Raw genomic sequence first — 72,089 nt, forward strand, 5'->3', positions numbered from 1 at the left:
TTGTTTTTACGATAGAAAAAAAAATAAATCCCGGACAGAAACTGTTCTATGGATAGGAATCAACGGCTGTGCCTCTTGAATGGGGAAAAAGGCGTTGATCCCAATGATCCAAGTGCAAGTTTCTTCCTTGAACTGACTAAGTATCTTATAGATGTAATCGGATCATCTCGATCAGAAATGATCTTGACTACGTTAGAGTAAAAAAGTTATCCTGGTGGAATCGCCCGTGCTTTCCGGTAAAGGAAGTTTTTCCCGGGTTCGGTTTTGGAACAACCGACGGATTAGTCTCTTATCTGGATATCCGTGGGCGAGGCCCCGAGTGTGGGACCCCTGTCCTGCGCGAGAAGCGCTACTTCCGCTGCCAGTACCCCGAATCCGTTGCTCGGTGGGAATAGGGATCTTACAGGTGCTGTGCTACGGGGGTGGTTAAATATCTACGGGAAGGTGTGCCTCAAAGGAAGGATCATAAGCTGGTGTTGGTGTACTCGGGAGCTCAGGAGTCCCAAAAGCTGCTATAACTCTCTCCCTCTCTCGATGCCGTGCTATTGCAAGACGTCTCTATCTGTAAACCTAAGATCTATAATAAAAAATGGTATGTGCTCCACTCTACGCACGTGTAAGATCCTCTACTATAAGGAAACGCTGCTCATGTGAAGCAGCACTGCTTCCAGCACCATCCCTCAAGGTGCCATTGGACTAGCACCACCCACACGCTCATGTGCTGTGAGTTGGCTCTCCCAAAGAACTCTCTGGTATCCATCAAACTCATGTGCACTCCACTCAATCTCTGGAGACACCTCGGGCTCCTGAACTCTATTGTCAATGGCATCAAGTACTAAGTCGCTAGCTGATGTAAAATCTAGAGGCCTACCAGTCCTAGCATCGACTCGAGTGAAACCTAGATGAAGATCATCAATGTTGAGAATTCTGTATGTGGCTAAGATTGACTCGTGCTTTGGTAAGAGGGACATGCCAATAAACGTACTAGCTCCTAGGTGATGTAGGACAAATGGAAAAAATGTCCACATCCCAGAGCATATCCACCGGTACTATTTATGTCCTCGAGGCATAGAGCGCAGCAGGCATCGCAGAGAAATGGTGGTGCATCCTGAGGGAGAGATCACCGAAAAACCTTTGTACGGGCCATGGATACAAGGGAAAGTAAGGAACTATCACATTAAAAGACCTGCGGAACTCCCAAATATGCAGGATTAGCTACTCTGCCCTGTGTTGTGTAATCCTCTCCATGATCATATGTTGCTCTGCCCCTCAGCGCTAGCACTCTCTACCTCAGTCCTGGCCTACTAAAAAATTAAAGCATATAAAAAATTGATTAGTCTCTCTAATTAGATATAACTTAAAGAAATTTATAAGTTTAGACCTTAATTATAACTCTTTTACATACAAAAGAGAGACCTACCAGGATGTCAATTTCTCTCCCCTAGCGCGCCTTTGTAGTGGCTGTCTCTGTCGTCTGCAACATTGCTCTAAGATGATCAATCTCTACTCTCACCTTTAGAAACTCTTGTGTGAGTCTCTCACCTTTTGATGTGGGACCCTACGTGACACAATCAACCACCATTAATTTTAAAAATATAGAAAAGATAAAGATGTAAACAAACAACTATGAAAAACCTAAAGAAGCAATGAATATATATAAATACCTCATTTGTTGGCATCGATCATAAAAATAGATGCACCACGTGCTGGATGCTCTCAGTGGTACTACGCATGTAAATCCCCACATGAGCACCTCTAGTGTCTCAATAGTAGACAAAGGTACATTGTTTTTTGGAGTCCACCGAAACCATATCGTAGGGGTAATCATGGGCTGGAACTTCACCTATATCAAGATCTATTTCCATGGCATTTATACTAGTTCTTTTATTAGATCCTTCCAGGTAGAGAAAAACTCCTCAACTTCCTTTAAGGCTTCTACATATTATTATAAGTATTGTTCTTCCCCCTTGAGACTCAGTCCAAAAGGGTTGTGTTGTATTTCACTAGTAGGCTTCCTGCAATCCATGAGCTTGCTCTTTGTATAGACCAAGGGTTTGATATTAGTGGATAAAGTATATTATATGAGTCAAGGGATCTTTGAAATTTTATTGAAGATTGAAGAGGATAAGTGTAGGTTCAGCTTCTCTCCTTATGCCATAATTAATCAACAGGTTATGCATGTCTTTCCATGGCAACCTGTTAGACAATCTCATGCTAATATCATGTCTAATAGACCATATGTCAAACCTTTGGATAGAGGGAAGAGGGCCATTGACAATGATGGATTTACACCTGTGTCTTATAGGAAGGCTGCCATGAGATCTAAACCTAAATTTACCTCTGGTTATGCAAATCACAATCTGTATGTATCCTTAATACACTAACTCTAGAAACTATTGCATCATTTAATGTTATTGACAAATTTGGGAAATCTTCTACTTCAGAGGATGCTGGTATAAATCTTGAAATTTATATGAATGAGGTTGAGGATGATATAGAAGTTATTAGCTCAGATTTGATCTAATTATTTCTCCCTGATTGTACATTTATCTGAGTATGACTAGGCTAAATCTATGGTGAGTTTATGTAATAAAAGACCTTTTATGGTTAATACTTTGCTGCTCAAGGATGCTCTCTTCAATTCTTATATATTGCAACATCTGGGGACTGAAAAAACCCTGGTATGGATAGCTTATCTAAAGCATTTATGATGGAATTCTAGGATGTATTGAAACCTATGATCATTAGGTTGATAAATGGTATATGGTTACATCAATGGATGGATCCCATCTACAAGCAAGGGGTCATAAAACTGCTACCAAAATAATTATTTTGTTCATCTTTTAGCCATTGGAGGCCCATAACTATGCTTGGCATAATGTATAAAATCTTGACAAAAGCTATCGCCATCAGAATGAAGGAAATATAGTCACCAAAGCCAATCAAGCTTTGTGGGAGGTAGACCCATTCTCGATAACATATTTACTATGCAACTGTGTATTGAACATGCTTAGTTATCTAAATAAGAGCTCTTGATGCAGTATCTTGACTTTGCAAAGGATTTTGATACTGTGGATTGGAATTTCATAAAATATATTATGCAACAAATGGATTTTGGGCCTAGAATGTCTTTTGTGGTTTTCCTATTGGCTTATTCTTTTGTGGGGATCAATGGGAGACTCACTGATGCAATTCTGATCAGCAGATGAATGAGACAAGGATGTCCACTCAGTCCTTTGTTGTTTGCCATCCTCTTTTTTGTTTCTTAGAAGCTCAAGTTGATAAAGGAGAATTAGTTAGCTTACAAGTCCAAAAAAGGAAAATCATGGGACTTGGGTTTGCTGATGATACATTCATGTTTCTAAAGGCCATGAATAGTAACATTAATAAATGCATGTAGACTTTAGACTTGTACACCTTGGCTACAGCAGTACTACATTTGAATATTAATAAATCAATTTTAATTGACTTAACAGATGCAGGGTTAGAATAGTTCAAGCTATTCTCATTCCTTATGTGTTGTATTTCCTACCTCTGTTGGACTGGAAATAAAGTCATATTAAGAAGTTCAACCCTCTTCTGTTGTAATTTTTTAAGGGTAGTTCTTCAGGCAATAATCCCCTTGCTCTAATTGGATGGAATGCGATAACTCAACCCAAAGACTGGGTGATTCTGGATGTTCACATGCATATGCTAGCTAGGAGAGCCACTTTCATGTACAAAATGTTTGACTCCTTTTCACTTTGGTGTCATTGTTTATCTTCACATATTTATTTTCATGGTGTGTGGTCTTTGGATAATTGGACTAAACTCTTATCTAATGCTCCTCTTAAAATTGGTTACAATATTGCTCAAATGTTAGTTAGATCATGATGGAAGTTTTATTGTGCTAAGCTGATTTGGAATCGTACAATCAAATATACTGGGAATTCATTGGTTGGTGAAAATGTATTTTGGAATTTTATTTTTAAAAGCCTCCTACTCTGATCTTAAAGTAACATAGGAAATATCTATGTAAGAAAGGTGTGAATACCACATGGAAAATGATGGACTCTAGGGGGAGTTACATTTCTTTCTTTATAGTCAAAAGAAATCTTAGGTTGGGCATGGCTTACAAAAACTCTTGGCATCTACTTTACACAATGGTCTTTAAATTATAGGTAACTCACAAACACAATCTTGTAGATAGATTTAAAGATTGGTCCTTGCCTCATTCTGATGTAAACTAGTGGACTACTTCCACAAAGCAACTTTATATTCTTAAAAAGTCAAGTGTTTGTGGATGTCAAATGTAATATAGCATGGCATATTAAAAAATCCAATGTATGGTGGGGTGTATAGTTACTTAAGCTCTGGTCTTAAATTTAAGGTTTTCTTAAGGAGATTATTAATTGCATCTTTGCCCTTGGCCCTACTGCCCTTGAGCAGAGCGGATTCTGTTAGTCTGTTTAGCCTGGAAGTCCCTCATGTGAATAGCCCTACACACAGGCACTTTTTACCGTGTTCTAGTGGTAGGGATTTTTTCCCTCTGTGAACACACTCTTGTGTGTTAGCCACATCATCCCTAGGGCTAGGGCTTCTATTCGTACTCTTGTACTCCACTTATTTCTTATCATCATTATCGAGTACTTTCCAGCATCGAGCTTCGTCTCTCTCGCTCTCTGAGCTTTTGTCACTGTGTGTGCATATGTGTCTGTGTGAGTGTATAAAGCATCTTCTCCCTCATCCAATATTGGTATCAGAGCTAAAATTTATGGCCTCGGCTTTAGTGTCTTGCTTTTGGAGCATGCATGCATTTGACTGTCAGCACCTACCATTGACATTCGCACCTCCTCCTGCCTCGACTTCCTGCCACCATTCGCCTAGACGCTCTCGTCATTGGCATGGCCACCTGTTGTCCTTTTTAGAGCTAGTTTCAAAGCTTGGTTGTAGAGCCATTACCTCCTTGCCATTAGTCTCTGAAGAAGCGGTGAACTTTGTACATTGTTGGTGCTTTACATCTATGATGTTGTACATTCCTTCATCTTTGCTGTCGCATAGCTCTTAGGTAAGCTCTTGCACTTCTCACTTTCCATAGATCTAGGGTTTTGCCTCCTCTGTACATTGGTCAGTTTTCTTTTTGTTGCCATACATTTTGGCCAACCCCACACACTAGCACTACACCTAGATCACGCTTTCAGAAACTTTTGGCATTGAATTTCGGTATTCATCAAGTTTTTTTGTTTCTGTTGTTTGCTATTGTCTGAGTGTATTGGCTTTAAGTTTTTAACATTGGATTTCTGCTTTCGTCAATTTGACCTAGTCATCCATTGAGCATTCCATTTGGCACTGGACTTCTGTGTCTGTCAATTCTACTTTGTCAACCATTAATCTCCATTCATCAGCTTAGCGTGGTCAGCAGATCAGCCTTTGGCTTTCCACAATCAGCATTTGCATGTTCAACATTTAGCTTCAGTTGTACTTGATCATTGATCAACCATTCAGTTGCTTCTATCGGTTTTTCCTAGTCAACAATTGAATCTTCGATTTTCAGCTCACGACATTAGACTTCCTCGTCCATTAGCTATATCCGTTGGCTTTGACTGGTTAGCCATTCGGTGTTTGGATTTCCTCGTTTAGCCATTCTACTTTAGGCACTCTGCATTAGAGCATTCCACTTCAGCATTCAACTATTTAGCATCAACTTTGAGCATTCAGCGCTTAGCTTATGGCATTGCTCGGCTCTTCGATCTCCACATTCAGCCATTTAATTTTGGCCTTCAACATTCGACTCTTGGCTTCCCACTTTCAATGTTCGGCTAGGCTTTCCGTAGAGTCAACTCTCAATGCTTGACTTCCGCATTCAGCTTTCATCCATTAGCGTTCAGAATTTGATTACGACCTCCAAGTGAGTAGCTTGGCTTTCAGCTTTTAGCTCTTTGCATTTGGTAATCAGCTTTGAGCGCTTGGCATTTGACATTCAGCTTTCCCCCATCAGTAGTCAACACTTGATTACGGCTTTCACGTTAAGAGATAGCTTTCGACCTTTGGCTCTATCAGCATTCAGTAGTTGGTTGGGTTTACACCATTGGCCAGGTTTACTTTCTTGGTCGGGTTTACCCCCATCAGCACTCGCCTTTCTACTTTGGCACTCTGCTTTCAGCATCCGGATTTTGGACTTTCGCCTTTGACATTCGACGTTTGGCTTTCAATTTTCGTCAGTTGATTCAGTCAACCGTTTCAGCATCCATCCCATCAGCGCCGATTCAGATTCCCCCTGCCGCGTTAGCTGGTTCCATGTCTGCCACACCATCAGCTGGTTCCACGTCCGTCAGTCAACTAATTCTGACCTGATGACTCCGCCTTCAGCTTCCGAGACTTGCTGCTGCTGATGCCACATCAGCTTCTGACCTGCTAACTCTAGTTCAACTTCTAACCTACTAACTCCATTTCAGCTTCTGACCTACTAACCTGCTGATTCCGCATCAGCTTTTGACCTGCTGACACCACGTCAGCTTCCAACCTGCTAACACCATGTCAACTTCCAACCTATGGACAGTAGATTTCGACCTATAGTCTCTGCTTCCCCGTTGATTCTACCTACAGGTTTCAACCTGTAGATTCATATTTTGGTAAGTTTGCAAATGCATTGAGCAAACATTTGAGGTACTTTAAGCCACTTGAAGCTACTGCTTGTGTCAAATATACTTCAGTTTGCCTGTTTCTTTACAGTATAAAATGTCTCACGACTTAACAATCAGATGCAGGATTGTTTTGGCTCTAAATCAGTCCCCTGTTGTGCTGGCTGCCATTGAGTCAGATTCAACAGCCCAACTTTTCCATATTGCTCTAATGCCATGGGTGATGCTTTAATTGAAGAGGATGTGGCCGTTGTGATCTCCCGCTAATAGCCGTCGAACACGCTCTGCCTCTGGTCATGCATCTTATTTTAATGATTCCACCCTTGTTGCTTTCGCATTACATGAGAAGCCACCTTCTCTTCTTGATGCCTTAGAAGATGATCATTAGGTTACAGTCATGCATTTAGCCTTCTGATGCCCTGCTAACATTCAGCAAATTTAGCACAAATTGGCCTTAATGATTTGCTTGTGACGTTACAGCATGCATTTGATGTTGCAACAGACATTGGGCTTTTACACTATTTGGTTATCTAGTTTATAGCAATTGAGGAGGGCATCTTGCGAAGAAGGTTTTCATGCATCCCCTTATTATCAGCGAACATTCGGATACCTTATTACATATGCAGTACCCATCTTGCAATTCAATATGTAGTGTCACAGCTGAGTAGATTTCAACATTGCCCCAACTTCAACATTAATGGAGCAGAACTGTGTTTTATTTATGCTTGCTACCTACACTAGGCATCATGTTCTAACACTAAGGTGTCCAACACTGATAATTGTTTCTGATAGTAGCCACTTTAGGTTGTGAAGCTGAGTACAGCGCATCATTCACAACTATTGAGAAATGTGTATGACTCCGCTGTCGATCAGTAGATCTTGGTATTGAATAGCTATCTTCTACCACCATTTCTCACTCACAATCAGAGTGTACATGTAGTCATGCGGATTCTGGTTTTTAATGCACAGACACAACAGAGTCAAGTGCATTATCATTATATCAGTTGTGGCTCCATGCAGAAGAGATTGCCTTGACCTATGTGCCTACACAGGCCAAGAGTAGCAGATGGGCTTATCAAGTCCCTTTTTAGAGTCATCAACTATACAACTTACACGTTCACACCATTCACTTCAGGGGGGGTTTGTTAGCCTAGTTAGCCTAGAAGTCCCTAGTGTGAACAGCCCTACACACGTGTACTTTTTACTCTATGCTGGCAAGGTTGTTTTCCCATGTGAACGCTCTTGTCTATTAGCCACATCAGCACTACTAGGGCTAGGGCTTCTATTTGTACTCTTGTACTCCACTCATTTCTTATCATCATTATTGAGTGTTTTCCAGCATCAAGCTTCGTCTCTCTTGCTCTCTGAGTTAATCATTGTCTCTGTGTGTGTGTGTGTGTGCAGATCACCTTTTCCCTCATCCAATAGATTCACAGATGGGAAATGCAATAGATAATGTAAAATAGCACCATAGACATACAAGCATGCATTTTGATATTGCCTTGATGTCAAAAAATGGTGGTGTCAATTGATTAAATTCTTGTTTGATGCTTTTAGTTACAAGCTGACAAGATTTTCTTTGACATTTGGTACATTTCAAATGGCTTCAGAAGATTTGCAAATTATCTTGCAGATGATCAGAGTTTGGTTCCTATGGTTCATTTTGTTGACTAGAAACAGAGCTATGTTAAATCAACACACAGCGTTTAGAGCTGGTCTTCCTTAGGTTATAATAAAGCATCAAGTACTAATGGATTGTATAGTAGCTGATCAGGGTCTCAAAAGAGACTCATCAACATAGTCCATATGACGTAAGATGAGATATTTGAAGTACTTTAAATTCTAATTTCAAAAAAAAAAAGCAACCCATAAGACTTTGGATGCGATTTTAAAAAAAAAAAGAATATAGATCTTAGAATATGTTAGTCTCTTGTCTATAAATATATAGAATATAGATCTTCGAATATGCTAGTCTCTTGTCCATAAACATATAGCATGCACATGCATAAGTATATTCAATTATGTAGATCTTCACATATGTATGTGTGTAATTTTGCACACTGTTCCCTCGCCTCCATGCCCAATTCTAGTTCTTCAAAACTAACAAACTTTTGAGCTAAATTTTATGTAAGGCACTGTGAATTTAGTAAAAAATAAATAAAGCTCAGAAAATTTATATTTCACGAGTAAAACTGAAAATGTTGCAAGTCCAAGACTTCCAAATTAAACAACTACCAAACATCAAAAATATAAAAATTCAAGTTGAATTCAAGTTATCTTATAAAAAAAACAAAACAAAACCAAAATGTTAAGAACCAAGATGATGTGTCGAAATTAAGAGTGTATTAGCACTAATTAGCTTAGGCGCATAAAACACACGCCCTGTGCGCATGCTAGCATGGAGCAGGGCATACTTATGGAAAGCATGGTTAAGAGTGTAGACAGATAGGCTTTGGCACTAAATAACTTTACCAAGTATCCACTGAGACGCTTTGGCCATGGGATCACTGACCGGCCTCCAAAGCATGGTTATGGCAAAACACGTTGGAAAGCCAATGCAGAAGCCCACGAAGATTCCAATAAGGAAGTCATGATCAGCAATATCTGCTTGCTCTAATGAGTGATTATTAGAGCTCAATGTCCTGCTGTCGCTCGAACAGGGCAGGTCCAGAGGAAGCCCGCAGAACCCCAGCTTGTTGCCAAGAAAAGCCTGAGGTGGGAATGTACTCCACTGGTTGCACTGAGGGATTAGACCCCCCAGATTGTTATGAGAGACATCCACAACACTAAGAAATGTGAGTGAGCACAAGGCCTCAGGAATCACTCCCACCAGATCATTTCTAGACACATCCAACGAGTTTAATTGCGTTAATTTGCTGAAGCTTTCCGGGATCTGTCCAGTGAGATGGTTGTTGGACAAGTTCAAGAAGACCAAACCATCAAGGGAGCCGAGCTCAGGCGGGATGGGCCCAGCAAGAGCATTGCTAGAGAGATCTAAAGACACTGTGGCTGGGAGGAGGTAAGGGAAATGGAGCTCTTGTTCTTTGGCTTCTATTGAGAAAGTCTCGTTGTAGACGATACGTAAGGAATCGGAGGAATCGACTTCTATTGAGAAAGTCCCGCTGCTGCCTGCTATTGAGACAGTCTCGATGCCGTAGTCGATAGCTGAGGAATAGTCGATAGCTGAGGAATCGACTTCATGATACAGGAAGCCTTCTAAGAGGAGGTAGGAGAGGCTTTGGGCGGGGATGCTTCCACTCAGATTGTTGTGGGAGATGTCAAGCACCTGAAGCCGAGTGGTATTCCATTTTGTGGATGGGAGAGGGCCGGAAAAACCATTGAAACTGAGGCTTAACAGGCGGAGAGACTGAAACTGCTGAATCCATGGAGGTACCCCACCCTCTAGGCTATTATGTGAGAGGTCCAAGATTTCCAGATTTGTTGCAAGCTTGCTGAGACCGGGCGGAATAGAGCCATTGACGAAGTTGTTGTTCAGCTTGAGGATTCTGAGATTAGTAAGGTTAGAAAGGGAGGAGATGGGGCCTCTGAGATTGTTCGAGGAAAGGTCTAGGATTATGAGATTAGTAAGGTTAGAAAGGGAGGAGACGGGGCCTCGGAGATTATTCTGGGAAAGGTCTAGGTTCTGGAGATTAGTAAGGTTAGAAAGGGAGGAGATGGGGCCTCTGAGATTGTTCAAGGAAAGGTCTAGGATTATGAGATTAGTAAGGTTAGAAAGGGAGGAGACGGGGCCTCCGAGATTGTTCGAGGAAAGGGCTAGCCATTGGAGATTAGTAAGGTTAGAAAGGGAGGAGACGGGGCCTGTGAGATTGGTCGAGGAAAGGTCTAGGTGCCGGAGATTAATAAGGTTAGAAAGGGAGGAGATGGGGCCTCTGAGATTGTTCGAGGAAAGGTGAAGGATTATGAGATTAGTAAGGTTAGAAAGGGAGGAGACGGGGCCTCCGAGATTGTTCGAGGAAAGGGCTAGCCATTGGAGATTAGTAAGGTTAGAAAGGGAGGAGACGGGGCCTGTGAGATTGGTCGAGGAAAGGTCTAGGTGCCGGAGATTAATAAGGTTAGAAAGGGAGGAGATGGGGCCGTCTCCTCCGAGATTAATGTTCCAGGAAAGGTCTAGGTGCCGGAGATTAGTAAGGTTAGAAACGCAGGAGACGGGGCCTCCGAGATTGATCGAGGAAAGGTCTAGGTGCCGGAGATTAGTAAGGTTAGAAACGGAGGAGACGGGGCCTGTGAGATTGATCGAGGAAAGGTCTAGGTGCCGGAGATTAGTAAGGTTAGAAAGGGAGGAGACGGGGCCTCCGAGATTAATGTTCCAGGAAAGGTCTAGGTGCCGGAGATTAGTAAGGTTAGAAACGGAGGAGACGGGGCCTCTGAGATTAATGTTAAAGGAAAGGTCTAGGTGCCGGAGATTAGTAAGGTTAGAAACGGAGGAGACGGGGCCTGTGAGATTGATCGAGCCTGAAAGGTCTAGGTGCCGGAGATTAGTAAGGTTAGAAACGGAGGAGACGGGGCCTGTGAGATTAATGTTCCAGGAAAGGTCTAGGTGCCGGAGATTAGTAAGGTTAGAAAGGGAGGAGACGTGGCCTGTCAGCAGATTATTTGACAAATTTAGGTATGCGAGAGAAGATCTTGCATTCCAGTGTTCTGGGAGATGGCCTGTCAGCTGATTATCCCGGAGATTTAGGTACGAGAGGTGAGGGAGCAAACTGAGACAAGAGGGTATTCTGCCTCCAAATCCGTTCCCACCAAGGTCGAGATATTGGAGAGCTGTTAAGTTGCAGAGCTCCCAAGGAATCGGAGCCGCAAATTGAACACCACCACCTACAATTGATGGTATCCAGGTGAGCTTGGAGAGGGACTGGGAAAGAAGGCCGATCTCTGGCGGCAGAGGGCTGGAAAAATTGATGGTATCCAGGTGAAGCTCCTACAACCATATCAACGACGACGAGAGTAAGCTGCAGACGGAGCTTGTAACAAATATATAATTAATATGAGGATTAGCTTGATCGAGTAGTAAGTACCTTAAGAGAGCGGAGTTTGGCTAGCGGTACAGGCCATGGCACTCCACCTCGTGATCCGGCCCCGCCCGACGACTCAACAAGGACCATCTCCAGCGACACAACAAGGCCGTCCTTGGCGCACGTAACGCCTCGCCACTCGCAGCAGTCCGACGTGCCGTTGATGTCGAACCGCGTCGAGCCCAGGGCGTCATGATTAAAGCCGTCGTTATAAAACTCGAGCAGGGCGGCCCTTTGCGTTTCCTTGCAACGCTGGAGCTGCGCCTGTGCTGCTGCGCCGGGCCACGGCTGATCCTTCAGTAGTAACATAGCTGCGGCCAACATAAGCAAACATACCTTCCATCTTCCCCAGCGGCCATCCATCCCGACACACAAACGCCACCCAAAAAAACGCCACCAAATTTTGGATTGGAGAAGAGAGAAAGAGAGAGACTCAACATCATTTAACTAAGCCTTTTATTTGGTTGGCTTAGGAGGCTTTAAAGGAGTCATGATTTGAATCGGCGTCCGTGGTACATAACTGAGGGGTGGACATTTTCGGTTTAAGGTTCTATCCTCTATAGGGATGGATCATTACCCCTTGAAACCAATCAAAATAGAATGACCATGGCCCGTTTTTTTCCTTCATCAATGTACACATCAATGGTAAAGTTTTCAAAGTCCTCACTAAAGTTTTCAAAGTCCTTTCAAAGTATACATCAATGGTAAAGTTTTCAAAGTCTTGGTCTCTATTTTCAAGGCAAGCATTAATTTCAATCTTTTTTTCCCCAATTATTTGAGCCTTGAAAAAACACACTAAAGCACAATTTTCACCTACACCATATGTGGAGTCTCACACATTCAAGACCTCCCGATGTGCTATAGTGGCCCACAAGTTAAAATTTGTTATTTAACATGAATCACAAATTGTGTTGTATTCGTTACACTTTGTTATTAGTAAATGGGAATAAGGTTGATTCATCATTAAGTCTAACAACATTAATAAGATGTACTATCAAGTGATAAACAAAAAAAGAAGATAGTATGCAGCTACAAGTCATGTACCTTCTCATTTGCATTCAAGAATGTCTCGTGTATGAGTTTGTGATGACAATTAACTTAAGTACGATGCACATACGGTAGCCTCTATCATATTTTCAACCTTCCATTGAGATATGAAAGTAAGATGCACATACAGTAGCCTCTATCATATTTTCAACCTTCCATTGAGATATGAATTGCTTGGCATCACATACTTGGATTAGCTAGGAAAATTTATTTATACTTTTCACCTTGTGGGAGTGAAGCAACATTTAGCACATGTTCTTGTGAGCATATGCAAGACACTCATGAACAAGAACACATCTCGACTCTAATTGGCATGCAAGGTCATGATGGTTAACCAAGTTTGATGAATTACATTAGCTCTTGTTGGTCCCCTCCTTTTAGAAGGGTGTTCCCACTTCATCTTCAACAGAAGTCTCTATGGAAGAAATGCTACCTATACTCATATGCATATGCGACAAGCTCCTCTAGCGTCTAGCAAAATGGAGTCCACCTTACCATAAAATGCTATCACCTTACCTCTCCATCATGGGTCATAGACCCAACAATCCATAAGAAAGCCCACTTAGTATTAAAATCTTATTTTTTTAAAATTACATTTAAATTCTTTTCACCAAAATTAAAGGAAATTGTACTTTTGAACAAGCACATTTTAATATAATTACAACTATATCTTAAGAGAAAGTCTTCCTTCTCCCACTGATTTGAGAATGATTTTTTGAAGATTAAATTAAATTTCAAGCTAAACTCAACCTAACTAACCTAAGCATTGCCACGGCATTTAACTAAGCGTTGATTCAAGGTTTTCACAAAGGAAATTAGTGCCTCTAATTTTATTCTAAAAGAAAAAACAAACTTTTATTTGGTTGGTGCAAGTGTTAGTGGGCTTAGTGGGCTTTAAAGAGGTCATGATTTGAACGGGCGTCCCAAGATTGGGCATCAAAGTACGAAACGGAGGGGTGCACATTTTAGGTTTAAGGTTCCATCCTTTATAGGGATGGATCATTTCTCCCTAAAACCAATCAAAATAGAATGATCTTGGCCTGTTTTTTCTTCATCAATGTACACATCAATGGTAAAATTTTCAAAGTCCTCACTAAAGTTTTCAAAGTCCTTTCTAAAATTTTCCAAAGTCTTGGTCTCTATTTCCAAGGCAAGCTATAATTTCAATCTTTTTTTCCCCAATTTGAGTCTTGAAAAAACACACTAAAGGACAATTTTCACCTATACCACATGTGGACTCACACAATCAAGACCTCCCGATACGCTGTAGCGGCCTACAAGTTCAAATTTGTTACATAAATCACAAATTGTGTTCTATTGGTTATACTTTGTTATTAGTAAATGGGAATAAGGTTGATTTATCATTAAGTCTAACAACATTAACAACATGTACTATCTATCAAGTGATGAACAAAAAAAGAAAAAGAAAATAGTATGCAACTACAAGTCATGTACCTTCTCATTTGCATTCAAGAATGTCCCATGTATGAGTTTGTGATGACAATTAAATTAAGTAAGACGCACATGCAATTGCCTCTAGCATATTTTCAACCCCCATTGAGAGAGATTGTTAGGCGTCACGTACTTGATTAGCTAGGGAAATTTATTTACACTTTCCACCATGTGGGAGGGAAGCAACATTTAGGACATGTCCTTGTGAGCATATGCAAGAAACTCATGAGCATGAACACATCTAGACTCTAATTGGCATGCAAGGTCATGATGGTTAACCAAGTTTGATGAATTACATTAGCTCTTGTTGGTCCCCTCCTTTTAGAAGGGGGTTCCCACTTGATCTCCACAAGAAGTCTCTATGGAAGAAATGCTATCGATACTCGTATGCACATGCGACAAGTTCCTCTAGCATCTAAGACCACCTTACCTTAAAATGCTATCACCTTACCTCTCCATCATGGGTCATAGACCCAACAATCCATAAGAAAGACCACTTCGTATTAAAATCTTTTTTTTTTTGAAAATTACATTTAAATACTTTTCACCAAAATTAATAGGAAATTGTACTTTTGAACAAGCACATTTTTATATAATTATAACTATATCTTAGGAGGAAGTCTTCCTTCTCCCACAGATTTGAGAAGGATCTTTTGAAGATTAAATTAAATTTGAGGCTAAACTTAACCTATCGTTTCCCAAACCGTACAAGTTTGTAAGCTCACTGTCTGGGGACTCCAACTCGAAGAGGAGCCTAAGAAGACTTTATCTTTTACGTTACACTGAAATTTGTAAACTTATTTAAAAAATTACGGAGATGCCAATTTTCACGAATGAAAACAAACAAGTTGGAACAAAAGACACTTAAATGTGAAACTCCAGTAACTTCAATTTGAAGCTTCAGTAATATAATTCATTATTTGTAAATTATGGCCCTTTCACAAGAAAATGCTTGAAGAAAAAACGACATGTGCAAACCGTTTAGTATCCTATCCAAGTTCCTAATATGCATGACATGCAATCTTAGTTCATTTTGCCATAATGCCTATTGAAGTGGTAATCCTTTCTGCAGAGTAGAGCTGATGATTTCCACTTCACTCTTCACCATGCACACAGATTTCAAAATTTTAGCTTTTCCAAAACATATTCTTGCTGTCTGTCTTCGATTGTCTCTGCCTGAGAGAGAGAGAGAGAGAGAGAGAATCTCGTATGTCATCACTTCCACCATCAAACTTTGACACACGCAGGACTGGCATGGCTCAACCAACGGTGGTCTTGTTCAAGTTCTCCAATTGGCCAAAAGCTGTCATGCCGGGGGGAATGAAAACCACGTCTCCCCATCCCTGTTCATCAACAAGACCCTGTTCACATAATTATCATGAATGTTACATACAAACTTCTTCCACTACTACGGTTAACTATTTTCCAACAAAATAGCAAGTGAAAAACCAAAATTTCATACCTCCATTCGTTTCAATACATGTTCAAAGCTACCAACCTACATTTTATTTTATTTTTTAAACGTAAGCCTCAGGTGCATATAAGAAAACAAAGAGAGAGAGAGAGAGAGAGAGAGAGAGAGAGAGAGAGAGAGAGTATTTTAACAGCATATCCAATCGTATTATCTATATGACGGCACGGAAATGCAGGGAACACACACTGAGGGTGGGCTTTGATCCATATGACGGCATGGAAGTGCAGGGAATGGAACTTGAACTCAGGATCTCTCAATTAGAAGCCTGGTGCGTAAAACCAATGTGCGCGCGCCCCAACCCCCTTCCCCTCTCCCTCCTCCCCATCACACACACACACTAAGGGGGGACTTCACGTTACTGTTTGATGTTAGGAAACTTAAAATATCCTACAAATCACTTTTTTAAGTTAACGTGTAATTACACAAGCCACTACCTGTATGTCAGTGTTCACTTGAAGTGACAGATGGACCTTTTGCTGCACTTTTGATGCTCTTTGAAGTGCTTGGTCTAAATCTTCCTGCAAATAACCAGTCATAGAATGAACGTTTTCTTATTGCCAAGGTAATAAATGAACCCCTGGATAGCTACCATTGAAGAAACTGTAACCCCTGGATAGCTACTGTGTATAGTTTGGCTCCATTGAAGTTTCAGAAAATTTTCTTTGATTCAAGCAATCTTGGTTTGCTAGATGAAAGTAGAAGAGACTATACCACACCTTGCAAAAGAAGATCGGACAAAATCGTGTGTCATTGCTTCTCACGATCAAGTTATTGGACTGCCATTACACAATTCAAATCAGCATAATCTCTTGGACAACTTATTCCAAAAAGTTTGCAACGTAAATCTAACTTAATGTCAAGTTATTGGACTGCCATTACGATTCAAATAAGCATGATATCTTATTGGACTGCCATTACCATTCAAATCAGCAAATAAGCATGATGCCTGGGCACAATTTATCCACTTTTTCCATTGGACTAGCTCTGAATGTCGATATTTAGGTTGATTAGAGCCACAAAACTTCCTTACATGTTCTGACATTAGACAAGCCGCAAAGCCACTATCTTCCTAGCAACCCCCAAGACTAGACAACCCCAGGGGCCTATCAATCAGCAAAGCCTTTGCCAGGTTTAGTATTGGGTCTTAGGCATAGTTAAAAACGCAACTTCTTTTTCAGGAAGTAACTCCTAACTTAAGAAAGATTTGGTTACTTTAAGAAGAACACTTGCTAATGTTGGGTGAATAATTCTCAAATAGCTCTTTCTTCTGTTCTCCTATCTTCTTGATATGTGATTCTTCTTAACCATTGCAGCTGTACAAGACTCGAACAAGAAATTTCAATCCTTTTTGTAGCCTAAAATCTCCCCACAATTCATTTAACAAAATATCAATGGAACAAAATTACAGCAAAAAGAAAATTCATAATCAAAAAATAAGGTTGACTGTACCTGGAAGACCGGCACTCCATCAAACGATGTGCCTTTTTCTTCAATGTGCCCACCTACCTGTAGAGTGTTCCACCACAAGAATGTAGATTGTCATAAGATTTGCCACAACCCACCCCCCCCCCTCCCCCCAAATTTATTTCATTTAAAAAAAAAACTTGAAAGGCCATTAGATAGAGTGACAACAAAGTTAAATCCCACTAGTGCTTAATGGTCAATGCAACTACACCATAGAGAAGAAGATGGTGTCAGACTCACACACTCACACACACATTAACCTGCACATTAGGGTTAGGTGCAGGAAGAAGAAGCTCACACAAAAATGAGAGAGAGAGAGAGAGAGAGAGAGAGAGAGAGAGAGAGAGAGAGAGAGCCAAAAGTGTGGTGGCCACAAAATGCAAGTCAACCCTTGCATGTGTGTCACATCCATATAATATAGAAGTACAAAATGTAGAGTGTTTTTTCACACTTGATATCCAAGGGGAAAAACCACATGGGAAAAAGTGCCCTTGCTAAAGCCCTGTTCACACATAGCACTACCATAAGTGAGCATATGCCTACAAATCCCCCCTGTAGTGAAAGTGTGAACCTGTACAAGGTAGTAGATCACTCTCTGTATGAGAGTAAGACCAAAGCTTTGCGGAAAGCTTCAAACTTTTCTCGAGGTAAAGTGATAATGAATCTCAATGTGCTTGGTACGTGCATGAAATACGGGATTTCGTGCCACGGCCATAGCACTCTGGCTATCAGTGAGAATGGTGGTGGGTGTCTGCTGACACTCACGAAGATCAGTCAATAATCTCTTCAACCATACACAATCTACTGTAGCTGTGAAGACTGCCCTGTACTCAGCCTCACAAGTAGATGTGGCAATAGTGGGTTGCTTTTTGCTCAACCAAGATATGCATGAACTGCCAAGAAAAAAACAATTCCCACTGGTGGATTGCCTGGTATCATAATCACTAGCCCACTGTATGCATAAAGCTGCAAGCTGCCTCCCTTGGCATAGAACAAACCAAGATCCAAGGTACCCTGAAGATAACGAAAAATGCGTTTGACTGCTTGCCAATGCTTTGTGCCTGGGCTGTGCATGAATTTGCCCAACAAAGACACCCCAAAAGATATGTCTAACCTAGTGTTACACAAGTAAATGAGGCATCCCACTGCCTCGCTGTAAATGCTAGCCTCAAAAGGCTCTCCAATATCATGCATAGTAAGCCGTACACCTGGTTCTACTAGAGTAGCTGAAAAAGTGCATATACCAAACACCCAAATGTACGCATATAATCCACTGTTGGCTTTCAGCTATACCAAGCCTCAAATGGTGTTATGGTTTTCAAAGATTTTGTTGGACACCTGTTCAACACATGAGTTGCACACATTATAGCTTCCATCCAAAAATTGTGAGGCAACTTTTGTGCTTTCACCATGCATCTTGCCATCTCCATGAGAGATCTATTTTCCTCTCAGCTACACCATTCTGTTGTGGTGTATAAGGCACAGTACATTGGTGTTTGATGCCCTTTTGAAGCATATAATCCTTAACTGCATTTGACATGTATTCTCTGTCACAAACCCCTATATTCTAGGGACATGCGGATGCGTGTCAGGCCTAGAAACATGCGGATGCATGTATGTATTATACCTGGGCATGTGTATGGATCATATGAGTGGATGCATATGAGTCCAAGGACATGGCAGGACATTTGTGGACTTTCGGGCGGGGCCCGTGTGGATTCCGGCCATGCACACATGGTGTGTTATGATGGCAGGCGGAATATTTTCAAGTACAAGAATGATGATAGGTGGTTCTCCAAGTTTACATGTGCACAATGCATAAATGATGCACGCCATAACTTTATTTTACTTTGTGTGACATCGTCTTGCTGCCTGGACAATGCTTGTTATTTTGGCTTGTGAAGTCCGAGGGACCGGGGACGCCCGGGCACCTTGTGGACACGTGTGTGCACTCCTGTTTGGGCCTAAAACTGTGGGCTTATGGGTTTTGTAGGTGGGAAGTGCGTCCACACTCAATTTACAGCTTATTTCATTTACTACTAAAGTTTATTGGTTTGCAGGTCCACACTCATTAATAAGTCGCCGGACAACTTATAATGCGTTCGCATTTGGTTGGACCAAAATTAATGAAGTCCGGACAGCTTATGACCATTTCCCATTTGGTTGGACCTAAACTTATACAAACAGGACAAATGGAGCACTATGGGCTGGACACCTTATGGGGACACATGTCAACCAGTATGTGTACCCACCAAGCCCCTTAGGTGGTACTGGAAAAAGGCGCCTCCCTCAAGAGGCCTTTTGGGCTGTTTTATTCATTATTCAACACATTGGAGAGCTGGTTGGAGCTTTGGGAGTTGCTACAGGGCTGGTTGCTTGCTTCCCGGACTCACACAAGCTTGGATATCGATCCCCACACTCTTCTAAAGGGCTGGTTGGTAAATTTCAGACCTGCAATTTCTGGTTATTGCGAGTTTTGGGCTGGTTACAGGTGTCCAAAGTCAACTTGGACAGTACAAGACAGCTCTAGGGACCTCCACAGGGCTGTAGGACCCCTTACAGTTGGATTTCTCGCGATAGAAAGTTGCTGTTTTGGACTGGTTATTGCACAAAACAGGCCGGACAGCAATGGAATATGTGAGCATGGATGTGTCTCAAGGATTCCTGGTATAACAGGTGCTTAGGGCAAGCATTGGGGACACTTACTCGCGGAGAACACAGGTTTCTGGATCAGTTTCTCGCGTGGAAACAGGGCCTAAAGATCCATTTACATCCTGTGCAGGGCGGAGTACCTGTGAGGATTGTGATACTCTTGTGCAGGGCAGATGTACCTTTGAAGAGGCTTGTGCAGGGCGGATGTACCTGTGTGTAGGACGGATGTACCTACAGATTCTCTTGTTTGAAATGTATTCATTCATGATGTATTTGGAAGAATCAGGTGCAGGCAGGTGGTGAATCCCCAGGCACCCGTAATCTTGTACTTTGCAGACTCTTTTGGTAATATAACCTAAAGGGGGGGGGGGTCAGCCTATCATCGGCCCCTTTATGTGGTGTACTGTCATTTTCAGCTTTGTGGTTGTAATGCTCAAGTGTTAAGTGCTCAGAATCTTGTTCACATTTATAAGATTCCAATACACGCGTCCGCCTCCCGTTACATTGGTATCAGAGCCCAGTTTTTCCTCTCATTGGAAAACGGTCTGAGGCTTGGAATCATAAGTGGTGACCTAATTTGAGTGTCATGGACAACCACATTTCTGACAGTGTGGAGAACACACAGGACCGTGAATTTCATGGTACAAGGGATGCAAGAGATGCTGCAGGCAATGATGTCTATGGAGATGCAGGTACTCATGACACTATGCATTCTGATTTGGAATCTTTGAAGCGTCAAGTGCGACGCTATAGGGCTGAAACCGAAGAGCTTAGGTCATTGAAAAATGACCCGGATGTACAAAGGGTGTTGGCTGCGAAGGCAAAGGCTTCGGTCCATGAAGTCACTTTTGAAGCAATTGCAAAGGAAATGGATGTTGAGAAACCCCGAGAGCTTGCACTTGCATACCTAATGGTTAAGGGTGATGTATACACTGAAGCAGATGGTAGTTTGGCTTTCAAGAAGCCACCCCTCATGGCTGCCCGTGGTGATGCACATGATGCACAACAAGCAGAAAGAGCACAACAAGTGCCAAATGCTGAAAGGACAAGAGTCCCTGGTGCTAGGCTCGATGCAGGTCAAGAGAAGAGTAAGGATGAGGGATCCTCTACTCATTCCCGCTTTGCTCCAAGAAGACATATCCGTTCTCGTGTTGAGCTTTCCACTCATTTGGAGAGTGTGGCTCAAGAGAGAACGGAGAGGGATCGTGAATCTTCATCGCGGCATCATCATCATGCAGATGAACAGGATGTACATAGGGATGCATATAGAAGGAAGAAGCCTCGTGAGTTCAAGTCCGGTGACAAGGATGTAAAATTTGAAAACTTTCAGGGACGGATGGACTCTACCAAAGCACTTGCTTTCATTAGACACTTTGAGATAGCTTTTTGCAATGAAGACTTTTCGGAAAAGTCTATGCTCAGGCATGTGGGAATGCATCTCAAGGATACGGCAAGTGATTGGTGGCTTGCAAAAATACTTGATGGAAGTGCTGCCCCAACTTGGTCTTCTTTCAAAATTCAGTTTTATGATCAATTCTTACCACCAAACTTTGCAAAGGATGTACGCAAGGAGTGGGATTGGCTGTCCCAAGATGAGGGAGAGTTCGTTGCTTCATACATAGCAAAGTTTTGGAAAGTCCTTCTCAAGGTTACTCCTTTCATGAATATTGGAGAGGACGAGAAGAAGAGAAAGTTTGAATCGGGGCTCCATCACATCATTCAACAAAGCTTGGGAGTGTACCCAAATAAGACCATACAAGAGCTTATACACTCAGCCATGATTGCGGAGAACTTGCACATAAAAGCACCCACAAATAAGCCATTTGCAGGTCAAAACAAGAGCAAATTCAGGGCTGGTTATGACCAGAAAAAGGGTGGACAGCCACCTAAGAATGCTCCCAAAGATGGCCAAGATGCAAAGGATGACTCCGAAAAGAAGCCGGGGGGTAAACGCCACAATTTTGGGCTCTCAAAACAGCAATTGGAAGAGTACAGGAAGGCTGGAAAATGCTTTAAGTGTGGCAGTAAAGATCATATATATCCTAAATGCCCACAGAATCCTAAGAATGCTGAGCCTAATGTGGAAAAGCCTCTTGTGAATGTTGTACCCGATGTGCAGGGTAATACAGGGCATGAGCCCAAGAGTAGAGTCATATGCAAGGCTTGGGGCAAATTGAAGGATCAACCCGCTTTGTTTCTTTTTGATGATGCTTCCACAGATAACTTTATATCCGTACAGATGGCTGCCGCCATAGGTCTCAATGTGAAAGACATGGGAATGCAAATGAATGCAGATGCCGCCTTTGAGGGCAAACAGGTTGATGTAACTCCGGTCATTGGTAAGCTCCGTGTACAAATACAGGACTACCTCGACTATTAGAGCTTTCTAGTGGCTCCTCTTACAGGTTGTGATGTTTTGTTGGGGATGCCCTGGCATCACCGTTTAGAGCCTATTAAGGCTTACAAAGAGAAGAAAATCAGCTTTGTACATAGAGGCCGTGAGCACTCTATAGATGCTGGTACTACTGGAAGTACCATACCTCTTGTAAGCCATGTACAAATTAATAAGGCAATAAAGAAATCAGCTTGTTCTTACTTGGTTTTTGTACGTGATACCATTGAACATTCTAGTGTTGATGTTAGTACATTAGATCAAGACAAGCTTAACGTTTTGAATGACTTCAAAGATTGTTTTGCGAATGCTTTGCCAGCAAGGTTGCCACCAGAGAGGCCGGAAGATCATTGCATAGATCTCCACCTAATAGGCCACCATACAGGGTGAGTGCTAGTCAACAAGAAGAGATTATGGCACAGGTGAATGAACTTTTGGAAAAGGGTTTGATTCGACCTAGTTTCTCGCCATATTGCTCGCCGGTACTTCTTGTTCAAAAGAAGGATGGTACTTACAGGATGTGTGTTGATTACCGTGCCCTCAATAAGATAACCATCAAGAATCAGTTTCCGATTCCGCGCATTGATGACATCTTGGACAAGCTTGAAGGTTCGGCATGTTTCAGCCGAATAGACCTCAAGAGTGGATATCATCAAGTGAGAGTGGCACCTCAAGATGTACACAAGACTGCATTTAGGACAGCCTTTGGTCTTTATGAGTTTTTGGTGGAGCCTTTTGGCCTTACAAATGCACCCGCTACCTTCAACAGGATGATGGACAGGGTGTTAAGAAAGCATAGAAAGTTCACAGGTATATTCTTTGATGACATTATTGTATTCTCAAAGAATGAAGCCCAACATCGTGAGCATCTAGCTATTGTGTTTAAAGAGCTTAAGGAAAATCAGCTCTACATAAATGCAAAAAAGAGTGAATTCTTCCTCCCAGAGATTCACTATCTTGGTCACATTGTATCAAAGGATGGTGTGCGCATGGATCCCGCAAAGATACAAGCCATGCAAGAATGGCCAGAGCTGAAATCAGTCCATGAAGTGAGGAGCTTCCTTGGTTTATGTGCTTACTACAGGAGGTTCGTCAAGCATTTTGCTTTCATTGCTGCTCCGTTACATGAGTTAACGAAGAAGAGAGTAATCTTTAAATGGACACAAGAAGGTTTGCACAAACCTTTTGTGGTGGAATGTGATGCATGTGGGGACTGCATAGGGGCTGTTTTGAACCAAGAAGGACATGCCATTGCCTATGAGAGCAGACGCTTGCAACATGCAGAGCTTCACTTACAGGTTTATGAGAAGGAGTTGTTGGCTATAATTCACGCCCTTACTATTTGGAAACATTATCTTTTAGGGACTGATTTTATGGTCAAAACTGATCATCAAAGTTTGAGATACTTTTTGACTCAAAGTAAGCTCTCAGAGAAGCATATGAGATGGGCAAATTTCCTCTCAATGTTTCATTTTCAGATTTTACACACTCCAGGGAAAAAGAATGTGGTGGCAGATGCCTTATCTAGACGACCACAGGTTCATGCTATTACAGTTGCATACCATGAGGACTTATCGGATATGCGTAATACTTATCATCTGGATGAGGATTTTGCACATGTATGGGCTGAATTACAAGAGGGTATTGCTGTCCCATCTTATGTCATAAGAGATGGATATCTCATGATGCAAAATCGTGTGTGTGTGGTAAAGAACCTTCGCCATAAGGTTATGGATGAGTGCCATGCTCCTCCATATGCAGGTCATAGAGGCATTTTGGCCACAGCACAAGCTTTGGAGAGGTATTTCTTTTGGCCGGATATTCGCAAGGATATTGAAGCATATGTACGTGAATGTATGGTATGTCAAAAGGTCAAGTTTGATCGACATAAAACACCTGGATTGCTTCAGCCTTTGCCTATACCAAATGAACCATGGGAAAGCATTGCTATGGATTTCATTATGGATTTGCCAAGGACGCCACAAGGAAATGATGCTATTTGGACCATCATTGACAGGTTTAGCAAGCAGGCACATTTCATTCCCGTGCGCAAGACAATAAAGCCAAATCATATGGCTAGGATGTTTTTGGCACAGATATTAAAACACCATTGCATGCCTAAATCTATTGTGGGGGATAGAGATCCTAGAACCACAAGCTTATTTTGGCGCGCATTGTTTGACAATATGGGTACAAAGCTGAACTTCTCATCAGCTTACCATCCACAGACAGATGGGCAAAGTGAAATAGCAAATTCAGCCGTCCTCGACTTGCTGAAATCTTATGTATCCGACTGCAAATCGGATTGGGAGAAATATTTACCACTTGTGGAGTTTGCCTACAATAATACGGTACATACTTCTACGGGCAAGGCGCCCTTTGAGATTATCTATGGCAAGGTGGTACTACCACCCATCCTTCGTACAAAGGATGAGATTTTTGCAGCAGATGAGTATGTCAGAGACTTGGATACTGCATTTGCACAGGTACGGACAGCCATAGAGAGGTCTCAAACCAAGATTAAAAAGGCAGCTGATAAGCATAGAAGGGATATACAATTCAAACAAGGTAATTGGGTCTTGCTGAAATTTGAAAAGGCACGCCTTCGGAAGAGGCCAGGGAAAGAGAGAAAGTACCCTAAGCTTTCCAACAGGTACTATGGACCTTTTCAGATCTTGGAGAAGATCAATGATGTTGCATTTCGGCTTGTACTCCCAGATCATTGAAACATGCATAATGCTTTTCATGTGAGCCTATTGAGGCCTTATGTGGGACCGACACCGTTTGAGCCGGTTTTGGAAGACCCACCGGAGGTGGATGAGCTGGAAGAGATTCTTCAACCTGAACAGATTGTTTTTCACAAGGAACGAAAGCTTGCGGGAGGCAAACTTGTTCGTAGGTACCTTGTGAAGTTCAAGAATTATTCAGCTTTGGATGCGAAATGGATGGATGAGGCCTACTTCGAGGATTACCCAGATCTTTTGAAGGCCTATCTGGAGGCTTTTCAGTTGCGGTCAACTGATTAGAAGCCGAGGGGATGTCACAAACCCCTATATTCTAGGCACATGCGGATGCGTGTATGACCATTTCCCATTTGGTTGGACCTAAACTTATACAAACAGGACAAATGGAGCACTATGGGCTGGACACCTTATGGGGACACATGTCAACCAGTATGTGTACCCACCAAGCCCCTTAGGTGGTACTGGAAAAAGGCGCCTCCCTCAAGAGGCCTTTTGGGCTGTTTTATTCATTATTCAACACATTGGAGAGCTGGTTGGAGCTTTGGGAGTTGCTACAGGGCTGGTTGCTTGCTTCCCGGACTCACACAAGCTTGGATATCGATCCCCACACTCTTCTAAAGGGCTGGTTGGTAAATTTCAGACCTGCAATTTCTGGTTATTGCGAGTTTTGGGTTGGTTACAGGTGTCCAAAGTCAACTTGGACAGTACAAGACAGCTCTAGGGACCTCCACAGGGCTGTAGGACCCCTTACAGTTGGATTTCTCGCGATAGAAAGTTGCTGTTTTTGACTGGTTATTGCACAAAACAGGCCGGACAGCAATGGAATATGTGAGCATGGATGTGTCTCAAGGATTCCTGGTATAACAGGTGCTTAGGGCAAGCATTGGGGACACTTGCTCGCGGAGAACACAGGTTTCTAGATCAGTTTCTCGCGTGGAAACACGGCCTAAAGATCCATTTACATCCTGTGCAGGGCGGAGTACCTGTGAGGATTGTGATACTCTTGTGCAGGGCGGATGTACCTGTGGAGGCTTGTGCAGGGCAGATGTACCTGTGTGTAGGGCGGATGTACCTACAGATTCTCTTGTTTGAAATGTATTCATTCATGATGTATTTGGAAGAATCAGGTGCAGGCTGGTGGTGAATCCCCAGGCACCCGTAATCTTATACTTTGCAGACTCTTTTGGTAATATAACCTAAAGGGGGGGGTCAGCCTATCATCGGCCCCTTTATGTGGTGTACTGTCATTTTCAGCTTTGTGGTTGTAATGCTCAAGTGTTAAGTGCTCAGAATCTTGTTCACATTTATACGATTCCAATACACGCGTCCGCCTCCCGTTACATTCTCCACGTCTATTTGAGAGAGTGTTTGGACTTTACATCCACACATATTTTCAGCCATTGCTACAAAGTGTCGAAAGCATGTAAACACCTCTGCTTTCGCTTTCAAGGGGTAAACCCAAGCAAACCTGGAGTAGTCATCAATGAATGTGACAAAGTAAAGATGCCCTCCTATGGATGGTGTCCACATTGGACCACATACATCACTATGTATGAGCTGTAGTTTACTTTCAACTCTAACAGCTCCTCTTTGGGGAATGGTTTACGTTGCATCTTTCCCAAAATACACCCCTCACATACATGTCTTGTTGGAGACTCAAGAGGCGGCATATTATCAACCATATGATGCTTCTGCAAAAGCATCAAACTCCGAAAATTTACATACCCAAAACGAGCATGCCATAGCTCTGCATCATGCATAGCAGGAGTGTGGGCAGCCACTGTATTTGCATCATAAGTACGCTTGTCATAGTTGTCCAGCTTATACAAGTCTTTGTATCGAGTTCTAGAAGTGACTATTTTATAACCCTTTGATGGGTCTTTTACCAAACACTTCCCATCTTCAAATTCAACCTTTAAACCTTAATCGTTTATGGCTGAGACAGAGAGCAGATTTTTCTTTATCCCTGGAACATACAACACATTTTTCATACATATATTGGCACCATTGGCTGCAATAAGTATGACATTGCCGATTCCCTTTACTAGATATGTGGTATGATCTGCACATGATACACTACGGTCATTTGAAGCATAAACCAAGTGCTGAAATACATCTTTGCATGAAGTGATGTGGCTCAAAGCACCACTATCAAAATACCATGATACATCCTATCTGCCAGATGCAATGCAAGACATATCATTGTCTGAAGCACTTGGTGTCTCACTAGTGCATGTGACCAAAAAAGTGTACTCTTCTTGAATTACATTAGCTGATTGCTGTGCTTTGTCATCAGAAGAGTCTGCTACTACTGCATTGCCTGCTTCTTTCCTTTTCTCTTGCAATCCGCTTTCTACATTCACTGATGTAGTGTCCAGCTTATGGCAGTAGTGACATTTGCCCTTCTTTTTGGGCTTGTTTGCATCCCCTTTGTCAGACTTTTCACCACCAGAAGAGAGCTGTCCATGACTAGCCTTGCAAGATTGTTGTCCCCCATGCCTAAAGCTCTTTGCTTTACCCTTATCCTTGGCTGTAAATGCCTTGTCTCCACCACGGTTTCTCGATAAGTTTGCTCTTGTTTGCTCTTCCTGCAAGAGTAAACCCACCAGCTCTTCAAAAGTGACAAGATCACCACCTCCTCTCATAGAGAGGTTGAGAGAGGTATGAAAGCCCAAGTAGGTGAAGGCCTATGCACTGTTAGGGTTAGGGTTTGGGGATGCTGCAAACACAAGCGTGGAGAGCAAGAGAGAGAGAACACGACTGCTTGTATATTCAGATGATAAAAATGTGAAGTACAATAGCCACATAATAAGTGACCTAAAAGGATGTGTTCACATGTCCGGCCATAAAATGTGCCGGGTGGACCAAAACACTTATAAACTGTTTATAAGTGTAACTAAGCTAAACTGGGGGGGAAAAACCTCCACTAACTGAAGTAAAAAGTGCCCCAGTAATCTACTGATGATCACTAGCACTCCTCTGGGTGCATACACAGCATAAAACCCAACAAACCTCCCTGGAGTGATATGTGATCACTGTACATCATCCACCAAAAGGAAACAAATTCAAAGCAGTGCGGAATGCTTCGAATTTCGGACGTGGTAATGCCTTGGTGAAGATGTCTGCCACATTCTGATCTGTAGGACAGTAGATCAGACTGATATCTCCTGCCTGGAGTCTCTCCCGAACAAAATGATAGTGAATCTCAATGTGTTTCGTGCGAGCATGAAACACAGGATTCCTAGCCACAGCAATGGCACTCGGACTATCAGTATAGATAGGTGTAGGCTCCTCCACTGAAATATCCATATCAGTCATGAGACGACGCAGCCAAACACACTCAACAGTAGTAGTGTAGGCTGCTCTGTACTCTGCCTCACAAGACGAAGTGGCCACTGTGGTCTGTTTCTTGCTTAGCCAAGAAATGAATTAAGAGCCAAGAAAGAAACAATTTCCACTAGTGGAATGTCTGGTATCAAAATCACCAGCCCAATCTGAATCACTGTAAGCGTATAACTGCATGTCACCCCCCTCAGGATAAAGCAATCCAAGAGACAAGGTACCCTGCAAATATCGGAATACACGCTTCACAGCTTGCCAATGTGACAACCGTGGGCTATGCATGAATCTGCTCAACTGAGAAACTGCATACTGAATATCTGGCCGTGTAGTACACAAGTAAATAAGGCACCCAACAACCTGAGCATATGTAGTGGCATCAAAGGAAATACTGTCATCTTGTAGTGACAGTTTCATCCCAGGCTCCATAAGAGTACTAATAGGCTTGCAATCCTGAAATTTAAACTTCTCCAGAAGTTTAGCAACATACCGAGATTGCAACAACCCAATGCCTCTGTTATCCTACACAAACTGTATGCCCAAATAGTAGTGTACAAGCCCCAAATCAGACATGTCAAATGTCTGTTGCAGTATCTCTTTAAAAGCTGCAATTTTGTCATCATTTGATCCCATGAGCAAGAGATCATCTACATAAAGACTGATGACCAGCAGATCTGTCTCTTCTTTCTTTACATACAGAGTGGCTTCTGATGGACTGTTCACAAATCCCTGAGTGAGTAGAAAAGCATCTATTTTTGCATACCAAGCTCGTGGAGCTTGTTTCAAACCATACAAGGCCTTTTTCAGCCTGCATACTTTCCTTTCATGACCATGTTCTGCAAAACCCATGGACTGATATACATAAACTTCCTCCTCGAGGTCCCCATGTAGGAATGCAGTCTTTATGTCCAACTGGTGAACAACCCAACCACGATGTGCAGCCAATGCAATGACACACCTAAGTGTCAACATACGGGATGTAGGAGCAAATGTCTCCTCATAATCAATGCCCTTCTTCTATGCATAGCCCTTTGCAACTAGACGGGCTTTGTACCTGTCAATGGATCCATCTGCATGTCTTTTCAACTTATAGACCCATTTAGTACCAATTGCTTTCTTGCCTTTGGGCAAATCAACCAAATCCCATGTTTGATTCCTTTTAATAGAATCAAGCTCATCCTGCATGGCTTTGTTCCAATGCACATTATCTCGTGCATCCACAAATGAATCAGGCTCATCATCATCCTGTAAACTGGCTGCCATAACCAGATTCAAATCCATGATGTGTGCATGCTCATTGGTCCGTGTCTCCCTACGAGTACGACCAGCAAGAGGACCCTCTAGATGGCTGTCCTGTAATGTCCTCAAATACCATCTAGGTATGTGTCTAACCTGTGGTGCCTGCTGCCCCATATTTGGTTCAGCTTCTGGCTCAATTTGCTGCTGAATTTCTGCACCACCTTCATCATTTGCTGGCTGTCCCGTACCCTCATGAGTTGGATCACCAACTGTGGAATGAAACTCCATAGGTAGTAGACCTTCAAACACATCATTTTCAGCCTGATTTGCATCATAACCAGCCATGGATATTTCTGATTTTTCATCAAAAATCACATCCCGACTAGTGAATATCTTCCTGGATAGTGGGTCATATAACCGGTAGCCCTTGCTCTCACGGCTATACCCAACAAAAATGCATTTTGTGGCTTTATCATCCAACTTCCTCCTCAACTCTTTGGGTATGTGTGCATATGCAAGACACCCAAAGATACGAAAATGTGATACCGAAGGCTTGCGGCCATGCCAAGCCTCAAAAGGAGTAATGGAAACCAATGCCTTTGTGGGACATCGATTCAAAATATGACAAGCACACATGACAGCTTCCACCCAAAAGATATGTGGTAGCCTCTTTGCCTTTAGCATACATCTGGCCATCTCCATGAGTGACCGATTCTTCCTTTCTGCAACCCCATTCTGCTGTGGAGTATAAGGAGTAGTATACTGATGTTTTATACCTCTACTCTCAAGAAACGAATTCAACATGTGTGACATATACTCCCCCCCTCGGTCAGAACGGAGAGTCTTAACCTTGCATCCTGACTCTGTCTCAGCAAGTGCTACAAAGGCCAAAAATGCATCATATACCTGTGATTTCTGTGTCAAAGGATAGACCCAGCATATACGAGAGAAGTCATCAATAAATGTTGCAAAATAGAAGCAACCACCTAATGACTTCGTCTGCATGGGACCACAAAGATCACTGTGTATAAGCTGCAACTTTGCAGTTGCTCGTAGAGCCTGATCACGTGGGAAGGAAAACCTATGCATTTTTCCCAAAATACATCCTTCACAAATGTGATCTGGAGGCTTCTCCATGAGAGGTAGATCTGTAAACATGTTATGTCGCTGCATAAGCATAAGACTACCAAAATTTACATGCCCCATGCGAGCATGCCATAACTCCGCATCAACCATAGCTGGAGTAAGAGTGAATGCATTATAAACAGACTGATCCACTGGCTGAAATGCATCCAACTGATAAAGTCCATGACATAATGTACCAGTAAGCATCAAGGTCAAAGCATTAGCTTTGTCTCTGACCATGCATTTATCATCATCAAAGTGGACTTGCATACCACAATGTGCTAAAGAAGAAATGGACAACAAATTCTTCTTTATCCCTGGTACATATAAGGCATCTGTAAGGCGGACAATAGAGCCATCAATGGCTGTGAGCTGAATCTCCCCAATGCCACGAACTGGATATGAAGCATTGTTGGCACACTGAACAGTTTTGCCAACAGGGACAGGGCCAACATGACAACAAATCCTTGCGAGATGTGATATGCTTTGAGGCACCACTATCAAAATACCAAGTACATGCATGCTCTGTCATACTGAGTGCCTGTGAAGACCAAGAGGCATCATAGCTGCATGTATAGAAACAGTAATCCCTGTCCTCAACAAAAGAAGCAGTCTCTGGAGGAGCTTTAGAGGCATCATTTACAGACATCCCAGCTTCCTTTGCCTTCTCTTTGGCAATCCTCTTTCTACATTCAGTGATGTAGTGACCTGGCTTCTTACAGTAATGACATTTGCCCTTCTTCTTGGGCTGTCCATCACCTTTCTTGGTATCCTGAGATGAACCACCATCACCTGAATTCTGATTTGAACTCTTTGGCTAAGTTTTTCCTTTCCCCTTTTGACCTGTAGTAAATGCTTGTTCAGCACTTGTGTTCATATTCATATTCTTCCTCATTTGCTCTTCTTGTAGCAAGAGAGCAACAAGTTCCTGATACTTAAGGGGTTCAGCAGCATTCCTCATGCTGAGGTTCAAAGAGGTATGAAAAGCCAAGTAAGATCTTGGCAAAGAGTGCAAGATGGTGGACACAAGCTGTGTCTCAGGAATAATCTCATCCACATTGATGAGTTGCTCTCTCAAATCCTGCAGCTTGTTTAAGTGGCTAGACATATCATCTCCTTCATTCATTTTCTGATTTTCCAGCTCTCTTTTCAAAAATGAGATCCGAGCCTCATTACGAGCAGCATACATCTGCTCCAAAGTCACCCATGCATTCTGTGAAGAGCCAGCTGAACGAATATGAGGTATAATAGACCTCTGTACTGACAATGCAATGAGTGACAAAGCTTGTGCATCCCTGGCATCCCATGTCTTCTGAGCATTTGTTCTTTGAACAGGCAATGGCTGCCCTGGAGCCTGTACCTGTTGTCCTCGTCCACGAGCACCCCCTTGGGGAGGAGTCTCTGGAGCCAATGGACCTGGACGTGGTTCATCACCACTAACAAAATCCCAAAGACCTTTTGCCACAAGCACATTTTTCAGCATAAAACTCCACAAGGAGTAGTTCGTGCCGTCCAATTTGTCTTCCTTAGACAAATACGTGAATACATCACTCTGCTGTTGATTTGCCATTATGCCTATGCACAATGTTGTACCTGTGTATCAAAAAACCCAATAGCAAGAACCCTGAAAACAACTGTACTCCACTGAATACAGTTCACCCAAATATGCCTGCACTCTCAATCCTCTGAATGTGCAGCTCAATGCACCCTGAGTAGAGCAGCAAAGAATGGCTTACACAGTGCCAAAATGCCCCAAAAATATCCAAAATTACTGCACCCAAAACCAGGCTAGATATATTTATTATTTGGGGCATGGAAGGGTGGACAAAAGGAGGCGCCTACATGAAACTTGGGCCACAAGCTTGGGAAAAGCATAAATTGGATATTTTGGGCCAGCCCAGCTATTTTTGGCAAATATAGGGCTGGTCGACTCTATTAAAAAGCAGGGAGGGGTTTTCTTTTTTAGATCATGCGATTGCAGCTTTTGGCCAACTGCAACCTATCCTTCTCTCTCTTCCTGCGCTGGCCGCACAGTTGACTGCAGGTGCTTTCATTTAGCTGGTTGTACAGAACAGCCGTACAACACGTGTACTTGGTAGTCTCCAAGCGCTGGCATGTGAAGCATGCTCTTATGCAGTCCAATGCAATGGCTTATACAGTTGCGGACAACTGCTTTATAAGACGGAGGGGATGTCACCATTTGGTCCCTTCACTAGTCTTGTGACTAGTGCGGTGCATTTGAGGAAAAACTCCGCACATGGCCTTACAGCAGTACACAAGCCCATCCATCCCTAACATTCAAGCGTAGCGAGTGCAGTAGCAAGAAAACTTCCGTCCCCAAAGGCAGGCTACCTCCTTTAGGTTCCACGACGCCTTGAGAAGCGTTACGCGCTCCCCAAAGGCAGGCTACCTCCTTTAGGTTCCACGACGCCTTGAGAAGCATTACGCGCTGAGGGATCCACAGATTTGGCCTAAAAGGAGACAATTCCGTTTTCTTTACATCTATAAACGAAAATTCATTCCATTCATAAAATGTTCCGAAGGTTGCGAAAGCGCATAGCGCTTTCGTAAGATTTCAGCATTTTTGGAAAATCTTTCGGGTTCAACCTGAACAAAGAGAAGGGAAGAAGGGGGCATCGGAAGAGGTCCCGCCCGCTCCGCACCGTTCTCCGCTTGTGAAAAAGAAGTATTGGTATATCGATCATTACATGACCTTGATCGCTACGCTTGATTAGATACATATTTTCTGAGATAGATGCTAGGATAAAGCGCAAAGCTCTTTCTCAGCTTCCACTCCTACTCGTGCTGGGAAAGTGCCATGTTATTGGTTGGTGAGAGGCGCCGGCTACAGACATAAAGATTTTGGTACCGGCCCCCCTATAGTATAGCCTGGTAAGAAAATTGCCGTATATAGATGCGCCATTCGTTTAGCCAGCTTCCAGTCTCTATTCACTTTGAGCCCTTCACACCTCTGCTTAGTGTTTCACACACTAAGCAGAGCCAAGATGTTAACGGGGATTTTCCACAGAACCTCAAGCACAGAGAAACGTGAGAGTGCTGGAAAAGATGTACTCAATAATGATATGAAAATGAAAGTACAAGTGAGTACTAAAAGGTCTAGGACAAAGTGCCCAACACACGTGTGTTCACACAGGGAAAAAACCTGTGTCTAGTCACAGGGAAAAAATAACCGCGAGTAAGCTGGGTTCACACCTGAACTAGCCGGGAGTGGACATGACCAACAAACCCCCCTCAAGTGAATGGTGTGAGCGGGTAGCAGCAGGGTGATAAAGCTGTGAATTCTACCCTGCACTATGCTCCACAATAAGAGTGAACTGTAGTGCCAATGGAAAAAGCAAGCACTATATAATGGGGAAAAGGAGAATCCCCAATGTCATAGTGCTAATGCTAAAGCACAGTAGTACATAAATGCATCACCAGAAATGCATGGCAAAGATCATGTGGACATCAACTGCATCAAATCAAGAGGCATTGCATAATACTCCCCTGAAGGCAAGTACCAAATGCCAAGCTGAACTACATGTAATCCACATCAATGCTCTATAACTGCATCAGTAATAAGCATAAGAAGAGGTAGCAGATATACGCATGTGTAAAGGCAACAGGATCCAGAAGTCAAGCCTGTGAGACATGCAATGTGCAAAAGTGAAACTCATCAATGGAGGATCCGATGAGGAAAAATCAGCAATGGTAGGGCTGATAAAAATTCAGCAATGGGAAAAGCTGAAAATGGGGAGAAAAAGTGGGGGCTCGAGGCGGGCATCAACCAATGCTATGAGAGGATAGGTAAACTCTCAGCGATGCCATGATTAGTGGCATGTATGGCAAGTGTAAAGATGCATAATCCCACAATGAATAATATACATGTGACATGTCAAAACCATGAGAGCAAGCCAACGTTGGCCAAGTGTGTAAAAGGCACTCCCAGTAAACATCACAAGTGAGAAAGTGACAATGTCAACACTGTAGAAACAATCCCGCTGCAAGGGAAAACAGCATAAAAGGCATCTCCAGTAGACATCACATGAGAGAAAGCATCTAGCATAGACCAGCATAAGGGTCAACAAGCATAAGTGACCATGAGGCATCACCAACTGCATGTGGGCAAGTAAAATCCCCCCCTGAAACGCATCTGCTAGACAATGCATACCATGGAGTACAGACTATACAGCATAGTCATCAAAAGCAACGGCATCAAAAGACATCTTTCCAGGCGATGAAGAAGTAAGGGTCAAGGCTGACACGTGTAGCCAAATTGGCCTGATCTGCACCTGTAGAAGAAGATGCCAGCTTCTTCTTTTTTTCACTCTCAATACGCTTCCTGCATTCCTCTATGGTGTGCCCTGTTTTCCTGCAATAGTTACAGCGCTTTTTCTTTTCAGGCTTGTCCTCTGTCTTGGGAGGATCCGATGGGCTAGGTTTAGGCCAAGATCTATTCCCACGAAAGGGAGCAACCATTGCTAACTCAACAGACATCATGTTGTTCCTATTGGAACAAGATTGCTCTTCACTGAGCAAGAGAGTCACAAGGTTGTCAAAAGTGACCACATTAGGTGCATTGCCAGCCAACAACCGCAAAGTGGCACCAAATTTCTGATAAGAGTCAGGCAAGTTACGCAAAACCGTCTGAACAAGATAGCTATCTGTCAAGACCTCATCAATGTCAATGAGTTGCTCTCATAGGTCTTTCACATGCGTAAGGTACTGATCGATAGAGTCACCTTCAAGCATGCGATCAATCTCAAGCTTGCCCCGAAGGTAAGCTACACGAGCCTCATTGCGACCTGAATACAACGCCGCCAAGGTATCCCAAGGATATGCCTGTGGCACGAGAGAGCAATCAATGGGCCTGAGCATCCCTAGCATCCCAAGTATGCTGCTGCTGAGTAGGAGGTAGACCTGCAGAAGGGTGAGCGGGAATCACTTCGCCTTCCGCTGGAGCAGGTGCAAGAGGACGCTCCTCAGTGCCATCCACATATAGCCATACATTCTTGGCAACCAATACATGACGCATCATAGGTAGTTATCCCCATTGAGCTTGTCCTCTTGAGATGGCATTCCAAAGAGGTCACTACTGTTGGCCATGATAACACATCAAATCTATCACAAGTCACCACGAGTAGGCAATGCCCAGCAAAACTGTCAGAATGCGGGAGATAAATAGCAGGAAAATCAATGGACTGAAAGGGAACTCCTTTACCACGAGAAATACATATGCATGTCCCAAATCTGCAAGTGTACTGCACGATGATGCAAATCTGTCAAAGTGTCCACAATGGCATACATATACTGCAGCAAACCTGGAATTTGAAGTTACTTTGGGCAAAACTGAAATGCAAGTACTATATAGTTGGACCAAAGCTAAGGAGGTATAGGGCGCAGGTACAATCGTGCGGCGACGCAAGTACAGTCGTACGACGGTACAAGATGCGATAGAGGGCGGCGACGACAGGACGTCGTACGGCGGCGCAGGCGGCGGCTTCCCGTGAGGGCGACGGCGCACACGCAAGTTCGCTGCAGGTACAGGCGGCGCCAGATCTGGGGCGGGGCGACGCAGATCTGGGGCGACGCAGGCGATTTGGAACAGCGGATCTAAGAGGCGACGACGGGCGACAGTAAGGCGACTGAGGGCAAAACCCTAACCCTAAATAGCAAAAACCTTAATGCTACAAACCCTAATGCCAATAGGCTGAAGCTCAAGCTCTCAAGGGCAGCACGGGGCAAACCCTAATGCTAACCCTAACCCTAACCAAGCTATGATACCAATGTTGGGTAGGAGAGAAGCTAGCCTGCACACACACACACACAACCTCAAGCACCGAGAAACATGAGAGTGCTGGAAAAGATGTACTCAATAATGATATGAAAATGAAAGTGCAAGTGAGTACTAAAAGGTCTAGGGCAAAGTGCCCAACACACGTAAGTGTGTTCACACAGGGAAAAAACCTGAGTCCAGTCACAGGGAAAAAGTGCCCGTGAGTAAGCTAGGTTTACACCTGAACTACCAGGGAGTGTACATGACCAACAAACTGCTCCCTACACAGGAGGCCTACGAATCAGAAGATAAAATACACATTTTTTGATCGCTTAACTAATACAAATAATGCACAATACTTGTAACATTAAAATTGGAAATGACAAAGAACACTAGACACCATCACTGGGGACGAAAAGGGCCGCCCCCCCCTCAATACAATTTGTATTTCTTGGAGTATTTATATGTACAAGTGTTCACGAGCCCCAAGGCACATTTCTCCATAACATGGAGTGAATACGATTGAAAATAATAAGACTTCTATCGATGAAGTATCGGTTGTCGGAGTTGCAACTTGCAGATCCTAACTTGTATCTCTTTCGGGAACGCGGGTTGGTCACGTTGATCATCCTTTATGTGGATGACCTGGCGGTCATGTGGAGCACATCCACTTCTTGGGATTGGAGATCTAGTAGACCCAGAGGGGCTTCTTTGTCTCTCAGCAGTCATGAGTTGCTTGAGGCCTTTGGGATGGAGAACTGCAAGCCTATCACATCACCGATGGACCCGAACACAAAGCTTACAGTGAATGATCCTTGTGAGCCGGTTGATGCCTCTCTGTATCGAAAGCTGGTTGGTTCATTGATCTGGTTGCTAAACACCAGATTGGACTTGATCTTTCCTGTGGGGCTGTTGAGCTCATTCATGCAGACGCCTTTGGAGTCTCATTGGGACGTACGATTGCAGATCTTGCAGTATCTGCAGGGTATGAAGGATCTTGGACTCTTCTACGACACTGGAGAAGAAACGAAGGACCAAGTCCGACTCCAAGGCTAGAGTGACTCGGATTGGGGAGGAGATCGAGACACGAAGAGGTCTACATCAAGAAGAGGTCTACATCAAGCTATGGATTTACCCTCGGCTCAGGAGCTATATCATGGAGCAGCAAGAGGCAGCCGACTATTGCCTTGTCGTCTACAGAGGCAAAGTAGCGGGCTGCTTGTGGTGCTCCTTGCGAGGTTGGGTGGCTACGGAGGTTGCTTGGCGAGATTGGGTTTCCACAGAACGAGCCCATGGTCATCCAATGTGATAACCAGAGTTATATCGCTATTGCTCCGAACCCGATCTTCCATGCCCGGACCAAGAACGTAGAGATACAAACTGCGCTTCCTGCAGCCGCCTGCAGCCCAGCACCTACTTCCAAGGGAGAGAGAGCAAATGCAATCCAGTCATCCACCTCCTACGCAGCTTTGTGCCACCACCTGCTTTTTCTACTAGAAAAAACTAAAAGCAATAGCAAAAAGCGCATCCTCCAAAATATTTTTTTTTTTTTGAACCATCTTCCATGTGCATATTAATGCATCAAACTTTGCTATTGGGTGTGTGTTAACTCAACCTGGAGAACACAAACTAGACTACCCCATTAGCTTTGCCAGTCGCCAGTTGAACGATGCTAAGATGAACTACACCACTACGGAGCGAGAAGGGTTGGCAATGATATATGCAGTAAGGAAATTTCGTTATTTCCTCCTTGCCACCAAGTTTGTTTTCTATGTGGATCATCAAGCATTGTTGTATCTGGTAACAAAGGTTATAAAACCTTATAAATTAAAATCCCTTTATACCAAAGGTTATAAAACCTTTAAACTTTAATTCTCTTTGTTCCCTTCACACTTGGGGTTGTCCACGCATGGGTTTCCTTATCAACTCCAAACCAATGCCATTCACATTGTCCACCATGTCCTCGTGCCCACCTGCATACTGTCCACCAGAGAAAAACACAGGATCGTAACATACCCCCCTCTTGAAAAATAGCAAGCATCCTCGATTGCACTCAATGGTACAGTAAGACACCTTATGAGCAAAGAATCCCCATATAACAAAAGCAATGGCCCTCAAGTGTATCTGGGTGATGAAACAATCATCCTACACAATATGGCCACACCGTCACGTCAAAGTGACAAACAACTCTTGCTTGTTTCTTCAGAGCTTGCAGCAAAAGTCTAAAACCAAGTGGAAACACGTAACCTGTGTTAGCCAAAAACAAAATCATGCATCATTCTACATATGACAAACATATGCATGACACATATATGCATTCGCAAACAATATGCTCCTCAAGATGCTCTACCTACTCCAAAATAACAGTCTCAGGGCTGCTCAGAAGCCTTACGCCCATGGGCATCCCGCAGGACCCACAACTGATGGTACAACATGAGCATATGAAAGCACTCAATGCATCCAAACAATACATCCACTAAGTACTTCCCACATATGTCTCATGGCCATCCCGCAGGAGCCACACCAAGTGGTGCATCCATGAACATAATAAAGTACTTGATGTATCATACCAATATACATGCATCACACGACACAATCCAGAGTATTACCCAATGTATTCTCAAGGGTACCAAGATCCAATGGCACCAGAATACAATAAGATCTCAAGAAGTGTATGCATACATGCACAAACAGAGTTCGACCCATATATCCATGAACCAAACCAACTCTAGGACTGCTCGCAAGACTTATGCCCTTCATAGAGTCTCAAAGTGTTAGCTCAGGTTGCTGCAGACTTTGAGCTCAACCAAACCACGCTTGGTACATCTTTGTATTCACCCGAAGGTATTGAGGTTGACAGTACATCTGCTTATGGGACTTCTATGATATTGTGTACTAGTCACATGAGATGGAAAAGTTGGGTATGGTTCACAGTCGGCCGCACCATGAACTATAACTGCAACTCTGGATAACTCTGTGTACATCTATGGGTAACAGAGATGGTTTTTGCCTTTGGAACTAAGGTATGAGTGAGGAAGATTGGGACATTGATCTTTGTTATATGGTTCTAGCTGTTCTTGACCATAGGATCGGTCAATTGGATATTGAGTTGATGCTATTTGTGGAGTTGGTCTCCTTTGGAATGGCAACTCCTAGATGAAAATTGAGCCTGTCTATAACAAGGGGGCGAGGGTGCTACCCACCTCTTGAGCATATCAGGCGATGCTCCAGACCCCAACTCTGCTGAACCTGAATGAGCCGTAGCAAGAGTCGGCTCCAACTCAAAGGCATCAAAATAAAGCTGCAATACCTTAGGTGAATCTGCTAAGTCACCCTCCTCCATCGATGAAAAGTTCTTGAACTTCACAAGATAGCGACAGGAAACTTTACCTTGTACCTTTCTTTCCTTGTGTGCCAATATCTGCTCGGAAATAAGAACCTCATCAAGTTCCTCCACTTCCGTCTAAGCCTCATCTAATACATCCACAGGCACCCAAAACCTGCTTGCACTCCACCCAAGTGGTAAGCACAAGTCCCCGATGAGGCATAGTAGACCACCACTACTAAACATAGAAAGAAGCTGCCTTCTGAACCCATGAAGCCTCCGTGAAGATACTGTCAGAATATGCAGCGGAAATGATAACCAAACTTGGGTAGACAAGAGCAAGTAGACTGCAAAAAATAAACAGCACAAGAAACACAGAGAGATAGGTGTGTAAACTCTTCTCTATACACAAGATCCCGAGAAAACTGAATGAGGAAGTGGTGGGGGCAAGGGGGATATTTATATGCCCCTGGGAGAGCAGTCGGCCAGCACTGTAGATGTCCACGACTGCATAAATGCAGTCGGCCAGCAAAAGAAGTCCACGACTGTGTGAATGTAGTCGGCCAGCAGTCCAGCAACCTACGCATCATCTGTGTGCAGTCGGCCAGCCACAGGACTGCTGTTGGGACAGTCAGCCAGCCCTGGAGTGCTCCTGCCAACCTCTGGCATCCCTCCCCACCACTAGAAAAAATGGAAAAAAATAGGAAAAAATACGGGGAGTGAGGAAAAATGATAAAACACCTTAACAGGGCGGGCACACCCACAACAGAGGCCCTGGTGTATAAATATAGACAGGAGATGACTTCTAACACCCCCTCTCAGCTCCTGGCTATGAAACCAACCCAAGGGAGCTGGAGTGCCGCCTGAGCGTAGCCTGAGGTAGAGACTTCGTGAAGAGGTCCGCCGCATTGTCCTCCGTCGAACAATAAAGTAGCAAGATGTCACCAGCCAAGATCTTCTCACGTACAAAGTGATACTGTATCTCTATATGCTTGGTCCGGGCATGGAAAACCGGGTTCCGAGCAATAGCTATACAACTCTGGTTATCGCACTGGATGACTGTGGGCTCCCTCTGTGGAAACCCAATCTCGCCCAGCCATACAACCTCACTTGCAGCACCACAAGCAACCCGATACTCTGCCTCTGTCGAAGAAAGGGCAATACTTGGCTGCCTCTTGCTGCTCCAAGAAACTGCTCCTGAGCCGAGGGTAAAACTGTATCCTGAAGTAGATCTCCTCGTGTCTGGATCTCCTCCCCAATCTGAGTCACTCGCCTGACTCCATTCCCTTCTGTGTAAAAGAGTCCCAGATCCTTCGTACTCTACAGATACCGCAAGATCCGCAATCCTGCGTCCCAATGAGACTTCAATGGCGTCTGCATAAAAGAGCTCAACACCCCACGAAGAAGCTCAAGTCCAATCTGGTGTTCAGCAACCAGATCAATGAACCAATCAACTTCCGATACTGCGAGGCATCAACTGGCTCACAAGGATCAGTAACGGTTAACTTTGTGTTCGGGTCCATCGGCGAGGTAATAGGCTTGCAGTTCTCCATCCCAAAGGCCTCAAGCAACTCATGAACATACCGCTGCTGAGAGACGAAAAACCCCCTCTGGGTCTGCCAGATCTCCAATCCCAAGAAGAAGTGGAGTAAGCCTAAATCGGTCATCTCAAACTCCTTTGACAAGGCAGCCTTCGTCACTCCAATGTGCTCCACATGACCGCCGGTGAGAATGAGACCATCCACATAAAGGATGATAAGTGTGACCATGCCGCGTTCCCGAAAGATATACAGGTTCGGATCTACAACCGATCTCTGAAATCCAGTCCGAATAAAGAAGGAATCAATCTTCTGATTCCACGCCCTGGGAGCCTGCTTAAGACCATACAAGGCCTTACGTAACCTGTAAACCATCCCTTCAGATCCTGGAACAATAAAGCCTGGAGGCTGCTCAACGTACACCTCCTCCTGCGGGTCACCATTAAGGAACGCAGACTTTACATCCATTTGATACACGGGCCACCTTTGAGAAGAAGCAAGGGCAAGAACGGTCCGAATCGTGGACATCCGCGCTGTCGGTGCAAAGGTATCCTCGTAGTCGATGCCTGGCCGTTGAGCATAACCTTTAGCCACAAGCCTGGCTTTGTGTTTGTCCACCGACCCATCAGACGCGTATTTGGTCTTAAAGACCCATTTGACACCAATGACTGACCGCTTCGACGGCCTCGGTACCAACTCCCAAGTGTTGTTCTTCTCGATGGCATCAAGTTCCACCTGCATGGCTTTCTTAAAGACCCATTTGACACCAATGACTGACCGCTTCGACGGCCTCGGTACCAACTCCCAAGTGTTGTTCTTCTCGATGGCATCAAGTTCCACCTGCATGGCTTTCCTCCAAGTATCCTGTGAAGGGGCTTCCTTTACGGAAGTGGGCTCTTTATCCCGCATGATACGAGACATCAAAGCATAGTTCACCTGAAGAAGCTCCGCTATGTTGCTTTTATCTCGGACTCGATGTGATCTTCGAGGGCCGTCCTCTGTGGTCCACTCGGAGGGTAGCTCCGTGACACCCGACTCCCAAAGGGTGTCTAACAACCACCTAGGTACTCGAACAGATCGTGGAGCCTCCTGTGGTCGCGGGGGCTCTACTCTACGTGGCCAAAACGAAAGTGCCACAAATCTCCGACCTGAGAACCTGTCAATGAGGAGAGTGCAAAGAGCTTGTAGATGCCATTCTCCACACTGCCTTCCCAAACAACCTGGCCAGTCTCACGGTCCCTTAGAGCAACTGAATGCTCCTCAAATTCCACCCGAAAGCCAGTCTTGCATACCTCATGCACTGACAGAAGATAAAAACCCAGAGCAGGGACATAAAGAACACGGGAAGCATGCTTGCCCCCCTTGTCGTCGGGAATAATCTCCATCCGGCCCTCACTATGTATCGGAATAGTGGAGTTATCGCCAATAAAGATGCGACCTGACTGCCGTTTCAGATCCAGAAAGAAGTCACGGGATGGAGTCATGTGCCTGGAAGCACCACTATCGAGAATCCATTCCCAGGTATCCTTCGCAGTGAAGCCAATTGCCTCCTCGCTCGAAGATGATGAAGCATCGGAGTCCACCATCTCTAAGTGCACAAATGCCGGAGTCTTTGCAGCTGAGGCTGAGGAATCAGCACTCTTCCTTGTCCGCTTAGGGCACTTCCTCCAGTAGTGGCCTTTCTCGCTACAATCATTACAAGATCTTTCGGCCTTCAGCTTCTCTCGTTCTGAATCAGGCTTCTTCTCAGAAGACTTCTCCGGTGAAGCCTTCCCTTTGCCCTTGTTGTTATTCCGGCCTTTCGACCGTTGGCCAGTTAAGGCCTCCGAACTGCCGCTGTGAGGAGGGTTCGTAAAACGTTTCTCCTGGTCCAAGACCATTGGCACAAGCTCCTCCCAAGTAATGGTGCTAAGCCTACCACTCGTAATCAACGAGGAATAGAAAGCAGAATACTGACCAGGCAAGTGGGACAGCAAAGTGATGGCCATGTCTTCAGATGATATCTCTTTCCCAGCTTGTAGGACTTCCTGCTGAAGGGCCTGCAGCTTGTTAATGTGTTCCCGCATCGTCGAGGACTTTGCAGGGTTAAAACCCGCATCTGCACTTCCAAGGAGATCCGTTTCATGGGTGATACCCTGTTATACAAAGAAGCCAAGTGTTCCCATATGCCTCTCGCCAGCGTCATGTGCTTCACATGATTGATCACTTGTGGTGTGCAGTTGAGGAAAATAAACGACCGGACCCTGGCGTTGACATGATCCCACATGTGTGCCTGTGCCTCTCGGTCCTTCCTCGTCGACAGTAACTCCCCTTCCTCAGCTTCCAGCCGTGGAACCCCGATGATGATAAAATCAGCAAGGTCATATGACTCCAGCACCGACTCCATCATGACCTTCCAGATGCCGTAATTGGACCCGTCCAACTGACGATCCACTGGGAACGTGGGGAGAGTCAGAATCTTCACGTGCTTCTCAGCCATCTCTAGTAAATCTACCATCGCGGAGAGTAACCTGAAAGGGTGGGTGGGTGGGAAAAAAAATCTGAAAACCTGCAAGTGGCTGTTCAGCACCTTAGCCCACCTTCCTCTTGCACCTTCTCTTCCCGTACAGCCCAAAACAATCCACCAATCAGCAACCTAACGCTCCCCCTCTTGCTCAGAAAAACTCCAAAGATCTGTCTAGAGCCTAGGGCTCTGATACCATGTCAGAATATGCAGCGGAAATGATAACCAAGCTTGGGTAGACAAGAGCAAGTAGACTGCAGAAAATAAACAGCACAAGAAACACAGAGAGAGAGGTGTGTAAACTCTTCTCTATACACAAGCCCGAGAAAACTGAATGAGGAAGTGGTGGGGGCAAGGGGCCTATTTATATGCCCCTGGGAGAGCAGTCGGCCAGCACTGTAGATGTCCACGACTGCATAAATGCAGTCGGCCAGCAAAAGAAGTCCACGACTGTGTGAATGTAGTCGGCCAGCAGTCCAGCAACCTACGCATCATCTATGTGCAGTCGGCCAGCCACAGGACTGCTGTTGGGACAGCCGGCCAGCCCTGGAGTGCTCTTGCCAACCTCTGGCATCCCTCCCCACCACTAGAAAAAATGGGAAAAAATAGGGAAAAATACGGGGAGTGAGGAAAAATGATAAAACACCTTATACAGGGCGGGCACACCCACAACAGAGGCCCTGGTGTATAAATATAGATAGGAGATGACTTCTAACAGATACCACTGGTGACAAAGTGTCGCAAGCCATAGCCTTCAACCCATCTCTTGCACCATAACACTTCAACTGCTTCTTGTTCCTAGCTGACAGACAACTTCCTGTCCTTGGTGTCTTCTCTCTTGAGCTTCATCTTCAGCTTTCCTCTTCACCTCATATAGGCAAAGACACACAATCCTGCATCGTCTCCTGTACTTGAAGCTTTTCATGTGACTCTCATGAAACAACCATGGGCTCGCCTCCTTGAGAAAGTCGACGATGTCCCGGCAACAGAACCATGAAACCGGCCTTCAGAAACTTGACGGGCGGTGAAAAACAAACACTCGCACTCAAAACACTTCAACACCTTTGAGGACCTGGAAAAGGAAAACAAATAGGGGGAGATAGAGTGCTCCTACAAACAGTACACGGACACCGATTGGCCCCAAAACGCAGTGGCTCCCCTTGCGGTATTTCTTTAATTGATTATATGAGAGCTTTGATTACAATAAGGCTGGAAACTCAGCCGTCACAGTAGAATCCATGAAGCCTGCAAAGACCTTGCCATGGCTTCTTATCCACTCGGCATCCACAAACAAATCCGGCCATTGTTCACATCAAAAGACTCTCTCACATGAGTCCTGCATTCAGAAGCTTTCCCCCACGATCAGGGTTGCCACAACTACCCAGTCTCTCATCCTATGAGTAGCACACATCCCGATACTTCCAGTGCTCCTGTCTCACAGCATACCATAGAGAAGGCACACCTGTACAACACCTCCCTACTTTCCAAAGGTCTTCTTCATCTCTACCATGGATTTCTCAACCCCTTTCCTAAACAGCAGTAGGGCTGTACCAAACCACATGTCCTTCCCTATAACCACAGCTTGCATGTAACCTGTCTCCTCAAGAAACCTACAACCTGTTCACATGAATCCAAAGACATGTTTCCACATGAAACCAAAGACCTATTTCCACCTGAAAAACCAAAGACCTGTATCCCATAAAGCATAGGCTTGTTTCCTGGAAACCAAAGTCCTATTTCCTCTCGAAAACCAATGTCCTGTTTCCATGAGAAACCCACAGATACACCATCCAAGCACGGTGCCAGAACCAGGGTTGTTTTCCACAGCAACACTCTGTGCTTTTTCCATAAAAGAAAGAAACCCACACGGTTGTACACTTCCTAGAGCCGCCTAAAGCCCTGCCTTACGACAAGCAAAAGCTCCTGTAGGCTGTGCGTGTACTGCAGCTGGCTTTTCCCAGAGAGAGGAAGCACACGCTTCAGACTCCAACCTTGGCCGCCTTGGTCCAACCCACGCAACTGTGCCAAGAAGGACACACACACAGAGAGAGAGAGAGAGAGAGAGAGAGAGAGAGAGAGAGAGAACCCAAAAACGTGTTGTTCATCCTCTTGGCCCACCTGCAACCAGAGCCCACGTGTATCCAATTGAGAGAGAGAGAGAAAGAGAGAGAGAGAAGGAGCAATCATGTGCCGCCTTCCACAATGAAGAAAGAGAAAGATGGAGCAATCCTGCAGCCACCTTCCACCAGAGATAGGGAATCGAGAAGCGTGCTATGGAGTCCTGTGATTCCTGTAGGCGATCCCGCCAGCCCTTCCAAAGAGAAAGTACTCCTGCAATTCTGCTATAGCCGACCTCTCTCCAAAAAGCGTGGACAGCATGAGTTCAGCCCTGTGCGCCAGTAGTCCGCCCCTTTCCAGAGAGCCTCTCACGCCCTGTTCTGTCCTCTGGTTCTCCTGCAGTTCTGCGCTTCCTGCAACCGCCTGCAGCCCAGCACCTGCTTCCAAGGGGGAGAGAGCGAACGCAGTCCAGTCATCCACTTCCTACGCAGCTTTGTGCCACCTTCCGCTTTTTCTACTAAAAAAAACTAAAAGCAATAGCAAAAAGTGCATCCTCCAAAATATTATTTTTTTTGAACCATCAAAGGTTATAAAACCTTATAAATTAAAATCTTTTTATACGAAAGGTTATAAAACCTTTAAACTTTACTCTTTGTCCCCTTCACACTTGGGGTTGTCCACACATGGGTTTCCTTATCAACTCCAAACCAATGCCATTCACAATGTCCACCATGTCCTCGTGCCCGCCTACATACTGTCCAGAGAAAAACACAGGGTTGTAACAGAACGCCTCGCTTGTATTCCCACCTTAGCTGCAACTCCATGCATACAGTGATTCAAACTAGACTGGTGATTATGACACTCGGCAATCTACCAATGGGAATTGTATTTTTCTGGGCAGTTCATGCATATCATGGTTAAGTAAAGTACTTGCCAGAAGATTAAAAGCTATAAGGGAAAAACTCGTCGACTGACGACCTCGCCTGCGAGCTCCGCTTCTCCCCCCCCCCGCTGCTTCTCGCCATCGCGCCCCCCTCTCCCCCCCGCCAGTCCACCGCTTTCTCCTCCGTCCTCTCCCCCGCCTCCTTCATTGCGCCCCTCTTCGCCATCTCTCCCCCGCCTTCTGCCTCGCGTCCTCCCCCGCCTTCACTCCCCCGCCTCCCTCCTCGTTTCCGCCTTCTTTCCCCCCGCCTTCTCTTCCTTCGCCACCTTCCACGCTGCCTTCCCCGCCATTCCCCCCGCCGCTTGCTTCCTTCCCCCGTCATCTTTTCCTCCGCCTCTCTAACCCCTTCGCCTCCTTCTCCCCCGCCTCTCTTCTCTCCCTAGCCACCTCTCCCCCCTCCGCCTTCTCTCTCCTCCCTTCCGTCTCGCCCCTCCGCCCACCGCTAACTCCTCCCCGCCTCAGCTCCCCCCCCCCCCCCCCCCGCCCCGCCCCCGCTATCCTGTAGCCCTCCGCCTCTCTTTTTTCCTCGCAGGGCTGTGTCCCTCCCGTTGGTGACCCCGGTTTCTGGCCTTTACCCTCTGGAGGACTCCATGGAAGCCGCTCCGACTAACCCTGCCGATTCCGGTCTCCGTCTGGAGTTCACAGCTGAAGATCTTCAGTTGTTTGTTTCCACAGTTTCCGCTCTTGAGGCCTCCTCCTTGGTCTGCAAGATAGTGGGTAGCCGTCCGATGCGGAGAGAGCTTCGGGACCTTCTGCAAGGCAGCCTTGTTGGCGTGCCCGCCAAGATCGTCAGCGTAGATTTTTTGGGACGTGGCTACTACCAGGTGGATTTCGAGTCCCCACAGGCAGCTCAGATGGTGCTGGCTCGGAGCCCCATTGCCCTCCGCTCATCCCGGGCGTTCCTGGCGCGATGGACTCATGGTTTCGACCCCGCTTCTGACCCGCTAGCAGGCGCGACAGGTTTCCCCGTCACTATCTGCTTTCCTGGACTCCGTAGGGAGTACTTGCCCCTCTTGTCATCCATTGGCAAGGCGTTCGGGTAGGTGGTGGAGACGCCTCAGACAGCGGCTTCAGTGATTGCTCGGGCAGCAGGACTCCCGGCCATTCGGGTTGTGGTTCCGTCACCGGAGTCCCTCCCGAAGACGATCCTTCTCCCTTGTCTTTCTGGAGGACATATGATACAGCGCGTGGAGTATTCGGGCCTCCCCGGCCAGTGTTACACATGTCGGGAGATGGGCCATCTCGCACGCGCCTGTCCCCGCAAGGGGGCTCATCCTTCACGCTATGCCGCCTCTGGACCCCCTGCAGGAGACCCGAGGGGTGGCCATCCACTTCAGAGACCGGACATCCCTGGCTCGCCACAGCAGGCGCCATCATCTGACGAGCAGGCCCCGGCGGAGGATGCCGCGCAGTCCCAGGAGGCTGGCGGATGGCAGGAGGTTCGTCGGCGGAAACGCCCGGCCCGCAAGGACCGTCGCAGACGCCAGCAGGCAGCACAGGCTGGCGGACAGGTGACTCCGGTTGGCGTACAGGCACCTACCCGCACTTATGCTCCTGTCAGGGATAGGCGGCCAGTAGGTCCCACCCCGATGGACGAGGATTCAAACTCAGTGCCCGTTGAGGCCGTTGGTGGAGCCTCCCACGTGGAGACCCCGCTCCCGCCTCCCCCCGCGGCGGGGGGCCCTGCCCCCTCCTTGGAGCAGATTCCTGAGGATCCCGGGCCGCACTCTTCGACCCCCGGCTCCCCTTCCCCTCACCCGGAGAGCACTCCTTCCACCCTCCCCTCTCCCCCCCCAGCCCCCCCCCTCCCGCCTCCCCCGGCGGCCCCCCCTGACACCTATCCTCTGGCAGATGCCTCTCCATCCTCTCCTCGCTCTCCCCCCTCCTCGCCGCGAGCCCCCATCCCTCCCTCGGCCTCTCCAGGATACTTCGCCAGACCACCCACTGCCCCGGGGCAGCGCAGGTGGGTAGGCCAGAGCTCAGTCCAGCGGCTGTTCCACCGCCACTCCGGGCCGGTGGAGATGGCGATCCTTGCTTCGCCCGCCACAGAGTTCTCTCCAGCCTCCCCTGGGGGGCCCCCGCGAGTGATGGGGCTACCAGTGGATTACGGTTTTTTCAGGTGCCTCCAGCTGGATGCTGGCCCGTTCGAGACACTGGTCGCGCCCTTGCGAGTTTGCGTGGTGTGCCATCCCTCTCGTTCTCCCTCTGTGGTGAGCAGCATGGTGGCTTTCTCCTTTCCTCTCAGTGTTGCCCCAGACACAGCATGGGATTGCAACTCTGTAGAGGAAGTTTTGCGTGATCAGATACTGGAGTTTTCTCACCACTTCAGTGACTTGGGGCTCACGGACCTATTGCAGACCCGATTACACTCAGCCCGCATGAGCTTGTTTGGTATAGGAGACTGGCGGGCGGATCCGGTCCACACCTCAGTTGAGGCGGTGCTTCTGATTCTCCTCCATGCCGCCCCGAGGGTGCAGCCTACCTTTAGATACATATATGCAGAGGATTGGTCTCACGCCTATGCCCTGGACAGGGCGAAGGCGGAGTGGGGCTGGACACAGAGACAGGTCACCCTCTTTTTGGAGAGACTCCGCACCCGGACAGACAGTGATTATTCTCCCTCCAAGCCGGCGCCCAAGACTCACAGAGTGGAGGGCAGATCATCCGGGCCGGCTGAGAGGGGTGAGCCAGTGGAGGCTGCTTCACTTGCCATAGCTCATCCATGAGGATCCTCTCATGGAACATCCAGGGTCTCGGTGGACATCGCTGCTACATTGGTCGGGGCAAACTTCGCCAGGAGATCCAGAGGGCTCTCATTGGAGGACCCATAGATATCCTTTTCATCCAGGAGCACCACCTTTCTGCCGGGCGTACCCGCACCTGCGGGAAGATCTTGCCAGGCAGGAGTCACACTTTTTGGTCACCGGCATATGGCTCCCAGGGGAACCAGGGTGGAGTATGCATCTCAGTCAGCGAGCAGCTTCTATCCGAGGTTGTGGACTCTGGCATTCTGGTCCAGGGTCGTGCGCAGTGGATCATCCTTCGGGTTGGGGAAGACCGCATTGGCTTCCTCAACTTCTACGCCCCTAATGGGGCGACCGGGAGAGCCGAGTTCTGGAGCACCATTAGGCAGTCCCTCCCCTTGGCAGACCACTGGTGCCTCGGAGGGGATTGCAACATGCTGGAGGATGCAGAGGCCAGGATGGGGGGCAGCCAGGAGACCATTCATGGGCCGGAGCTCGCTGCCTGGGAGGAACTAGTGCTACAGGTGAGAGGCCAGGATCCGTGGACTCTCCCGGAGTTTGGCAGGTTGCAGGGGAGTCTATCTTTCTCGCGCTCGGATAGACGGGCCACAGGAGTTAACCTTTCCCGCATCGACAGGTTTTACATTGATGAGTGGGCCTGTGATAGAGGTGGCACAGTGGGCATACTTGCAGGCTCCTCGTTTTCAGACCACTTTCCAGTGTTTCTCCAGATCGAGGACCCCACGAGAGGAGAGCAGGGCCAGAGCGTCCGGATTCCAGATTGTCTCATAGAGGAGCCCGAGATTGCGATCAGAGTTGAGCAGGTCTGGCAGGAGCTGCAGTTCAGGAGAGGATCGGCAGCCAGCGATCTTGCCAGTGGCTTGCAGGAGATCAGCCAGATGCTCAGACAGGCTGCCTTGGACCGGCTGGAGGCCTTCAGAGAGCAGGAGAGGAGCCTACGGAGGAGTCTGGCGTCCCTCCAGAGACTCCAGGAGAGGGATCCTACGAGCCCTTGGATCTCAGAGCAGATGGAGTCAGCTCGCACTGAGATCAGATCCATCGAGGAGAGGAGGGTGGAGTTCCGATTCCATGCTCGGGCTTCTTTTTGGACACAGGCTGGAGACAGAGTGACTCGAGATTTCTTTGAGGCGACTGGGCCTCGCTTCAGACGAGAGGGTCTCAGGCGTCTTCGGCAGGCTGATGGCCAGGTTGTGGTGGATCCCCCCAAGGTTCGGGCTATAGCCACAGATTTTTACAGGGATCTTCTCTCTGCTGAGCCAGCAGATGACAGGGTGAGAGAGGCTCGGGAGGCAGTCTGGAGCTTCACGAGACCGGTTGTGCCGGCCCATTTGCAGCACTCCCTTCTCTCCCCCTTCTCGGATACGGAACTGGAGGAGGCTCTTCAGGCATTACCTCGAGGCAAATGCCCAGGAGAGGACGGTCTTTCGGTGGCTTTCTTCCAGAGGTACTCGGGCCTCTTACATAGGGGCTTCAGATTGGCATTCCAGGAGATTATGGAGTCAGGAGTCATGCCGGACAGCATGGCAGAGGGGTTGATCCACTTGATCCCCAAAGAGGGAGGAGACAGACTGGAGATTAGATAGTGGAGACCGATCACCTTGCTAGGCACGGCCTACAAGGTCCTAGCTAAGGCGATCAGCAGGCGGCTTCAGCCTCACCTTCCGGACATCATCCACTCCACGCAGACAGGCTTCATCCAGGATAGGAGCATTCTGGATAACATTTTCTCTTTCTGGGAGGCTACGGCTCTGGCTAGATTTCGACAGGAGGATCTGGCAGTGCTCCTTCTCGACTTCGAGAAGGCATATGATCGGGTGGACTGGGCCTTCTTGGAAGGCACTATGGAGAGGATGGGCTTCCCCCCTCAGTGGATCCGTGGGGTCTCTGCACTCTACACATCGGCTCATAGCCACGTGCTGATACAGGGCGTGCGCGGAGAGAGGTTCCAGCTCTCGCGCTCGGTGCGGCAGGGGTGCCCCTTGGCGCCCTTTCTTTTTCTTTTTGTGGCGGAGGCCATGAGCACTTTTTTGACGGCACAGGATACAGGTTTGCGGGGCCTCCAGCTTCCCATCCGCACCTCGGAGGAGCTCCTAGACTCGGAGTTTGCGGATGACACTGCTGTCTATCTTCAGGGAGGTGAGGAGAACCTCCGCCGCTTCGCCTTAGCCATGGACAGGTTTTGCAGAGCTTCGGGCGCTTTGATCAACTGGCACAAGTCGTGTGGGTTGTGGGTCAGCTCTATGCCCCCCCCGACTTGGAGGCCAGTTGACGGTTTTCAGTGGCTGCCCCCCGGCACTACAGTGCGTTATTTGGGATGCTATGTGGGCATTGACATATCTCCGGAGCAGCAGATAGCCCCCCTTCTTCTGAGCATTCGGAAGAAGCTTCTGTATTGGAGTACCGCTCGTTTATCTCTGGCTGGCCGAGTAGTTGTGGCCAACCAGGTTCTGCTTGCTACTATGTGGTACATCACTTCTTGCTGGGCCTTCTCTCGGGCGTGCATTGGCCAGGTGCAGAGGCTCATCAGGAACTTTCTTTGGTCCGGTGGCGACGGGCGGCCCGCCAGGGCCAAGGTGGCATGGACGGTGATCACTCAGCCGAGGGAGAGAGGCGGCCTGGGCATTGTTGATCCTATTTGCCAAAGCCGAGCATTGCTTGGCAAGTTGGTAGTTCGTGGCCTCCTCTCCCAGGCGCTGAGCCGTGGAAGGAGTTTCTTGTTTCCAGGATGCTCAGCCGCACCCCTTCTCTTAGCGGCCCCTGGACCCCCAGCATCAGGTGGATCTTTACAGAGCAGCGATCCAGAGGAGTGGGCCTTGGCTTCGAGGAGCGTTTTGCAGCTAGCCTTCTGAGGGCCTGGTCGCATCTGAGGCCGTCACTCTTCCAGACTCCCCCGGGCACCGATGAGGAGCGCCTGAGGCAGCCTTTGATCTGGAACCCCTTGATTCGTCTCCCCAGTGGCCATATGGTTGGATCGCGGTCTCACGTGTCGTGGGGCCCGCTGAGCTCTGGCCCAGCCCAGTCCCTAGACGACTGGATAGGTTTTCAGCAGCTGCCTCTAGAGGCTCAGGAGAGGAGACTCAGTGGGATGAGGGGCAGAGAGTTGATGAGACAGGACATTGAGGCGGCCATCCCCCGGGAGTGGCGGACCCCAGTACAAGACCCTCCACCTCCACAGTGGATGGGTGTCTTTACTCGGCATGAGATCCTTCTAGCGGTCTGCGGCACAGCGGAGAGAGTCGCCCCACTCACTTTCGAGGTGGGAGAGGGTGGCCAGCTTCAGAGGACACGACTAGATTTGGATGGGCTCCAGGGATGTATTCTTCAGAGGGTGCGGGTGGTCGGCTTTCATCAGAGACAGTGGCATGTAGACCCCTCACCGGCCTCGATAGGGGAGGACTGTTCTTGGAGATTATGGGCTTGGGACAGCAAGCCTCTTATTCGCCTTCAGTGGGATCCAGGTGAGTGGTTTTGGCGAGATCCCTACTTGGCCCCTACCAGCCCAGGCATCCCCTTTTTTCAGTACACAGCGAGGCTGGGGCAGCGGATTCAGAGACACAGGATAGCGAGCACCCCGGCGGCGGCCGAGCATTGGCGGCGACAGGGGCTCTCCCCTGCCTTTCTTAGGGACTTCTGGCAGCGCCTTTGGGCCAGCTTCCGGCCCCGGAAGGTGACGCTGTTTCTCAGGCTCACAGCGCATAGAGGACTGGCTGTGGGGGCTTGGCTAGCTTTCGGCAGTCACCCAGCGTCCTGCCCTCGGTGCGGCCATGCACAGGAGTCGCAGCGGCACTGCTTATGGGATTGCCCACAGGCACAGCAGGTCTGGCAGCGCGCTCTCAGGATGGTTTTTGCAGGCTCACCAGGTGAGATGCTGGTGACGTGGGGTGCGGTGGCTTGGGCCACGGACAGCGGCCCGGCCCTTGGATATGAGGACGTCCCTGGCAGTGCGACCATCCAGGTCTCTGACAGGGTGATGGCGGTGGTTCCGACGCCAGACTTCTCTTCGGCAGCCCCTCAGGAGGGGGTCGGGCACAGATGGGAGTTGATCAGCAGCATGACGGCTTGGCACATTTGGAGAGCCCGATGCAGGGAGGCCATTGAGAAGGGGCAGCCATGAAAAGATGACTAGAACTAGGAATTTGAGCACAATGTGCAGATGTGGCAGTATGGGACTAGGAGAAGGACATGAAAAGGATGCTGTCCGCTGCATGAAGGGTCTGTCAGCTGAACCAGAGGAGAGTCGACTGCACCAGAGGAAGGCGACTGCAGGCACTTCAATATTTGTGGATTTATGACCAGTCGGCCAGCACTCCAAGGGGTCCAAGTGGCCTATATAAAGGCGCATGTGCTCATTGAATTGTTCATTCACTCCACTAGGGAGTGGGTCCTTAGTGTAGGACTGTTTTGGGTGACTACACCTTTTCATGAAGGCAGCCCATGGCTGTAGATTTAGGGTACCTTTTTGTACCATATGAATATACTGAATTTCCAGCTCTCTCTCTCTCTCTCTACTCTCCCTTCTGTCTGCGTTTTTGCATCAGCATGTTCTAAGTGGTGTTTAGGGCTGAAAGAAGACTCCCAGAGCTTCCGCGTGTTACATTGGTATCAGAGCATCAGGCTCAGCAAGACTGAACCCTGATTCAGTCCCATATGATGGTGTACATGTCCAAGGTACAAGAAAGTGCACGAGTACGAAGCCCAAGTCAAGGAACACAAGATCGGGAAGAGCTCCCAAGAGGTTTGTTGGTGGTGTTCCACAACGCCAGAGGGGATGGCTGTCCTGTGAGCCAGATAGGTTTTCAGGCAACGGTCCCAAGGGAGGATGATCCTACAAGGGGTGGAGTGAGTGCCAAACTCATTTCTCAGGAATTAAGACCGAGACAGTGCTCAGAGTCAGGGCAGGAACGGATTGGGGACTAAATGGACCAGATGCATAGATTTTATTCAGAGTCAGAGTGGTTTTGGAGACCGGGCCGGGTTTCAGAGAAAAGGGTTGCCAGCGATGGATGGATGACAGAGGGACTCAGGGAACAGAATGGGATGATGACAGTCATCCAAGAACAAGTTGGAATCCCGTCATCAAGTTTAGCAGAGGGGGATGTCATGTGCAAGTTTGCCCATGGACATGTCCAAAAGCTAGTCCAAAAGGGGCAACCAGGAAAAGATGACTAGAACTAGGAATTTGAGCACAATGTGCAGATGTGGCAGTATGGGACTACGAGAAGGACATGATGGATGGATGACAAAGGGACTCTGGGATTTGAATGAGATGATGATAGTCATCCAAGAACAGGTTGGAATCCCGTCATCAAGTTCAGCAGAGGGGGATGCCATGTGCATAAAATGACATGGACATTCTCAGATGCTGGTCCAGAAGAGGCAGCCAGAAAAAAAGTATAAGAACTAGAACTTGGAGCACAGAGTACTATTGGCAGTGTGGACTTGGAAGAGATGGAAGGCTTGGAGAAGATGGTGCTGTCGGCTGCTTACAGAAGTGGGCGGCTAGACCAAACAGAGACGACTGGACCAGTTCAAGAGGCGCTGCGTTTTATTGACTAAAAGCCAAACTACTGGCCGACTGCTGGTCGGCCAGTTCTTCAAGAAGTCCAAACTTCAAAGGCCTATATAAGGCATAGGGTGCTCATTGTGTTGTTCATTCATTCCTTTAAGGGATGGGTCATAGTTTGGGACTGTTTTGGTGATGTTCACCTTTTCAAGAAGATAGCCAAGGGTTGTAAAGAAGACTCCAGAGCTTCCGCGTGTTACATGGTCCTAGACAAACACCTTCACCACTTGACCTATCACCTCATTGGCAAGTACGTGGTAGTTTAACAACATTTTGGGCCAAAAAAAAACCCTAGGCTAACCGTCGTCGCCGATTTTAGTCGACTTATGCAAAGTGCGAACATAGCCATTCCTCTCATTGATACAGACATTGCAGCGAGAGATGATGCGGTACCAGCCGCTACAGTCACCGCCATTGCAAAGCTAGAGCTGAGAGTATGGTAGCGAAGGAAACATGTTGATAGATGGAGCTCTCATTTTGGTAATTGTGTTGTTGTTGAATGTTCAAAATAAATTGTTTTTATATTCATTTTTCTATATATATATCTACACTATATAGTATATTTTTTATGTTTTTACGGACCTTACGTATTTAAAGTACCTCAAAATCTCAACCCGTACCTGAATGTGTGACTTACCGTACCTTTCCACCTTGACATTGACCCTAAACCTAGATGGTGCACAGAAACTTGTCCCTTGGAATAGGGCACACAACATGCTCTTGGCCCATCAAAAAAGGGAACTTACTATCCTAGAAGTTGCAAAAATGTCCACGTGGCACCCTAGGACAATGGTGCACGTGATAAAGTATCCTCCCTCTGCCTCCAAGTAGAGACTCGGAGAGCTGAGAACATCCCACTAGAGGAGCAAAGTATGCACCATAGGGGAGGTAGAGGACGAGTCCCACTATATGTTCAGATGTCCAGCATATTATGAGATACAGGGGAGATTTCACTGCCCCTTCCGAGAGGGGTTCGTGCCACTAGCACGGGTGATGCAGTATGAGGACTAGAGATGTCTGACGATGTACTTGATAGAGCTCATACGACATAGGGACGGAGTATTGAGACGTTGCCCAAAGATCCAACACTAATTTCTTCATAGCACAAGCATCCACATCAACCACCCACGCTGACAGCGCCACATCAACATCAGCTCATACCAGCCGTACACAAGGGCCACATTCGCATCCTAGAGGAGTCCTAAGTGGGCAGGTCTACACCATCTTCCATGCGATGCGCCCCCAACCCAGAGCACCAAGGATCTCCACCATAGAGACACACCCATGATATTCTCCGGCAACATGACATGCCCTCACCATAGTAAAATCTGCCATCAGGTGGCCTTAGAGTCAGGTTTCAGTTTTCAGTTTTTTTAGTTTTTCCATGGCACTATATACCCATGGTATCATTGTACCACTCATGGTCTCATAGGCCCCTCGGGTCTTTTGTAGACATTAAGGTATCGTTCGTTCTTTCTTTCTTTCTACTTGATGGAGACCTACAGACAGAGAAACCTACGACGAGAGCCAAGCCCACGTCTAGGTCACCTCAAAACCACCCATCACAAGCTTCTTCCGGGTGACACAAGGGCAGCACCAAGAATCGACCTCAAGGGCCACTCGAGCTTGAAACCCTCCCAGGAGGAGCAAACGACATATGCAACCAGTAGTCGCACCATCACGACTCCCAAGAATCACCCTGGACAAAGCCCATCAGTTGCAGAGTGCCAATCGCCCATGGCCCTCTGGGCGAGGCAAGGACCTCTATGCAGCAACGAGATTCTACACAAACACAAGGATGCCCCTGACCCTCCCTCCCCTCTCTTGGGAAGACAGTGGATATAGCAAGCCTCTTTGAGGTCCTAGATTCACCCATCTTGGACATTTTGGATGCATGTTGATGACCTCTACCTACTACTATATGTCATTTTAATCGTGATGTACTTGTACTCATATGGTTATCATTGCATAGGTAGCTTTCCATTTCAGTTTTCCATGAATGAGCATTCTCATGGATTCATTTGTAAAACTTTTTTGGTCTCATAGACCCACTACATCTTTCAAAGACATTAATATTACTCTCTCTCTCTCTCTCTCTCTCTCTCTCTCTCTCTCTCTCTCTCAACAATATATACAGCCAAAGCAACATGCAAGCAATCAAAATTTCTTAGCAGGACGAGTTTGAAATTCCTCAAATGCGACCATGGGCATGTAGCCTGGTAATGAAGGGTTTTGCCTCCCAATGTAAGAACCTGGGTTCGATACCCACCAACCTTTACCCATCGAACTCATTATAACTAAATAACAAAACTATAATAAGACCCTCAAAATTGCACTAGAAAGAGAGAAGCACCGCATAGAATTTACATTGTAAAGAGAGGCATAAGAACTCTAAAAAGACAAGCAAAGCAGCTCCAAGGAACGATTAATTATTAAGCTGTTATGTTATGTTGTTTTTAGATTAAGAAAGAACACCTGTTGAAGGAGGGCCTCGGCATCGCTGCGTCGGAAGCAGAAGATTCCCAGGGATTTCTGGTTGCTGGAGTCAGAGACAAGCACAAACTCGCTGGAATTGTTGCAGACAGCATAGACAGGGATGCCATCCAGCTTCTGCGAAATTTCTTCACTGCTGAGGGCAACATCAAATAGGCGCTTGCCTTCCCTTCCAAGGTTCATATTACTGCTGGACAAGCAGGCATACAAAGGCCTTTCCTGGCTGCCTTTTATTTGTAATGATAGTAGCTTTGTGAGATCCAAAGCATGATGCAGCTGCTTGCCTGCACTGGCAATGATGGTGCCACGTTGCTGCAACCGAGAAGAAGGCCATTGTGATAAGCTTGCCCATAGTGGATTTTCCAGTATGTGTCTTGCAGCAGCCCTGCACTTGTCCACCTGCTGCTTCCAGGATTCAATAACCTCCCCTGCAAGCCTTCCTGCCTCGAAGCGTTGCGGCATTCTAAGGTCTGGACCCGAGTCCATATTATGAAAGAAACCTTGCTTATATTTATGGCCATTATACATGCCTGCAAAATGAAATGGAATTTGTCAAATGATTTCTTTATTATCAAGGTTCAACAACCAAAAGTCTCATGTATTTATGAGCGTGTGTGACAGAGAGAATCTTGTTAGTATCAAGGTATTTCTTTACTATCAAGGTTCAACGACCAAAAGTCTCACCTCATGTATTTATGAGCGTGTGTGACAGAGAGAATCTTGTTAGTGTGAGTGTGCTCTATTTTGTGACGGTTAATGTTGTCAGTGGTGTGAGTGTGCTCTATTTTGTAAGGTGCCCTATATAAGGAGTAACCAGTTACTCCTCATATAGGAGGGCACCTTACAAAATAGAATAGATCCGTCACTCACAACGGCTACTCTTCATATATGGCACCTAGGGCACCTTACAAAATAGAACAGATCCGTCACTCACAACGGCTACTCTTCATATAGGGCACCTTACAAAATAGAGCACATCTTTCACCTACCATAGTGACAACACGAGGGTGGAGCATCAAGCAAATTTTTTTCTACTAAAATAGATTTCATCCATTACCACCCATGACAACACGAAGATGGAGCATAAGCAAATGCTTTTTCAACACCTCCCCTCAATGTTTTCCCATAGGCCTTCCAAAGTCTACACACTTTGTTTTCTAATCTAGGTATCTCAAACCCAGGTGGTTGCACCACATAAACCTCCTCCTTGAGATGACCATTCAAAAATGTTGAGTTCACATCCATTTGCATTACCGGCCACTTATTATGAGTGGCCAAGGCTAGTATTGTGTACGAATAGTAGTCAATCTGGCTATGGGGGTGAATGTCTTAGTCGAATCCTTCGATCTGTGAAAAACCCTTCGCCACCATGAGCATTATAGAGTTACGTTGTGAACCCATCTATTGTCATCTTGGTAATAGTGATGCATTGGTGACCATGCTTTATAGGTACCTAGATTACTTTGACCATGGTTATCTTATGTGTGGGTGGACCTTGGGCAGATACTCAGGTAAGTGCGATTCCTACTTATGGTTTATTCATAGACGCACCTACTTGCATACTCTCATTCTTCTCTTGAGACCATCTCTCCTCTTTTATGCTTCCTCAAGCGTCTCCCAAAGCAAATCAATTTTGTAGTACTTTAGAGGAAGCTTCAAGTGTGTGGGTAGGCAATGTAGCTACATCCACTTAAAACGCTTCTCTCTTCATTCCTTATCTTCCATCCATCTAGGTGCCAAGGCAAGCCCTCCTTAATGTCTAGAAAATAGAGGAACTTTTCAAGGACTTCCTCACTTTTTACTTGAATAACTTATTGTATATCAACTTTGCCTTGCCATCCTCCTTTTCCTTTCTGTTCCTCTTGTAATCATCCTTACAATCACCAGAGAGTTAGTGAATAGAACAAGAAATGATCTACAATTATATGTTAGTTTATGATTAGAGAAATATAATAAGTAGCTACCTCTGACATTGTAGTGGCCAATTAAATAGTTAAGGTAATAGTTGAGAGTTGATTTTAAGCTATAAATAATTCCATAAGAAATAAAATTTACCTTCCTCACTTTCTACTTGCATGTTTGCATGTTGTGTTATGCATATCATCTCTTAAAACAAACTTGTCATCCTCTTTTTCTTTATTTCCTCCCTACAATCACCTTAAAGCATCCTTAGAGTCTATAGTGATTAGGACTTAAGATGATCTATACAACAAGTTAAATTTTTATTTTTTTTAAGGGGAGAAGGAGGTGGCGGGGTGTGTTCAAATAGCATTTACATCCAACATTATTATAGTGTCCAATCAAAGAGATCAATAAAGATCCAAGGGTTGAATTTGAGCTATGGAATAATTCCATTAGAAAGGCTTCCCTCACTTTCTACTTGCATGCCTTGTAGTGCATATCGCCTCTCTAATAAACCTTATCATCTTTCTTTTTTTTCTTTATTTTCCTTATGTAAGTGAATCACCTTATAGTTACTACTCAGAGAACATGATATAATCTATGATTACATGTTAAATTTATGAAGGGAAAAATATAATCTACCTTTGGTATCTAGGCTACGTTGTAGCGCAATTTATGAACTCCCTCCACTCTACAATGTAGCTAGACTACATTGTAGCACAATTTGTGAACTCTCTCCACTCTCTTTGTACTCACTCACTTCTCCATCCAACTGGTCAGGAGGCCATTTACTACATAATGTTATCTGGAGTCCCATAGAGAGCAGCACATAATGTTATCTGGAGTCCCATCATAGAGAGCAGCACATAATTATACACAAGAAATCCATAATGTATTATCCTCACGCCAATGGTCATGTATTATAGAAGTTCTTGAAGAAAATGAAAATTGAACTAACTAGGATCAGAAGTTGTACTCTGCACTTTAGGCTTTTCGGGTTGCTTATAAGGTGGCAACCGGACTTACTTCTTTTTTGTTGGTGTATGGTTTAGAGGTTGTGTTGCCCATGGTTTGGAGGTAGTGCTATCCATGGAGTTTGTCATTCCAAGTTTTAGATTGGCAGTTACTATCCGACTTTCTCCGAAGGGATCCATGACTCATCATCTAGAACAACTATTAACGTTGGAGAGAAGCGACTCTGAAGTGCCTGGATTATTGATGTTATCCAATGACATCGTCAGAAGTTTTTTATGGAGACAAAAATACCAAATTTTAAAATATTTGATATGGGCAACCCAGTGCAAAAGGTAGAGCTGGAACAAGTGCCAACACTCTAAAACAACGTTGCCACCTTGGAAAGTCATGAGGCAGGCCTTGAGGTGCTCTCTAGCAAGATGTTGTGTAGTCTAATACAGATAAAGCTAGAATACAAGAAGAAATCCTAGACTTCCAATAGAAATTTACATGTGTTGAACTCAAATGCTAACGTGTGCTCACATAACACTTATTTACCATGAATCAGCATGAAGCTACAGTTAATGCAAATAGTGTAAAATGCAAAGCTGGATTAATACACTTTATTTTAATAGATGATCTGGAGGTATATGTGATATGATCTATGGAAATGGGAGACCTATGAGGCTCCTCCCCAAATGATGATGCAAGATCTCTATGCTAGAGACATATAGCATTTTCGACTATTAATAGGTCTAGAGTATAGGCCAGATACACTTCCCTTGTAGAAACTAGATGATACATCTGAAAATGTGTGGATCCGAAGGAGTAGGAGGATCTAGAGGCAATACATCATTACCAATGCAGTAGCAGTAGCTACCCAGCATAGCACCGAATCTGATCCAAACTCGAGCCTTACACCTAATCAACAGGAGGCACAATCAACAGCATGACAAAGGCAAACAAGTTGTTTTAAATCATAATGAGCTGATAGCAAAATGTAAAAGAGGAATTATTGTGATCCGAGCATAGGCTAAAGCATTTCAACACAATACTCAATTGCTATGAATGATGAATTGAAATTGGCGAATCAGGAGTTGGAAAAGAATAATGCATGATTGCAAGATCAGCACAAACACAAGATGTAGAGAAGATCCAACAAAGAAGAAATCAACCGAATCTAAAGGACTTCACTTAGTTTTAAAGTTGGATGAATATGAGCAGAAGATTCAAGACCTACATGTCTCATATAGAGCAGGCCAATGTGTTTAATAAAGAGGTGAGGATTTTGAAGGAGCATGCAACTACATATAGGAATTTTGTTAAGGTGCTAGTGAGGGAGCTAAAAAAGTGTTGTGATTTTATTCAACATGTAGCATAATCATTAATTTCCATTCAGCTCTTACCACCACCTACCTATTTCTCCTCAGACCTCCATCTCACTAGATGAAGCTTTAACCTGCACAACATCATGGTGATTGTTACCTAACTACATGGTTAGAGTGAAGATCTGAATCAACAAGTGAAGATTAAAGATCCAGGTGTGTGTACAACATCATGGTGATTGTTACCTGACTACGTAGTCATAGTGAAGATCCAAATCAACAAGTGAAGATTGAAGATCCAAAGTTGGTAGTTTCGGAGTGGAAGAATTTTTTTGATTATTTATTTTCATTTTGTCCAAACCTCTCTCCCAAATATCAAGCTTTTATCCCACATGTGCATGGGCAACACCGTGGTGCTATTACCTGACTACATGGATAGAGCGAAGACCCGGATCGACAAATGAAGATTGCAGATCTAGAGTCGTCATTTCTAGAAGAATGGAAATAAAATTATGATTACTTATTTTAGTAGATTGATTTATATAGAATTTTACATACATTAGATCATGTGCTTGATGTAGCTTTCGAACATCCACTAGATAAATCAAGATTAGGATTTCTGGAAGGAAGAATATGTAGACTCCTAGCAATACATATGTGATATATTGAAGGAGGAGTTCATGGTTCCACATCCTATCCTTGAATTTAATGTGATGTAATTAAGAAGGGGATGAAGCTTCCAATAGAAAAGCTTCTCTTATCCAATAGAAGAGAACACATCAAAAACATGATGTGATAAAGAAGGGAGTGAAGCTTCTCCAATAGAAAAACACACATCAAAAGGATTGTGTTTGAAAAAATGATGATGTACTGAAGAAGTGGATGTGTGTTAATTTAAATTTTGATAAATGAGTTTTTAATCATTTTAGAAAGAGGTCTCTCCACAAAGGAGGATTATGAGTATAGCCATGGGCACAAACTAGAGAGCACGTGGGATTGGTTCGTGGAGTTGAGTTGGACAATGAAGTATTTGGTGTTAATAATGAGAATGTAAGTGCTCTCCTTGATTCTTAAGTATGTATGAAAATATAATGTAACTCTATTAGCATAATTGTTGTGTTATATTAATTTGCATTACTTAATTGTATTTGGTATATATAGGATGATTTGATTCTTGAGTACATGGGGAATCCAGATTATGAAGAGAATGAGGTTGATGATGATGAGAATGAGGACTTTGATGATGAAGGGCAAGAAGATGAAAGCAATGAATACCTACTTGACAATGATGATGAAGGTGATGATGGTTGATCATCTCTTATCCTTTGAGTCCTTTTTATTTGCCTTGTATTGTTTATTGGGCTTGGAGTTTATTTTGTGATGGCAATACCACCTTCACCTCTAATATATATAAACACTGTTGCGAGAAAAATAGGTAACTGATGAGGGTTACCTGAAAACATTTCCTTCCAAAATGCGTGAAAGCTCAAAAATGGCTTAAAAACATAGTTTTTTGAAAACACATCTAGAATTCTATGTATACATTTAAAAACTACATGAATTTTAATATTTTTTAAATGATTGAGAACACGTGTGACCTTTGTAGATTTATAAACTGCTATTGTTTGTGACATAAAAATAAACTTATCTTACAAATGCCATAAGAGTCCACATAACTTAAAGAAATACCAATCTTTTTCAAATAAAAATTTATTTTATAAATTTCATGAATGAAAGGTAATTTTTTTAATGGACTTTCTTTGGACAAATTCTACCACTATGCATAAATATGCACATTATTTGACAAGCACTCACAAAATATTAGAATACATAACATTATAAGCTCTATAATTTATGAAAAATCCTACAAACATCCTTAAGTCTATTTCAAGACCCAAAGCCTTGAGTATATACTTACCTTAACCGTTTGTATGACATAGTTATTTGCTTTATTATTTATAAGCAGGTAGTGGGCACGATATACAACCAATGCTGAGAGTTTAAAGCAGGTTAGCTTATAGGTGTGCAAAGGTAGACTTCTATTTATATATATGTAGAAGACGGTAATTATGGAGGCTCTGAGTAAATCTAAGCATGTTAAAAGAGTAGAAAATTGAAATATTTTTTTGAGAGGACATTTTTAGAGAGAGAGACATCATATAGCCTATGGGTGTAAACTTTTACCCACATAGGCATTTGTTGTTATTAAGCAAATGCTTGTTATGTAATATGGATAATGGTGGAGGGAAGAAATCGTAGCCTGTATAATGTATATATGTGGTGGTGGCAAAAAATCATATGTTGATGTTTGATCCAGATAGCCATTATCATGAGCTTAGGTGATGGTATGTCTAAGAGTAGTGTAGGAATGAGCTCTGGTTACAATTATTTAAAGGACATGCAAAGGATACTGAGAGATGGTATGTCTAAAGGTAGTGTAGAATGAGCTGTGGTTATAATTATTTGGAGGATATACGAAGGATGCTGAGAGATGCAATCTTCACCCCCGCGACATTATCTTTATGTGCAAAGAGAAAAGAGAGGAGCTCGGGGCTTCTTGAATGGTGGTAAAGAGGAGCTTGGGACTTCTTGAATGGTGGTAAAGAGGAGCTTGGTGTGTGAAAGAGAGAATCTTGGAGCTTTCATGAGATGATGACATATTCAAGGTCCCCTATGCTGGAGAGCATACTACTACACATAGGCATGGTAGAGTCCAAGTTCACATGTACCCTCCAATATAGATGGCCCCACCATGTGCATTTGCTTGTAGTTCTTCAGCTTTAAAATTTAATTGTAGAATAAAATTCAGGGTTGGCGAATCAATCAACTCATGGTCTTCCAAATTAATGGAGTCTTGCACGTCTGGATTAAAACCATTGGATTATCTCATCTAGCTCTTTTGCTATCATAAAGTTTTGGCATCTACTCTGTAGCAATATTATTTATGATACAAAGAATACATGGATACATGGAAAAGAAAATTTTTCTAAATCTCCTCCCAAATTTGCAGTCAAAGGTTGCGACGATGTGTTTTTCATGTCCTTATCCCTAAACCTATGTCACCTATTCCTAAGCATGTTTTTTCTTTAATTCTATGATTTATAAGATTTTTTCTAATTTTTTGAGATTTTATTGGCTATTATCTTCTATTTAGAATGATTTTTTTACAGATTTGTTGATGATATAAATAAAAAACTTCTCATAAATAATCTTAAAATATTTCAAAGCTAAGGAAATTTAGCCCCCTAAAAGTTGATGTTTTACATCAAAGTTGATACATAACATCAACTTTTCAGCTAAGAGTTAATGTTTTACGTTAAAGTTGATGCAAAACATCAACTCTACCACAAACCTTGATGTTTTGCATCAAGTTTCAGATGCTCCGGAGAAGAAAGTTGGAGAATCGGAGATCGATTTTCACAAGCATTCTGCTTTAATGGTTTTGATTGCATAAGCATGCTCAAACGACATGTTCCACAAATTTTGCATACCAACATGAACATGGTCGTATTGGCAGATCGCATTGAAACATGATTCTGTTGGTACTCAAAATTTGTGGAGCAGGTCATTTGAGCATGCTTGTGTGAATGGAATCATTAAAATAGATTGTTTGTAAAAATTTACCTCCGATCCTTTAACTTTCTTCTCCATAGCATTTGAAACTTGATGCAAAACATCAAGTTTTGTGATAAAGTTGATGTTTTGCATCAACTTTGGTTCAGAACATCAAGTTTTATGAAAGAGTTAATGTTTTGCATCAAGTTTTGTGAAAATGTTAATGCTTTGCATCAACTTGATGCAAAACATCAACTTTTAGCCTAAAAGTTGGTGTGATGTTTTGCATCAAGGTGATACAAAATATTAACTTTTCCACAAAACTTGACAAAAATATGATCTTTTGTGGAAAAGTTGATGCAAAACATCAAGTTTTGTAAAAAAAAGTTGATGTTTTGCATAGAAAGTTGATATTTTGCATCAACTTAATGAAAAACATTAAGTTTTTCATAAAAGTTGATGTTTTGTATCAACTTGATGCAAAACATCAACTCTTAGCTAAGAAGTTATTACTCTACATTAAGTTGGCCCCATAAATATTGTAGTTAAAATATCCTTACCATGTATAGTAACCAACAAGATTCGAACCCAAGTCCCTTCCTAATATTTTACAAAAAAGTAATTTGAAAAGTATAAAGTTTTTTTTTCTTAAAGTGAGCTTTTCATGCTTTCTAAATTCATTTAATACCCTTTTAAATCCTTTTTCTTACATCAAGGACACATCTTCTTTAAAAATGAGTGTGTAATTTTTTTCAAAATTAGACAACTTTTAAATATAAGATTATTCATGATATTTTAAAATTCATGTATATGTAACAAAATCTCCTTAGAAAAGTATATATTATCAATTAATAAATTATGATTTTACTTAAGAGCTTCAAAATAGATCTTGATACTACTCTCACCAAGAGTCAAATAAGGGTTTATAATTAAGATAATAGCTATATCAAGATAACACTTTTGTAATATATTTATATAAATAGATATTTTTTTATAGTTGCACTCTATAGCACATCCTTAATCATGCTAACATGGCAGATGACCCAAGGAGTCTAAGCTTCAAGTGTACACATAGAAGGAAAAAATATATTAGTGGTGGATAGTGAAGAAGAGGATAGATATTTGATGTATTGGTTCCCAGTTCTTGTTGTTGTCGTCTCTTGATCAATAATAGCATCAGGAACTAAGACTTCTTCCTCTCAACACGAGGTGGTTCCTCATAAATTGGGTGAGAAGGAAGTGTTCCTCGAAAGGGTTTCAAGAGATGAATATGGAAAGAGTTGTGGATATTCCAATTAGATGGCAACTCTAGTCTATAGGCCACATCGTTAATGTTTTCAATAATTTTAAATGGTCCATAGTATCTAGGTGCAAGTTTAACTGCAAGGAATTTTTCCACACTCTTCAATCATCTCTTCTCAATTCTCAAAAGTACATAATCACCTTCTTGGAATGAAAAATCTTTACGCTTCCTATTTGCTTGAAATGTATACTTCTCTTGAGCTCTTGCAATACAATCACGCACTTCAGATAAAATGCGATCAAAGTCTTGAGTATATTGGTCAGCAGCTTCAAGCTTATGGGAGAGTCTAGTAGCCGGAATAGGCAAAGCTCTACCATAGATAATCTCAAATGGTGCTCGACCAGTAGCAGAATGAGGAGTATTATTATAAGCAAATTGGAGTAGATATATGTACTTATCCCATGAACTAGGTTGCTGGGAAACATAGGCTCTAAGCCTATCCAAGATAGTGCTATTCGTGACTTCGGTCTGTCCATTTGATTCAGGATGAAAAGCCGTAGAAAAATCTAACTTAGTGCCTAAGTTTGAGAAAAGAGCAATCCAAAAGTGACTACAAAATTTGGAATCTCTATCAGAAACTATCACTTTGGGTAGACCATGATGAACAAAGATTTGCTTGACAAATATGGTTGCAGCTTGCTGAGAAATCAGTGTCTTTTTACATGGAATGAAATAAGCTTGCTTACTAAACCTGTCCACTATTGTCCAAATCATGTCATGATGACTGGAAGTAGTAGGAAAGCCTGTAATGAAGTCCATAGACACTTGTTCCCATGGTCGGTCTGGAATGGGTAAAGGCATAAGCAATCCCAAAGCTTTGCCTTTGTAGCTTTTAATTGCTTGACAAATGTTACACTCAGCTACAAATTTTGCTACATCATTTTTCAAATGAGGCCAAAAGAATTCTCGAGAAACTACTTGAAGTGTTGCGAAAACTCCTCTATGTTCCATGAATGGTGGTTGGTGCATCTCTTCCAAGACAAGTTGTCTATAGGGTTGAGTAACACATAATCTTTTCTCAAAGAAAAGATAGCCATCATTATGAGAATAATTTCCTTGAGGTGTCCAATTGTTTTCACGCAATTTGATCCATATCTCAGAAAAATGTGGATCTACTTCATAAGTTTCTTTCATAAGTACAAATGGTTCACTTTTAATAGCGGAAATGTCGTTGATATGTGGTCTTCTACTTAAAGCATCGACAACAACATTTTCCTTTCCAGGTTGGTATTGAATCATGGGTTGAAAACTTTGTATGAAAGATGCCCATTTGATGTGCCTATCTGAAATAAGGGGTTGCGAAAGTAAATGCCTAATGCTTTGTTGATCAGTCTTGATAAGAAATTCTGAACCCATTAGGTAATGCTTCCAAATCTTCAAGGCATGCACAACTGCTGCTAATTCCTTGTCATATGTACTATAATTTGTTTCAGCAGGTTTTAGCTTTCGACTTTCATAGGCAATAGGATGGTTGTCTTGCATAAGCACAGCACCAAAACCTTTGCCACTAGCATCAGTTACCACAAAGAATGGTCTTTGAAAGTCAGGTAGTGTAAGAACTGGTGCATGAGTTAATGCATCCTTGAGTACTAGAAAAGATTTATCTTGACTTTCGGTCCAATGGAAAAAGGTAGTTTTCTTGAGAAGTTCTGTCAAAGGATGTGCAATATAAGCGAAATTCTTGACAAACTTCTTATAGTAACTACATAGACCTAGAAAAGATCTAAGGTCATGAATATCTCAAGGTGTAGGCCAAGAGGCTATCCACTCAATCTTCTTAGGATCCACACGGATTCCTTCAGCTGACACCATATGGCCTAAGTATTCAATCTCTTTTTGAAAGAAAGAACTCTTTTCAGGATTGACATACAATTCATTTTCTCTCAAAAAGGTTAAACACTTGCTCCAAGTGTTGCTCATGCTCTTGACGATTCTCGCTGAAAACAAGAATATCATCAAAGAACACCACAACAAAGCTTTGAAACTTTAGGAAAATGCGATTCATTATACGACTGAATGTAGCTGGAGCATTGGTCAAACCAAATGGTATAACCAAAAACTCATAATGGCCAGTCTGGGTTCTAAATGCAGTCTTGAATATGTCTGACTCAGTCATGCGTACTTGATGATAACCAAACTTTAAGTCAATCTTGCTAAAGACCTTTGAACCTCTAAGCTTATCAAGTAAGTCATCTACCCTAGGGATAGGGTATCTGTTCTTGACAGTGATTTTGTTCAATGCTCGGTAGTCAACACACATTCGGAAAGTTCCATTTTTCTTCTTAACAAGAAGGACTGGAGCTCCAAAGGGTGAACTACTAGGTCTAATAAGGTCTCTTTCTAATAAATCCTCGATTTGTTTTTGAATTTCTTTTTGCTCTAAATTGTTGACTCTATAAGGAGCTTTACAAGGTGGAGAGTTGCCTGGCAATAAGTCAATACTATGGTCTTCAGGCCTTGACTTAGGTAATCCTTGAGGTAAATCTTCCATAAAACAATCCCTGAATTTGGAGATATAAGGATCAAGTTTTGGACTTTTGGATGTGTTAAGCTCAGCGCTAAGCTGGTTAACCCAAACCATATAAGTCTTCTCCCTTTTCCTAAGAGCTCGCTTTGCTTGAGTATGACTCAATAAAGGGCTCGTCTCTCCTTTGACTAGACATTGGAGGAAAATATTTTCATTGTCCTTCCTTACACAAATGCTATGTGTATCATAGTCTATAATAGGGTTGTACATATGTCTCCAAGGCATACCCAATATTACATCTACGCCTTGAAAAGGTGCAACTAAGAAATCCCTTTTTTCTGTTAAGGAATTGACGCTTAAAGTTAAACCTTTCACCTCTTGCATGCAATTGTACTTGGTTCCAGTAAATGCAGCTTTAACTCTATAATGTGTAGGTGAAGGTTGAATGTTTAAAGCTCTAATTGCCTTTTCAGAAATAAAGTCATGAGTGCTACCCCATCGCCATGCAAAACAATAACTTCATGCTCATTAATTTTTCCCTTTATTTTGAGTAGCGAATGAGCTTGAGGCTTACCTTTGTGCTTTTGAATACTCGGGGTCAGAATTACCCTCTTGCTTGAGCGATCCATCTTCATTATCGTCCCCTTCAAGCAATTGACCCGTGCCGCAGGTGTCGGATTCTTTGCACGTTTTGGGCAATTTGGTGCTATATGTCCTTCTTTATGACATCAAAAACATTTGATTGGAGGACCTTTGGGCTTGCCACCGTTGACTTTCTTTGAATTTGATGCGCCTTTGACCATCTCCTTGCCTTTGTCAAACCCTGGCTTATGAAAATTTCTTGAAGCATGAAAAAATTTTGAAAAAGGTTTAGATTGGTTACTCTCAAATAACTTGGCCTCTCTAAGAAAACCATTTTTGCGTTCGGAATTTGTTGCCAAAGATATAGCTGTAGAAAGTGAATGAGGTCTAAACATATTCACATCGGCCCTAATTGTAGACTTAAGGCCCGAAATGAATTTCCTCTTTTGAGCCTTCTCATTGACTTTCTCCACAACGTGTACCTGTAGTAACGGATTCCAAAACTTCTCCACATACTGAGACATGCTTTCTTTTTCAAGTTGATGCAATGTATCCCATTGATGCCTAACTTTATATTTAAATTGTGAAGGTAAGAAATGCTTTTTCACTAGCCTTTGAAACCTTTTCCATGAATCCGGTTTGTCACGTCCTTGCTTGATGACACTCCACCATAAAGCTGCGCTATCCACCATGTGATTAGCCACACATTTGATCTTGTCCTTCTCGAAAAATTTCTCCCCCGAAAAGTAGTTATCCAATTGACTAAGCTATGCTAAAAGGACTCGAGCATCTTTCTTGCCATCATAATTCTGAAATGAAAAAGCTTTACGACTGGTTTTAGAATCTTTCCGTGAATTTTGTGCTTGAAGTGTAGCATTGACAGCTCTTTGGATGGTGTTGTCTTCGTCATCATAAGATGGCAAAGAGTCACGCTTACGCCTTCGACTCGTGAGCTGTTGCTCCAATTCAATTCGCATCTCTCTCTCTTCTATAATTTGTTGTTGTAGAGATTGGAGTTGTTCTTGTATTGAAGGTAAAATAGGAAAATTTGCCATAGTGCTTATGCAAACAATGTAAATAAGTAAAATTGATATTATTTGATGTATGTAAATAAAGCAAATGATTGTACTTATCTCAATTCTCTCGCAATTCGATTTGTGTTGAAACTGAACAAAGACTTTGGTTCAATGGTTGGGTCAAATTCCCTTCGTTTCGCACAAGTCTCGAGCAATTCCGAGTGATTTAGGAGACTTGGGCTAGTCGAAATGCTGAAGAAATAATTTTTTGCACCTTGAACACTGCTCAAACAATTCTAAAAACTTAGCCAAACCTCTGTAATAATTTTTGTGAATTTTTAGAAATTTTCAAAAATTATTTTGGCCTTTGCAAAAACTGAGCAAATCACATGAGGTTTTTGGCTATGGGGAATCCATCTATACGGTTGGATTTGAAATTCATGAAGCTTTGAGCAAAACCACTTTTTGATGAAGAAGAATGGTTTTGGGAAGAGGTAAGTGGGTTTGAGAAGTAGAGCTAGTTTGAGAATTTAAATTTTTGGTTTAAGACCACAAACCCTTCTTTTGCCCACCGGTTAAAAGCCTGCAACTTTCTTGAGAGTTGTGTTGATGAAGGCCTTTCCCACCTTTCCACAAATCTCATAGCCCAAACTCTGATATCACTGAAAACGGAATCGTTCTCTAGGATAGTTTTCGAACACTTGAGAAATTCAACACATAAATTCAACCATGAAAACACATGCTTTGCAGGTTTCAACAAAATCAAATAAATTGAACAAAAGCATAGCAAACATAATACTTAGCTCCAAGACAAACATGCTGGGTGCAATCTTCCCCCCCTTGTGCATGGCCTTCCCCACACAAGAGTATTTTTATTAGCTTTCAATCAAAAATAGGCCATAGCTCCAAAAATATACAAAGTGTGCTTTTAGAGAGCACGACACTCTTCCACAACAAAAATAGAGTGTCCCAAAAATTGGGGCTAGGGTAAAGCCTTTAGGCTTTAATAAATTCAACATTATAAATGTATTTTTTCCAATGTATCAAAATGGAAAAATCAACTACTAAGGTTACAAGCTACGCTTGTAAAAATAAATATGATGCGCATAAGAAACATTCTCCTCAACATTATTCATCAATCCTTGTAATCTTCATCACCTGAAAATATAAGCCCAATTAATAATTAAATTAATCCCACTAATATTAAACAGGCACAAACCATCACCAACTCATGACTACCACGCGTAAGTATCCCAGGAATCACCCTGGCATACAAACCTAACTGAAATAATCATAGACGGCCCCAAGCATATGTCATATACCACACGTATTAATATTTATAGTGGTGTCACCCACGATATTAACCTAGCCGGCATGACGCAAGAGTAACCTAGGCGTCCCCAAATTACTTAAGAGGGAAAAATAATATTTTTAAAGAGG

General features: G+C 44.2%; 2 protein-coding genes across 8 annotated transcripts; both read right to left on the reverse strand.

Annotated features, from left to right (window-relative positions):
* Positions 1 to 9,078: 9,078 nt before the first annotated feature.
* On the reverse strand, positions 9,079 to 12,060 carry LOC147632115 (uncharacterized). The gene is made up of 2 exons (XM_086808004.1): positions 11,657 to 12,060; positions 9,079 to 11,559 (listed from the first exon to the last, which is right to left on the reverse strand). Exons 1-2 carry the CDS (start codon positions 12,014 to 12,016, stop codon positions 9,079 to 9,081), a joined length of 2,841 nt encoding a protein of 946 aa, XP_086664130.1. The 5' UTR covers positions 12,017 to 12,060.
* Positions 12,061 to 15,007: 2,947 nt separating this feature from the next.
* LOC147632116 (protein TIC 22, chloroplastic-like) lies at positions 15,008 to 58,376 on the reverse strand. Of its 7 annotated transcripts, none has more exons than XM_086808739.1 (7): positions 58,230 to 58,376; positions 57,528 to 58,075; positions 17,076 to 17,132; positions 16,343 to 16,402; positions 16,061 to 16,144; positions 15,615 to 15,650; positions 15,008 to 15,495 (listed from the first exon to the last, which is right to left on the reverse strand). In XM_086808739.1, the coding sequence occupies exons 2-7, from the start codon at positions 58,071 to 58,073 to the stop codon at positions 15,412 to 15,414; spliced, it is 867 nt and encodes a 288-aa protein (XP_086664865.1). In that variant the 5' UTR covers positions 58,074 to 58,075; positions 58,230 to 58,376; the 3' UTR covers positions 15,008 to 15,411. The 7 variants fall into 7 exon arrangements, with proteins under 7 accessions (XP_086664865.1, XP_086664863.1, XP_086664868.1 ...); XM_086808737.1 differs by having other exon boundaries at positions 15,008 to 15,513; XM_086808742.1 differs by lacking the exon at positions 17,076 to 17,132 and having other exon boundaries at positions 15,008 to 15,513.
* Between the last annotated feature and the right edge of the window lie 13,713 nt (positions 58,377 to 72,089).

The sequence above is a fragment of the Cibotium barometz genome, chromosome 14 (genome assembly GCF_041138505.1).
Source record: "Cibotium barometz isolate CiBa-2024 chromosome 14, ASM4113850v1, whole genome shotgun sequence".
NCBI classification, from domain to species: domain Eukaryota; kingdom Viridiplantae; phylum Streptophyta; class Polypodiopsida; order Cyatheales; family Cibotiaceae; genus Cibotium; species Cibotium barometz.

Coding starts and splice junctions, on each gene's coding strand:
- LOC147632115 (XM_086808004.1), bottom strand. CDS start 12,016: ATGGATGGCCGCTGGGGAAGATGGAAGGTATGTTTGCTTATGTTGGCC. Junction 11,560..11,656: donor CCAAACTCCGCTCTCTTAAG/GTACTTACTACT, acceptor ATATGGTTGTAG/GAGCTTCACCTGGATACCAT.
- LOC147632116 (XM_086808737.1), bottom strand. CDS start 58,073: ATGTATAATGGCCATAAATATAAGCAAGGTTTCTTTCATAATATGGAC. Junction 16,403..17,075: donor ATGGAGTGCCGGTCTTCCAG/GTACAGTCAACC, acceptor GTGTAATGGCAG/TCCAATAACTTGATCGTGAG. Junction 16,145..16,342: donor GTCCGATCTTCTTTTGCAAG/GTGTGGTATAGT, acceptor GGTTATTTGCAG/GAAGATTTAGACCAAGCACT.